The sequence below is a fragment of the Salvia hispanica genome, chromosome 5, assembly GCF_029641045.1.
Source record: "Salvia hispanica isolate PSC_SH4W2 chromosome 5, Shi_PSC_v1, whole genome shotgun sequence".
NCBI classification, from domain to species: domain Eukaryota; kingdom Viridiplantae; phylum Streptophyta; class Magnoliopsida; order Lamiales; family Lamiaceae; genus Salvia; species Salvia hispanica.
In genome coordinates this window covers 16,953,997-17,016,597 of record NC_142696.1, presented here as the reverse complement: position 1 = coordinate 17,016,597, position 62,601 = coordinate 16,953,997, and the positions used below count along the sequence as shown (strand labels likewise).

At 38.5% G+C, this 62,601-nt stretch overlaps 8 protein-coding genes and 1 long non-coding RNA gene across 23 annotated transcripts in view; 4 read left to right on the top strand and 5 right to left on the bottom strand.

Moving 5' to 3' along the window:
- The first annotated feature begins 3,387 nt into the window (after positions 1–3,387).
- Positions 3,388–9,599, top strand: KUP3 (K+ uptake transporter 3). 2 transcript variants are annotated; one of them, XM_048086504.2, is made up of 10 exons: positions 3,388–3,578; positions 4,015–4,178; positions 4,747–4,975; positions 5,052–5,297; positions 5,768–5,818; positions 6,779–7,039; positions 7,170–7,222; positions 7,632–7,746; positions 7,827–8,081; positions 8,340–9,599. In XM_048086504.2, the coding sequence occupies exons 2-10, from the start codon at positions 4,023–4,025 to the stop codon at positions 9,422–9,424; spliced, it is 2,451 nt and encodes an 816-aa protein (XP_047942461.1). In that variant the 5' UTR covers positions 3,388–3,578; positions 4,015–4,022; the 3' UTR covers positions 9,425–9,599. The 2 variants fall into 2 exon arrangements, with proteins under 2 accessions (XP_047942461.1, XP_088915613.1); XM_089059487.1 differs by lacking the exon at positions 3,388–3,578 and adding an exon at positions 3,705–3,852.
- A 132-nt stretch (positions 9,600–9,731) lies between these two features.
- Positions 9,732–15,039, bottom strand: LOC125189217 (copper-transporting ATPase HMA4-like). Of its 3 annotated transcripts, XM_089059486.1 has the most exons (10): positions 14,954–15,039; positions 14,514–14,789; positions 13,241–13,989; positions 13,063–13,130; positions 12,659–12,837; positions 12,425–12,592; positions 11,862–12,116; positions 11,085–11,207; positions 10,376–10,861; positions 9,732–10,308 (listed from the first exon to the last, which is right to left on the bottom strand). In XM_089059486.1, the coding sequence occupies exons 2-10, from the start codon at positions 14,748–14,750 to the stop codon at positions 9,922–9,924; spliced, it is 2,652 nt and encodes an 883-aa protein (XP_088915612.1). In that variant the 5' UTR covers positions 14,751–14,789; positions 14,954–15,039; the 3' UTR covers positions 9,732–9,921. The 3 variants fall into 3 exon arrangements, with proteins under 3 accessions (XP_088915612.1, XP_047942459.1, XP_047942458.1); XM_048086502.2 differs by having other exon boundaries at positions 12,659–13,130; XM_048086501.2 differs by lacking the exon at positions 14,954–15,039 and having other exon boundaries at positions 12,659–13,130; positions 14,514–14,942.
- Positions 15,040–18,731: 3,692 nt separating this feature from the next.
- LOC125186684 (poly(ADP-ribose) glycohydrolase 1-like) lies at positions 18,732–22,464 on the top strand. Its single transcript, XM_048083098.2, has 5 exons — positions 18,732–19,078; positions 19,573–19,755; positions 20,276–20,379; positions 20,946–21,150; positions 21,405–22,464. Exons 1-5 carry the CDS (start codon positions 18,764–18,766, stop codon positions 22,302–22,304), a joined length of 1,707 nt encoding a protein of 568 aa, XP_047939055.1. The 5' UTR covers positions 18,732–18,763; the 3' UTR covers positions 22,305–22,464.
- A 1,804-nt stretch (positions 22,465–24,268) lies between these two features.
- On the top strand, positions 24,269–26,936 carry MRL7-L (Thioredoxin superfamily protein). Of its 11 annotated transcripts, none has more exons than XM_089059440.1 (7): positions 24,287–24,403; positions 24,740–24,776; positions 24,884–25,127; positions 25,223–25,749; positions 26,049–26,130; positions 26,222–26,333; positions 26,411–26,936. In XM_089059440.1, the coding sequence occupies exons 3-7, from the start codon at positions 24,933–24,935 to the stop codon at positions 26,545–26,547; spliced, it is 1,053 nt and encodes a 350-aa protein (XP_088915566.1). In that variant the 5' UTR covers positions 24,287–24,403; positions 24,740–24,776; positions 24,884–24,932; the 3' UTR covers positions 26,548–26,936. The 11 variants fall into 11 exon arrangements, with proteins under 11 accessions (XP_088915573.1, XP_088915566.1, XP_088915569.1 ...); XM_089059443.1 differs by having other exon boundaries at positions 24,299–24,458; positions 24,925–25,127; XM_089059441.1 differs by having other exon boundaries at positions 24,300–24,458; positions 24,890–25,127.
- A 169-nt stretch (positions 26,937–27,105) lies between these two features.
- On the bottom strand, positions 27,106–28,227 carry LOC125188790 (uncharacterized). Its single transcript, XM_048085845.2, has 2 exons — positions 27,679–28,227; positions 27,106–27,508 (listed from the first exon to the last, which is right to left on the bottom strand). Exons 1-2 carry the CDS (start codon positions 27,999–28,001, stop codon positions 27,175–27,177), a joined length of 657 nt encoding a protein of 218 aa, XP_047941802.1. The 5' UTR covers positions 28,002–28,227; the 3' UTR covers positions 27,106–27,174.
- Positions 28,228–28,344: 117 nt separating this feature from the next.
- LOC125188792 (uncharacterized) lies at positions 28,345–28,951 on the bottom strand. Its single transcript, XM_048085847.2, has one exon. The coding sequence runs from the start codon at positions 28,846–28,848 to the stop codon at positions 28,501–28,503; it is 348 nt and encodes a 115-aa protein (XP_047941804.1). The 5' UTR covers positions 28,849–28,951; the 3' UTR covers positions 28,345–28,500.
- Positions 28,952–31,248: 2,297 nt separating this feature from the next.
- LOC125186886 (GPI-anchored adhesin-like protein) lies at positions 31,249–33,989 on the bottom strand. Its single transcript, XM_048083370.2, has 2 exons — positions 32,077–33,989; positions 31,249–31,546 (listed from the first exon to the last, which is right to left on the bottom strand). The coding sequence occupies exon 1, from the start codon at positions 33,922–33,924 to the stop codon at positions 32,089–32,091; it is 1,836 nt and encodes a 611-aa protein (XP_047939327.1). The 5' UTR covers positions 33,925–33,989; the 3' UTR covers positions 31,249–31,546; positions 32,077–32,088.
- Positions 33,990–39,713: 5,724 nt separating this feature from the next.
- Positions 39,714–41,322, top strand: LOC125189778 (bidirectional sugar transporter NEC1-like). The gene is made up of 6 exons (XM_048087013.2): positions 39,714–39,810; positions 39,932–39,968; positions 40,093–40,303; positions 40,387–40,548; positions 40,694–40,813; positions 40,905–41,322. Exons 1-6 carry the CDS (start codon positions 39,762–39,764, stop codon positions 41,193–41,195), a joined length of 870 nt encoding a protein of 289 aa, XP_047942970.1. The 5' UTR covers positions 39,714–39,761; the 3' UTR covers positions 41,196–41,322.
- Positions 41,323–61,242: 19,920 nt separating this feature from the next.
- The window catches only part of LOC148926372 (uncharacterized), a 1,410-nt gene continuing 51 nt past the window's right edge, over positions 61,243–62,601 (bottom strand). Inside the window, exons 1-4 of one of the 2 annotated variants that reach the window (XR_016130528.1) lie at positions 62,569–62,601; positions 62,317–62,421; positions 61,845–61,909; positions 61,243–61,499 (exon numbers count right to left, since the gene is read on the bottom strand). The exon at positions 62,569–62,601 is cut by the window's right edge and continues 51 nt beyond it. This is a non-coding gene — a long non-coding RNA (uncharacterized LOC148926372). Of the gene's footprint in view, positions 61,500–61,844; positions 61,910–62,316; positions 62,467–62,568 lie in introns of both variants that reach the window. The other variant, XR_016130529.1, reaches the window with a different exon arrangement.

Sequence of the window (62,601 nt, the reverse complement as noted above, 5' to 3'; positions counted from 1 at the left end):
TCACTATCCTAGTTTTCTAGCTTTCTTTTTTGGAGCCAACACTTAGTTTATTATCCTTAGCCTTTTAACTTAGTCTCTTTTGATTTTTGGACTTAGGAATGTTCATTGAAGCAACCTGTTCTGTTTTCATCTCTGAAATGTTCTTATTTTCGCCAAGTGTTAATTTCTCTCGCCACTGTTTGCGTTCTAGTTTAATTGTTTTCTTTTAATTCCATTTTATTTGCTCTTTTAGTTCTCGCATTAGTTTAAGTGTTATTTATATTTCGTAGTTCAGTTCCCACCCCAATTTAGAGCGTGGCGGCATCACCAAAACTTCTAAGTGTGGAAATACATAACGGATGTTACCGTTCCTCATGGGTTCGACACCCTAACTTTCCATATGCTAATTAATACACCCTCCGTCCCGCTTTAGCAGTCTCAGACTCCCAGTTACTTTTGAGCACTTGTTTTGTAAAAATGATGATAAATTAGCATTCCCAATTCCTCTCTCTCTTACTTTATCATTTATCCACTTTAACTGTTTATCATCATTTTATACAAAAACGAGTGCTCAAAAGTAACTGGGACTGCTAAAGCGGGACGGAGGGAGTAGTATTAGGAAAGTGAAAACTTATAAATCTTGTTGAATAGGAAGGAACACGTGCCTACGACACGCGTGCAAAATCATTTCCTTTCAATATTGGTTATGCACCACTTTGATTTATCAATAGGTGCGAGTTTTTCAAAACCCAAGAATCCTGATATTTTAGGTGGTGATAATCAATGTCTAGAGGGGCTAGTATTGTTATTACAATCAATCTTATGCTTAGATGAGTTTAGTTTGATAATATCCCCAAGATGTGTTTGAAATAAAAATTTATTATTCAAGAAACCCAGCCGGTTGGAATTTATTCCATGAATGATCTAAAATTTCTGTTTTCGTTCTAGTCAAGTCCTTTCGGTTTTGATAAGATTTGCCAACCCAAAAAGTCATAACCTGAGTTCGGAAACGGATTAGAAGGTTTTGTGATCGAGTTTTAAGGATCTCACATGAAGAAGGCACAAGCAATCGTCAATTCTTTGGACAATCAATTCAGTAACCCTAAACCGTAAAATTCATGATTTATTATTTATATTCTTTAAGCATGAATAATTTGTGGTCTAACATGCAATTATGTGTTGACATGTGTCTGATTTATTTATTTGCGAAAGTCTTCCGCTATGCAAAGGGGACAAAACCCCAGCACTAATGACTACTTTCACCAAGCAATCTACCTAAATTGACTTCACATATCTATCAAGTAGTGAAGAAACCTAGCTAGTGACTTCAACTTCACTGCTACAATGCTATCCAAATAAATTTATGAGAAAGAAATTTTTTGTTGATTAAATTTATAGAAATAACATATCCTTCTACATTGTAGACTGATTGGTAAGCATGGTTACAAAAAATGTTTCAATCGGGAGATTGTAGAAGTAAGGTGTCGATATTCTCAACCTAGATAGATGTGGATAATTTCTTGCGAACGGTTGCTAATGTCGATCCGAAGTCACTTCCTCTCTTGGATGACTGGTGACAGTGGAGTGTTGTATAGCATTTAATGGATCACGATTAAGGAAACCCGAATTCGATGGACTGACTTGATTGCTAAAATTAGAGAATTAGAGCTGAAAAATTACAACTCAGTTAGAAACTGGAATTGGGCTAATCGATCTGGCCCGCTAGGCTGCACAAAATAAGATTTATTTATTTATTTTACATTTATCATGTGTCACGCCCTTTCATTCTAATCATTCTTCCACATTTTTTTCCCTTTTTCTCTCTCTCAAAAGTATAAGTCCATATGTAAAAGATGGACGAAAGTTTATAACTATTCCAAACTAAAAAAAACAAATACTACAAATTTTCTATACAAATAAATACTTAAAAATAATTATATTTCATTGTTTTCTTAAGAATTATATAATCGGGCTACAAACTATTATCATGTTTAATTGTTAATAGTAAATTAGATTCTATATTTTCTTTTGAATAATATATACACAACTACATCCTTACCAAAATCACCGTTGAGAAATTTCTTATATTGATGGTTTTTGTTTAAAAACTAGTACTACTACTAAAAGACTTGGCATTTTTACATGACATGATGAGAATGAGGTTTACCTAAACACGTAAAATAACATTGAGAAATTTATCATACGTATATTACATAAACAAACACTTGCAACCGTACATATCTATTTTACTCTCAATTATTGTAGAGTTAGGAAAGAGAAGTTGCTTAATTTTGTTTCTTTAATAACCGATGAAAATGATGTTTATAAGCATTATAGTTAGAGCCAAAATGTGAGAAATATTGAATTATCGAATGTGCTCAAACTAAACGACTGAAAATTTTCAGTTGGGTCAGTGTCTTTTTAATTTAGTTAAGGTCAACTAGTGATGTTTAAAACAATTACTCCATTTGATTTGAATTATGTACTTAAATCGTTGCCAAACATAAAATATAATCTTATCCCTAAATCTTATGCAACACGTATTCTACTCGTCTAATAGTTTCATATCATATAATAGTAGTAATGTCTTTTGTAAAACGTCAGCTGAAGTACAAAATACTATACTTGTTCAATCAAAGTTCAATCAACAAAAATAAATAATTTTCAAATAAAGAAAACCATAAAGTAATTTTAAACTGATAAGAAAGTCAAGTTGAATTGTGCTCATTCTATCATATACAAAGACACACTCTATTTTAGTAACTCAAGTGTTGTTAATTATTCCAAGAGCGAAAATGCATCGTAACTCAAGTTCTATGAGTTAGTATTAAATTTGATCATTATCTCACCAACAACAACTAAAAGTTATAGTAATTTTAAAACTTCTACATCTTGTCCTATATCAACTTGGTGATGATCCTAGCTCATCTATCTAAATATGAATAACCTCCATTTTATAAAGCCGTGGCTTATCTTTAAGAGTGGTCAATTTCTAATATGGTCTCAGAGCAGATCCAAATCGATAACGGATTTTTATCTTTTTTTTAAAAGCTGAGTGACCAATTTCTAATAAATTAAATTACAAAAATCAAAATTAATAAGAGAAGATGAATCAATCACTTAGATGAAAAATACTAAAACAAAAATTCAATACTAATTGAGATAATTAAAATGGAATCAGCAACCAAAACACCAAATAGCGGCAACCGGCATGTATTATAAAATTTTTGTATAAATACGGCCTATAGAATTCTATTTATTTATTTTTAAATAATTTAATAGGACAAGATGCAAATTTTAATAATTGATCTATTTTAATAGCGTAATGATCCATTTGAGTATAACAGTGTTTATAAATGAAAAATATGATGGTAAATTAAAATGAGAAATTGGATATCTCTTTAGTGAGTATTTTTATGTAGCATTATTGTGTGAGAGCCATCCTTATTGGACTGTGTGTACTATGTGTGATTGCATAACAAAATTTGGGTGTGTTTATATCCCAATCCCATCCCCTTCTCTCTCATTTCTGTAGATCTCACTACCGCATGTGAAATTAAAAAGTTCGCGTTTTCCGCATCTGAGCACCTCTCTTTCTCGTGAGTTTTCAATTTCTGTTTCTCGCTATCATACTGTATTTGTTTGATTACACGGATTGCACGCGTGTGTTTACGTATATACGTATTTGTATATGCTCTACTGATCCACTGGTTGAAGTTTATCCGGACGGAATCGTGTTCGATTCAATTTTTGTAGGGGAAAATTGTTTTCCAGGCTCGTCAATGTGCATTCATTCCGTTTTGGGTTGATATTTGGGGATTTGATCGTTTTTAAGTTGATATTGGGGATTTCAATTATTTTGATTTATACAAGGTACTGAGTTGAACTGAATGTTAATAGAAGCCTTAGGTATAGCTTCTAATTGAGCTTTTTCTGTGGACATTGAGCGTTATTTTTGGTTATGTGATGCATATTTTATTCCTTTGAGGATTAGAAACCTAAGCTTTGCTCTTGGTGCTCTAATGATCATGATAGGCGAGTAAATGAGCCGAATAGATATTGAACCTGAGGAAGACAGCAATGATTTGCCACCACGAATGGCAGCGGGTGAGGCTCAGGAACCGAGTCATCTTCGTGGACAAGACAGGGGAGATCAAACTTCCTGGATGGGTCGGAACAAGAGAGAGATACCATGGAAGGTACATATTACTATTTACATCATAATCACATGTCAATTTAGGTGTTAAAAGGGAACTCAGTTAGTGACGATTGCATCTATAATTCTTAATATCGTTGTTTCAAAAGGAAGAAAAAATAAACCAAATTTTATTGTTCTTTACCTTTTCGTGAAAGTCACTGCCATCAGCTCGTAAACTCTCATCTACTAGTACTCTATTATAAACAAAAGCAGTGATTTTGTACAAGTAAAAGCTAACTTACTTGTCCTCTTGCTATTCAGTGTACTTGTAATTTCTTTGACAAGTTATTGATTAAGATTATTATCTAACGACAATTCCTTTTTTTCATATAACATAACTGATCTCAGCTGAGTCAAGCATTAATGATTCAGTAGTTTCCACTTGATCAGTTCTTAAAGATTTCATAGTCTTACATTTAATAGTTCTTCTAATATACTCCTAGAGTGGATCAGAGCAAGTAAATTTTTTCTGCTTTTAAGGTACAAGTAATAATTAAAATAAAAAGAATAAATCCTCATGAATGTGTTGACCAACCATATTATCAATGCCTCTGTTTTCTTTTTTGCAGTGTATTCCGGTCCCTATAGCACTAGCATATCAGAGCTTTGGAGTGGTATATGGAGATCTGAGCACTTCACCACTATATGTATACAGAAGTATATTTTCTGGGATGTCACATCATCATCAGGATACTGATACAATATTTGGGGCATTTTCATTAATCTTTTGGACCTTAACTCTGATTCCATTGCTCAAATATATCATTATTATTCTCAGCGCTGACGATAACGGTGAAGGTCTGCTAAATTGGCAATATTAGGAATTTTGTCGAATTTTTTTTATCAGTCTTGAGAACCTGTTCAATCACCTCAGGTGGGACATTTGCTCTATACTCCCTGCTTTGTCGACACGGAAAATTCAGTCTTCTTCCTAATCAACAAGCAGCTGATGAGGAGCTTTCAGCATACAAATATGGTTCATCGGGACAGTGTACTCCATCTTTAGCACTGAAGAGATCTATAGAGAAGCGCAAAAATTTGCGAACTGTTTTGTTGCTTGTAGTCTTATTGGGTGCTGGCATGGTAATAGGTGATGGTGTAGTTACTCCTGCAATGTCAGGTATTGTGAGTCAAATATATATTGTTGACATTAGTTCATTTAGCAATGACTACCCAAATGGTGGTGAAACCGTGTCTGTTGAACTGCCTTTTCCTTTTTCATTTGGCATCATATATTTAGTTACTTTGGTTGTGAATAATGAATAAGGGGGGCAACTTTCACTTGAGCAATAACTTTGTCCATTTTGTGAGAGCAATATGAAAATTTTATCTTGGATGGGTACTACTAGTTACTAAAGTATCTATGCAGTTGTAAATGGTCGTTCTCCATTGTAAATGAACATCAAACTCACCAAGGTTCACAGTCAGTGGTTATTCTGATATAATGTTTGGCCATGTATGTCCATCATGCATAACACTACTACCTTTATTTCAAGGTTGAATGACATTCCAACCACAGGTTCTCTAGATATGTCATATTATGCTTTGTATTTGTATTAATAATTATCATTATCTTGTTTCTGTTTGTAGTACTGTCAGCAGTATCAGGGCTTCAAGCTGCTCACACAAAGTTGCCCTCAGGTATGTCTAGATATGTAAATTTGTTGGCCTGGAATCTTTCTGATATATATGTACTCGCTCCGTTCTGTTCAAGATGTCCACTTTCTATATTTGAAAATTAAAAATTCATGTTATTTTAATAGATTGAAGAACAATTTTTGAGGGTGTGCTTCAAGAAAAACTATCTTCAAATATTGGAAAACTTGAAACTTTCGAAATTGTTGTCGAGAAATTACGAAAAAAAAATCGGTATCATAGTATTATTTGTGGGAATTTTTTCATTCTTGGGAAAAAACAAACACGTGGCAAAGTTCGTGATATTATTTGTCAATTTTAAAGTTCGTGGGAAAAATCCAACTTTTTAAAAATTTCATAATATGAGATGCCAATATCCTTTTTATAAAGAGAGAAAGAAACATTATGATTTTGTACAACAATTAAACTACGTCGTTTAAGTGAACTGGCGGTCAGATGTAGACATCTCGGTACATTTAGAATTATATTGGGCGATTTTTTTTTTTTTTGGAAATTTACTAGTACATATTAAAAGTTACTAGAAATTTTACTAAAATTATGATAAAAATCTGAATTGGCAAAAAGTTATGAGTATATTTATAAATTTTTGGTGTATTCATTTCGAATATGATATTAGTCTTAAAATCATCAGGGAAAAAATAATAAAATACACAAGATGTAATATTCAATTGGAATTAATTAGTGAATAGTGCTGTCCTTTCCCCCCTTTATATGCGGTAATTAAATCTGTTGCTTGTTGGCTGCAGGCAGGGAAAAATCCCTCTCTCATTAGAATATTCAATCACTTTTTCCACTCTACTTTATCACAAACAACTATTCCACCTAAAACTCCGTGCCACTCAAGAATGTGGCCATCTTAATTGGGACTGAAGGAGTATATATTATATAATTCTATTTCCTTGGTTATATTCTGGTCGTGATCATGGTAAAATCTGTCATCCATAGGTGGTGTGCGGTTAATCTGTTGCGTCATATTGGTTGGACTATTTGCTTTGCAGCACAGTGGCACGCATAAGGTTGGCATCTTGTTTGCCCCGGTAGTTGTCATCTGGTTAATATCAATTTTCGCCATTGGCATGTATAATATCATATGGTGGAACCCAAAAATTGTGATTGCTCTTTCTCCACATTATATCTTCAAATACTTTGCTCAAACCGGTACAGATGGATGGTTTTCACTTGGAGGGGTTCTCTTGTCTATAACAGGTAATAGATTCTACCTGTTGTTCCTTCTTGAATTTTGGTGTTGTTCCTATATGAAGTGGTCTCGTTTGATGGCTTGTGTTTTTAGTAAGGATGGTAAAATCATTTGTAATTGGTGTCGTTTGTGTAACAGGTACTGAAGCTATGTTTGCAGATCTTGGTCATTTCTCTGCAACCTCAATAAGGGTAAATCACTAAATCCACTTTTTCTTAGTTGAAAATGGACTGATATTTCTTATCCATTTCTAAGAATTCGAAAGACACTTTGAAATGGATATTGTCAAATGACGAGGCCGATATGTCAGTGTAGGCTAGTGCAAATACTACACCTATAGTTTGGCGATGTCTTATTGGCATGGTATTTCTAATCCTCAAATACTTGCTCTTCAGAAAGGATGTAAAGGAATTCATAATTCGTTTGATAATGAAAGAAACTATGGTGGGCATACCCTTCCAGCAATCAATAATGTCAAATGTTTTTTGAGTTGAGGGCGTCTTATGCTGTTCAGTTTAGTTTTATCAGTCACATCTTTGTAACCTTATTATGCTAACTGTTGGTGTATTTCCTTTAATTTGGATATATATGTATCTGCAGATGGCATTTATTTTACTAGTGTACCCTTGCTTGGTAGTCCAATATATGGGCCAAGCTGCTTTTCTATCAAAGAACATGGATTCCATTCAAAATAGCTTCTACGATTCAGTTCCTGGTATGCTTGTGCAAAACAACATTATAATTTATTTGATTTTTTGGCTGCTATTGTTTTTGAAGTATTGTTTTTTTGTGCAGATGGTTTATTCTGGCCCGTACTTATTATCGCCACCCTTGCTGCTATTGTTGCTAGTCAGGCTATTATTTCAGCAACATTCTCTATTATTAAGCAATGCAATGCACTCAGTTGCTTCCCGCGTGTGAAGGTTGTTCACACCTCAAAACAAATTGAGGGGCAGATTTATATACCAGAAATCAACTGGATCCTCATGATTCTTACTCTTGCTGTGGCCATTGGCTTCAAAGACACAGACACTATCGGGAATGCGTATGGTATGATAATCAATGTTAAACTTATGTTTTTTGTCATGTTGTCATTGAATGAATATTGTAACATATGTTTGTCTGCAGCTCTATATAATATACACTTTCATGAACACTGACACAAAATGAATACAAGATATTGCTGAAAGCTTTTCTGGAAATAGATGAAATGTTGCTAATTTCAGCACCAAGTGTTTGCTGTAACTCACTAGATAAGATTATTCTTATCAATGCGGTTGCTTATATACTTCAATTTCTGTGTGCCAGGCCTAGCTGTGATGTCAGTGATGTTTATTACGACTTTTCTGATGGCACTTGTCATGATCTTTGTGTGGCAAAGGAGTATAATGGTTGCTGCTTTGTTTCTCATTTCCTTTTGGATCGTTGAAGGTGCATACCTGGGTGCAGCATTGACAAAAGTTCCTCAGGGCGGGTGGGTTTCTCTTGTACTTGCTCTCTTCTTTATGTTCATCATGTTCGTCTGGCACTACGGAACTCGCAAAAAGTACAACTTTGATTTACACAACAAGGTTCCCTTGAAATGGATCCTCGGCCTCGGTCCCAGCCTTGGTATTGTGCGTGTGCCCGGAATAGGCCTTGTATACTCAGAGCTGGCGACAGGAGTGCCTGCAATCTTCTCACACTTTGTAACAAATCTCCCTGCTTTTCACAATGTTCTGGTATTTGTCTGTGTCAAATCTGTTCCAGTGCCTTATGTGGCACCCGAGGAGCGCTTTCTTATTGGACGCATCTGCCCCAGACCATACAGGATGTACCGTTGCATCGTCAGGTATGGATACAAGGACTTGCAGGGAGATGATGGCAACTTTGAGAACCTCCTGATTCAGAGCATAGCAGAGTTTATCCAAATGGAAGCTGTAGAGCCTCAGTTCGCGACACCTGACTCCGTATCGTTCGACGGGAGGATGGCCGTCATAAGTTCCCAAGCATGTTCTTCCTCCAATCTCCTTGTGTCCAATGAAGATGACTTTGATACTCTAAGTACCATGCAGAGCAGCAAATCTTTAACCCTGCAGAGCTTAAGGTCAGGTTATGACGAGGAGAATCCGCAGATCAGGAGGCGGCGCGTGCGATTTCAGGTGCCTGAGAGCGCGGCTATGGATCCGGCAGTCAGGGAGGAGCTTAAAGACTTGATCGATGCAAAAGAGGCTGGTGTTGCATACATAATGGGGCACTCGTACGTGAAGGCGAGGCGGTCGTCTTCGTTTTTGAAGAAACTAGTCGTGGATTTTGGGTATTCGTTTCTGCGTAAGAACTGCAGGGGTCCTTCAGTGGCGCTGCACATTCCTCACATCAGCTTGATCGAAGTAGGCATGATATATCATGTCTGATGAATCTGCATCTGCTGTTCTATTGCTTGTTTTGATTAAGGCTTGTATCTTTGTGAAGTTTATGTGTATATCTTAGGAATTCTGCATTTAAAATGCCTTGCTACTGCTTTAGCTGGAATTTCAGTGCTATTGCTTTAGGTTGATATTATATATGGGCAAATGGACTTTAAAATCACGAACTTGAGCTTAGAGTATTTCCCACAAACTTTAAAGTTGGTTTTGTAATGAAGCTCGAGCTTAGCTTCTTAGCGTATTGTATAGCAATTTACTCTAACTTGGTTTGAACTGAAATTTAACAGATAATTACTTATCAAATGCTTGAATTTTTATTTAAGCACCATCAAGCTCGTTTTCGACCTTCCCTTCCAAAATGGATACCCAAATTTCCAGCAATACATCTATCAATTTCAAAGCTACATTTACCAATATATAAACTCCAGTTACATTTTGAAGCAGGAACGTTGAGATTTCCTCAATACCCCGAGATATATAGTCTCTCATTTAGCATGTAGAGGTTTATTGTAGTACTGCAGCAAGAGCGACGAACAAACAACGCTCACGGAAGAAGCTGCCATGCATGCACTAGCAAGCCATGGAGGGAGACGTATGCCAATTAGAGGGTACAGAACCCCTGCTGCTACCGGCACACCAAGAATGTTGTACCCCAGCGCCCACATGTAGTTGAGACGGATTCTCGACATTGTCTTCCTCGACAGATCTATAGCAGTTACCACGTCCTCCAAATTGCTCTTCATCAGAACGATGTCAGCCGCTTCTATGGCCACATCAGTCCCCGCCCCAATCGCCATACCAACATCAGCTGCTACCAATGCTGGTGAGTCGTTGATCCCATCTCCCACCATTGCCACACTTGCACCTTGCAGCTGTTATACCAGTTTTAGTAGGTTCAACAACCATTTAATAAGATAAAAGTTTAAAGCTAGTAAGTACCTGCAACTCCTTTATCTTGTCTGCTTTTCCAAGAGGATCTGTTTCTGCAAACACCTTGTCGATGCCTACCTGACTGCCTATTGCAGTCGCTGTAGCCCAGTTATCACCTGTAACCATTACACTCGATATATGCATGGACCGCAGATAGGATATGACGAGAGAAGCTTCAGGCTTAACGGGGTCAGTTACAGCAAAACCTCCAGCAATGATTTCTTCAACAGCAACAAGAACGCAAGTCCGAGCAAGATGCTCATTTTCTGAAACATAAGTATCCACTTCGACACCAATTGGTACGTTAAACATTTGCATAAGCCTCCTGTTTCCTACTAGGATTGCTTTTTCTCCAATTTTCCCACTCACGCCAGCTCCCGGGTGCACCTTGAAATCCTTCACCTCAGTTAATTGATCATTCTCGAATCCATGCTTCTGACGTAACAACCTAGCATGTTCCACCACAGCTTTTGCTATTGGATGCTCACTGTTTATCTGAAATCGGAATCACGTATGTTAATATCAACTGAGTCATTAAAGTGATGTTTTGATGAGATATTTTAAAGTTATTGGTCAATAATCATTCACCATAAATCATTCTCTCTGGAGCTCAACTATTTTCAAAGCATCTTTGGGATAATTTTAGAATTAGGTCCGCTTCTAATATAACAAATAAAAATCGAGGTAAAGAAAAGTACTAGTACAAGTAAGAACTGACCTCAGCAGCAATAGTCATGCCACAAAATTCTTCCTGAGAAATTACAGAGAAGAGTTGGAAACTAACTACGGCTGGTTTTCCAACTGTCAGCGTCCCAGTTTTGTCGAAGACAATAGTCTTGATCTGCAATATAAGAGTACGCTTGAGAATTGAGAAACAATATAGCAGTGTTGCTAAAAGGGGGAACATTATCCTCGATGATGAAAGTGACACAAGTACCATCTATTTATTACTGATAGCACACTGGAGCCTATGATTGAGACTCTCATCCATTGTTCAGTAAAAGGAAATAATTAATATGAAACTGAATTTGAAGAATTTGTTCACACATGCAACACACAATTTTTAACTTGGATTTCAGTTTTTTGGATTCGGTTTTCTTGAATCATGCAGTTCGGTTTTCATATTCACAAAATTTTGTTTTTTGGGTCAGGTCAGTTTGGCCAAGAAACTGAATACTCACCCCTAATTCACACAGTGTGTGTTGCATGTGTAGGGTGTGATGGTGTCCAATTTTATAACTATTTGGAATTCCAATTATCTACATTTGATATGAAATTCAAATAGTGGAATTGGGAGGAATTGGAGTTATAATCAATTTCAAATCCAAATATTTTGCGGCACCAAACATTGGATTTAGAATTGAAGGCACCAATTCCATGATACCGAACGGAGCCTCAATGGAATCATAGTATGAGAATGCATATATGTCTCTATTTAATTCAAGTCTCAAGGTATACAAGCTTCAGCACATAAAAAATATAGAAGAGAACCTGCCTTGTGTGCATTTTGAAGGGCATTGCCCCCTTTAATTAAGACACCAAGAGAAGCACCTTTGCCAGTGGCAACCATCACTGCAGTAGGAGTTGCTAATCCCAGGGCACAAGGGCAGGCTATCACCAACACTGAAATAGCAAACTCTAATGCAAACTCAAATGCATCCATAGAAGTGGGTATCCAGCTTCTAGGGTATAACCCAGTTTCTCCAGGAATAAACCATCCCAGCCATGTTAAAAATGCAGCTAAGACAACCTAATCAAAAGAGACACAATGCCATTTCATAATGAACTCACAATATACAAAAGGAATATTTGTGTACGTAATTTTTTTTTATCACATAAAGCCATTTACATCCCATTCTCATTTGGTTAAATCATGATATGTTTTAAGAAATGTCTAGAGCTAGCCATCTAGGAAATGTTTAAGATTATTCATGAAATTTCCTAAGCCAGATATTGAGCATGCATAAAGACTAAACACGTTCTTTCCTTAATGATGAACTCTATATTTTAGAACATTTGAAAGATAAAAGAATTGTAGGAATAAAGTGTAGCACTTACAATGGGAACAAAAACCTTAGCTATCTGATCAGCCAATTTCTGAACAGGTGCCTTTGCCAGTTGAGCAGCTTCAACCAGCTCTACGATTTGTGAAAGTGTTGTTTCTGAACCAACATGAGTGGCCTTAACACGTATATACCCATTTTCATTAACTGTTCCTCCAATTACCTGTAGATGGAATGGTTAATGTTGTCAGACAGTGTCAAGATATCTTGAGAACATGATTTATATTACCTTATCACCAGGTCCTTTAGAAACTGGGAGAGCCTCGCCTGTGATCATGCTTTCATTCACATGACATTGACCATCAATGACAAGTCCATCAACGGGAATTTTTGCACCAGGAACAATCTTTAGTATGTCATTCTTTTCTATAAGTTTTGTATCAATTTCAGTTTCCGAAATGAGATTTCCTGCAGAATCAAGGGTTAAAAGGCAAGCTGTTTCAGGGGCTAGCTCTATCAACTTTGCTAAAGCATCTGACGTCTTCCCCTTTGCCAAAACCTCAAGGTATTTCCCCAAGAGAATGAAAGATATCAACATGGAACTAGTTTCAAAGAAATCCTGGCCCTCAAATGAGTCTGAAGACAATGCTTTTACCATTACATAAATAGAGTAAAAGTATGCAGCGTTGGTACCCAATGCAACAAGAACATCCATATTTGCAGATTTTCGTTTGAGAGCATTGTATGATCCAGCATAAAACCTGATAAGGTGATAAAAACACATAGTCTATTTCTCAGATAATGTGTGCCAACCAGATAAGTAGAGAATTTGAGAAAATTGTTTGAGCGACAAGAAGGCAGATACGAATACCTTTTGCCAATGACAAACTGCACAGGTGTACAAAGGATCCATCTTAACAGCATGCCTATGTTAAGCATATTAAAAACCTTGTACTCAAGCCAATCTCCAGAAGGAGGAAGCATAGGGAGTACCATAGAGGAGACAAATATAGGGACTGAAAATAGGCAACTCCATAAGAATTGATTCCGGTACATCAAGATTTCTTGCTGCCTTTCCATTTCTCCCTCTCTTGGTGGAGTGTACAAAGTTGCTTGATATGTATTGGATCCATCACCAGCTTCCTGAATGCACTGTATCAGAGATCTTGGACCAACAACATTTGGCTCATAACTAATGATCACAATCTGCTGTCCCGGGTCCACTTCAATATGATTTACACCTTCCAGGGACTCAAGCGACCTCTGAATGATGGTAAAATCGTCTGAAGAAGTGATTCCTCCCAATTTTAAGTATAATTTACTCAAATCATTGCCGGAGCTAATGAGCTCAGCCCCAAATCCAGCATCTTCTTCGATTGCTTGAATGATATGATTAGTGTCTGTAATATTTGGGTCAAAATGGATTTTAGCTTCACCAAGAGCTAAGCCAACAACTGCTTTTTTAATTCCATTAACCATTCGTAGAGCGCGCTCTACTGACTCCGAGCAGCTCGTGCATGCCATTCCCTTAATCTTAACCCTGCACATTGCATTATCTTGCTCAGGAAAATCTGCAACTTCAAAACCAGTGTCTTCCACTGCTTCTTTTATCCTTTTTGCCTGAAATGGAGGGTTAAGAAACTAATGAAATTAGTACCAAAATTGAGAAACTTTGCACGAATCTCATAAAGAAGTCAAACCATACAAAAATTCCAACTAACTAATAGTATGACAAAGTGAACAGATAGAAGATGCTGCTTCAAGACGAAAAACAGTTCAGTTGTAACTTCATTTCCTGGTATTTATAAGGCGACTACAATAGCCGACATAGCAATCTTGTTATAGAGCATGCTTGTAGCAATAATGGTTCACCTCTCTTCTTAGCTCCTTCAAAACAAAGCAACTTGTCCTCATTATTTTTACTGAGCAAAATACAATCACTGCCAACATGTTTTCATTTTCACCAAAAGATGTCTATAACCTATCACTTTCTTCTCCAAAATTGCATGAAAAAATCTGTAACTTACATAAACAACTACAGCAACAGGCGTGAATTTTGCAGCTTAAGAGTCCTATCTCATTCCTACCTACACGTAAAAAAAGAAACCTACATAGCTCCCCAAAAAGGACTAGATTTGACTTACAGAGATAATTTCCGGCACATACTTCACGACAGCCCGACCTTGAAGCACGGACACCATCACGCTCTGCACGCCTTCAATTCCTCCAAGTGCGGACTCAATCGAAGCCACACAAGACGCACATGTTATGCCTACAACTTTGAAGACTAGCGTCCTCGTCTTCTCGTTGATAGCAACGACGACGTCGTCTCGATGTTGTAAAAGCGGCGAATTCAGAGCATCTTTCCTGTTCGTTTCCATATTTTATCTTCGCCGAAGGCAACGACCTTTCGTAATTATCTGCAAAACCCAATTTAAACAACGCAGAGAATATTGCTAGTTAAAATCAACCGAGTAAAAGGCTGGGAATATATTCGCACTCAATTATAAGGATTAAAATCGAGCAAAATTTGAAAATTTGGAGGGGCGGCGACGCCGAGAGAGGCAGCGATGCCGTCAATTACCAGAAGTGGGAACGCCGCGCCAGTTGCAAAACTGGTGGCAAATACTAACAATTTTAAAAAGTTGGAGGCTTCGTTTGGCTTCATTATTTTAATACTCCACATAAATTAGGGAATGTCAAAAAGATTCTTTTTTATTCACAATTAAGTCCCTCAAAAGGTGAATATTTTAAATATTTGAGAAGTAATTAATTTTGCCTTCCGCACCCAATAGTCTGAGCATACTAACATTCTCTTTCTAAGTCTGGCTGATAATTTTTAACACGATACAAGAATTTAGCACAAACACGTACGAAGTCAATAAGTTTGAGTTGAACATTTTTGGCTATGTGTCCTTATCGGGATGATCTGTTAGGAATTCAATAATTTCATGTTAGGTTTAGGTTAGGTCGGGTTGTGTTCAGATAACCTATTAAAAATAATATTATTATTTTAATTATTACTCCCTCCGTCCACGAAAAATAGGACACTTTGTGAATGACACGAGTTTTAATGTAGAATTGGTAAAGTAGGAGAGAAGAGAAAAAAAATAAGAGAGAAGTAGTATTAGTGGAATGTGGGGTCCATATTATTAGTATAAGAGATAGGAAAAAAAGTAGTAAAAGAGAAGTTGAAATATTTCTTTTTTTAAATGTGTCCTATTTTTCGTGGACAACTGAAAATGATAAGTGTGCCTTATTTTTCGTGGACGAAGGGAGTATTACAATTGTCTTAAGTCACTTGCAATGTATTCTATTTTGAGTTGTCCCAAACTACTTGTTCTATTTTCTTTTTTTGGCAAAGTTAAATATGGAGTACTAGTGGAGTATAATTTTTTTATATTTTGTGTATGTGATATTAATAATCATATGACACTATTTATAATTAAAAGACAACCAACTCTGAAAAACTAAAGAGGAATCAAAAGAGGCCATAGGCAAAATTTCATTTTTGGAGAATGAGTGACTAGAGTCATAGAGAAACATTTAATATTAGAAGTAATATGAAAAAACAATGTGGTTCAATTTCTTCTTCAACATAGCTACGACAATGGGGTGCATGCTGCCATATAGAGTTCAAAAGGAGGTTGCATAGACTTATAGCATCAATAGGGGGACCACTTCTAGATGGTGGAAGACAGCAAGAGAGAAAATGTAGAGGGATGGACCTCTAGTGATGAAAGTAAAGATTGAAGCATATAAGCAAAAAGACAGAGTTAGAAAAGGAAAGAAAATCTAGGAGTCCAAGAATACTTGGAGCACAAAAATACATGGGATATAAGAATACTTGCAGCACAAATCCTTCATATAACTTACTGCGAGCTACTCCGCTATGCCGCCGCCGCCGCCCAATCCTTCCCTAGATAAGATATACGACTCTATGTTGGATATGAGTATTACGTTGCGGATGGATCAGCTGACGGAGTTGACATCGAGAGATACCTCGACAATGATCGAATACCTTCGCGCACAAATGAAGAAGAAGTAGTTTTTTTAAATTTTTAGGATTTGTAATTTTCTTTTTCTAGGATTTGTGATTTTCTATTTTTCGATTGAACAATAAATTCTACGTGAAATGTACAAAGTATTAAGATATTACCTGTAGCCAGATGACAAGAGCCATATAAGGTTTGCAAGTTTAAAAGATTCATCACAAAAATGATTGTTCATGTAAGTTGTGTGCAAACCCCAATTTGAGAATGATGGAAAAATCATATTTGATGGCAAATAAAAGTTCAAACAAAAAATCAAAAAGTACACTTGAGATAAATGCAATTCAAGCAACAATCACAAAAGTGTGTGATAAAAAACCGCATAATCCAACATGTATGAGATTAAAAGCATATCATAACTACAAATATGCAATGCACATGAGCAAATTATACCAATAATTAAACTCAAATGACATCACGTTGTATACTGTCGACACGAAATAAACTATGCATATGAGATTTACGTGCCACATTGTCATTTTGGTGTTCAAATATTTTTGTTGCCTTGTTGAACACAAATGCCAAGTTTCGATACTTTGCATTTGGTAGCAAATGTTGGGATAATAAATACTAACTCAGTAATTATTTTCATAGAGTGAAATGCACAAATGGTCAAAGTTGAGGGACTGAAAGGAAATATCTATACATTGTTGTCTCCCATTATTTAGCTTCGCGATTTAATTTTTTGTAACTAATTGAAGATCATTGTTAGTTTTCCAAATTGAATTTATAATTGCGATCCTTGTCAAATAGTAGTGCTGATTTCCGTTCAAATCCCGTCATTTTCGCCGTTAAACTCTAATAATTCGCAGTCTTTGCCCGCTGGCGGTGGCGGAAGCTCTCAAATCGCTTTACTGGAGACCCAGTCTTCATTGCTAAGGCACACAATTCTATTGTATTTAATTCTCTCCATTCCTTCGCCTGTCTCGGATTCTCCACCGTACAACGTCTTCAACGATGTAAGTCGATCAATTTACTGTTTTTTGTTTTGTTAATTTGTATCGCTCATACAATTATAGTAAAGTTTGATTCTCGAAGCTAAGCACGAGATATAGTTTTCCTTCACGAATTTGAAGTGCTTCTTCCCTGAATTTGAGATTTGGCGTGCCGTGTAGAGTAGTATTATTGACTAATTCGTAATAGGCAATTACTTAAAAAAAATGCTATGCAGCTACATTACACAAGGGTATAATAATAATTTCAGCTTCTAAAACATTAAATATAATAAGTTTAATTGTGAGTGCTGTAATGTTTTTACTAAATAGCCCTTATGCATAAAAATTTTGTATTCGGTAGTTTTATGCATTTATTAACCAATCTCTATTGAATTACTACAAGACTTTATTCATTTATTCCAGCTTAATTCTTGTCGGAGAATCAAACAAAACGGTTTCTCCACTATGTATTCTCACATATCCTTCCATGTACCAAAAATTTGTTAAATTCCCACCTTTTATTCCTTTTCTCCTTTCTGCTAAATTTTAGTTCATCAAATTCTAAATTATCTCAATCAAATAAAGTTAATATTTAATTCACTATACAGTCATAAGAGAAATTAAAAAATAATAACCCGATGAAAGGAATTAGTGGAACTCTATTTTAATGTTAATGTCTATAACCGGTTAGAAACTAGGAGTAGTAATTAGATGTATAATTTCTTTTGCGAGTATTTATTTTACAAATAATAATAATTAAATGGAAAATGATATGCTACAGACATGAACACTACCTTCATTCGATGCACTTTTAACATTATTTATTTTATTTTATATATATAGTACGATTCTGATACATTAAAAAATATTATTAACATTTTTTATTTTATAGTAGTAAAATTTATAAAAGTTATGTTTATATTAGGTCACATTAAATATATATTCGATACTTAAAGTTTAACTGAAACAACATTTTTATAGTAACATTTTTTTATATAAATTACTACAATTTGATAACTTCTTGTGAAGGGATCGACCCAGATCTGGAAGAATGCATATAGGTCTATAGGCTAAGCAATTTATTAGTAATATCAAAATATGTGAGCAGTAAATAAATGTCAGTAAAAAGAGAGAGAGTATGGAGTAATGGAGTACATTAAATAAGGATAAATTCGTCCTAGAAAAATTGTTGATCGCAAGGTGAACCCAATCTAATTGAACCGGACTATTTAAAAAAAAAAAACCATTTTATAACTGGCCATAATATGGCCATTTAGCATCACTCATAATTAAAATGTCAAAATTGACTAGGAAAATGCTATTGATAGAAATGTATGTAAAATATTGATAGCATTATATTTTTTTTTTTCAATTTCTCCATTCATATTCAATTCTCAATATTTTACAATGTACTCATCGCTAAGCAGGGTCGAATTTTTATACAACTTAACTAGGCTTAAGTTGCCTGCAGTGCGATCCATGGAGAATCGTGATGATTTCCTGTCAATTTTGCCGTTTTTGCCTTTAATCCGTCGATCAACCGCTGTCTTCTGGCCGCCAACGGTGGTGGAAGCTCTCAAATCCCTATCCAAGGGACCGAGTCATAGTAATGTCAACTCCGGCCATCTCTTTTCCATTGCTGTTTCTGACCTCCGCAGTTCACTCGGGGAGTATACTCTCTCCCCGTCCGCCTCTCTCGGCTTTTCTGTCTTCTTCGACGATGTAAGTCAGAGAATTTTACTGCCTCATATTTTTTTCTTTTAAGATTTTATTGTTTTTAATTGTATTTTGGTTCAGATGAACTAACTGATGTGAGTTTGGAAGGATGGATGTGTGTTGTAGGCGCATTTTGTTTTCATTCTGTGACCTTGCAAATTTTATGCTACTATGATTATGTTATTAGTTGTTAATTTGGAGAAAATGATGATTGAATGTTTATGTGACATACTCAGAGGTAATAATACATCTACATCTTTTTTGATGTATAGCTTCATTCAGGTTTCTTTATTTTTAGGTATCCGGGATTCACTAGAAATTTGTACTTGTATATACTTGCTATATGATGTGGATATTGGGTAATTAAGCTGATACTCTCTTTAACTGAACTAGTGGCAAAACATTTTTGTCCATTCATGCATCTGTTACTATATATTGGCTTAAAAACATCTCCAGAATTGTTACTTTTTTTCTAAAAATAATCTTTTTTGCTTCTATAGTTGATGAGTAAGGATGAGGCTGGGAAGTGGTTTAAGGAAGTGCTTCCGCGACTTGCTGATTTGCTATTAAGGTTGCCAGAGTTGTTGGAGACCCACTATGACAATGCAGCTGGCTTCTGTGGAATGGAAACAGGTCTTAGATTGTTGGGATCACAACAACCAGGCATTGTACTGCTTAGTCAGGTGACTGGCTGTGTGTGTGAGAGAGAGAGAGTGAGAGAGAGTGTACAAATGCTAGTAAACATCTACTTACCTTTTCAGTTTCACACAAGAAATTTTCATTTCTTTTGTAATCCAAATATTTTGCCAATTTCCTGACTAAGTATATATTATTAACCTGTTGACACAAAAATTGTTCCTACTAGTTTGAACTTGAACCGTTCCTGTTGTAGACCTAATTATCTGAGGCTGCACTGAACTTAATGATTTTTGCTGACCCATACTTATACATGCTGTTACGATTATAGATGTAGTTGTTATATGAATGACTGTTATAATCAAGTAATTGAATATAATCTATTGAATCAGATATGCAACATATCCCCCAGAAAGGAAAGGAGTGTTAGTTGCAATATATATAACCATGTTTTCTTTGTTGCACTAGGAATCTATCTTCTAAAGTAGTGAAATGAGCTTAACTTCTTTTTACTTTAGCAGTATGGCTGTATTAATCTGTGATTTCTGAGTTTATGTTTACTTTCAGGAATTGATTGCTGCTCTTCTGGTCTGTGCTCTTTTTTGCTTGTTTCCAACCACTAATAGAGGCGCCGAACGTCTTCCACCCATCAACTTTGATTCTTTATTTGTGTATGGTTTCGCCTGTCCTTTATATATATAGTCTTGTATGGTATTTTTATGGTTTGTATTTACATGATGTCATGATTGCACATGTGGCAAAGAAAGAAGAAAACCTATGGCCTGCCTCACCTCAACTCTATAGAGCCTTTAGTGGAAAAGCACAGCTAAAAGAAGACCAGTAAGCATAAAGACCTTGAGTTATACAACATGGATATCGACGGATCTATAGATATGCAAATAAAAAATAACTTTGAGTGGTGGATATACATGTACTGTATATGGTCTTAATTGCTGAAGCCTTTGAACTTCTCCATCTATCTAGACGCCCTTTCCTCATTGATGGATCTTGTGCTTGGTCCTGTCCTAGTTTTCCCCAGTGTTTGAATATATTTATAGGCTTACCTATTTTATATCAGTGAGTTTTCTGTTATGAGGCTAGTAATGTTGGTTTTTCTTGAGGCAAACTCTCAGCATCTTGTGTTTCTCCATTCTGAAGTTTCCATCATTTTCCTTTCAGTAATGTTGGTTTTTCTTGAGGCTGGAATGTTGATCAGTATTTTTTTTCGTATCTTTAGGTGTCTATATGAGTTCTACGATTTGAACCAGGAGCATAAAATAAAGTGTCTTGTTCACTATTTTGAGAAGATATGCATGGATATGCCTTCTGGTAATGTATCTTTTGAGCGAAAAGTTCTCCCTCTGAAGAACAGCCAATCTCACATTGCTTACCCAGAGCCTGTTTTCTGGAGCAAGTCAACTGTTTCTCTCTGCCAATTCAAGGTAATGATCTGCAACTACCTGGTATAAAACCAAGGTTAAGACAGACAAACTTTTATCCTTATCAGTCATGCTAGTTTATTGATATCAGATAATTCGCACTCAGTAGAGTATATCATGAAACAGAAATGCTGTTGTCTCTCTTTCTTATGACATAAATAGCAAATTTTATTGCTTGCAACGCTCTTTTTATTGGAATAGCTGATATCTCAATTTCTGCTATTTCCAGTGATATTGTTTATTCATATCAACTGTAGGTACTCAGTTCTGGTTTAATTGAAGATCAATCAGTTGAAGCTCTTGAGGTAGATTTTGCAAATAAATATATTGGAGGTGGTGCTCTAAGTCGTGGCTGTGTACAAGAAGAGATCCGCTTCATGATCAATCCAGAATTGATCGTCAGCATACTTTTCTTACCTTCAATGGCAGATAATGAAGCTATTGAGATCGTTGGTGCACAAAGATTCTCAAATTACAGCGGCTATGCTAAATCGTTCCGTTTTTGTGGTCACCACGAAGATAATAGCAGCGTTGATACCATGGGAAGGCGCAAGACGAGGATAATTGCAATTGATGCTCTCTGCAGTCCTGGAAAAAGGCAGTACAAACTTGACTGTCTCCTACGTGAAACAAATAAAGCATTTTGTGGCTTTCTCGATCAACGGAAACACCAGCTGCATCAAAACCTATTTGATGAATCCAAAAATGGCATTTCCACTAGAGAAGATCCATCAGCTTCTTCTCAAGAAGACGAAGAAAGCAGGCAGCATCATCTGGAAACACAGAACATCAAGAGCCAGTCAGATCAGTGCCCGAATCACGAAGAAAGAATTGGCGTCGCAACAGGAAATTGGGGCTGTGGTGCTTTTGGAGGAGACCCCGAAATAAAAGCTGTCATCCAATGGCTGGCAGTGTCTCAAGCTCTTAGACCGTTCATCTGGTACTACACATTCAATTTAGAGCCGTTGCAGAAGCTTGAGCACGTAGTCCAATGGATTCTTGCCCACGAATGGAGTGTCGGCGAGCTATGGAGCATTTTGGTCGAGTACTCGGCTCAGAGAGTGAGTGGAAAAACCAGAGTTGGCTTTTTCAAATGGCTTCTTCCATCATTACACGCTGACGATCCAATGGTTCCGGATGAACTTGGTACCATGTGAAAATAATTATGTACCTTTGTATCTATTAAACTTTTAAAGAGCTGCAGAATGTAGTCTAGCAGATTTTATAATCTTTGAACATATGAATTCAGAGTCTATGCAATAGTAGGTACTCCTATTTGATTCTATATCAAATGATATGTGTGATGTGGTTAACATTTTTTCCCGTGGACAAGGATTGCTAACTTTTTTTGTTCACTCAAATCTCCAATCTAAGGACTCGTTTGATAAAAAAGATGAGATATGAGAAGATAAGTAAAATAAGATAAAAAATACGTGCTTTATGTCAAGATATGCAAAGATATAATTTATTTTGGTTGATGTTTGATTGAAAAGAAATTATCTATTTTTGTAAAGTATATTATATAACATGGCTTAACTTGATAAATTGGTAGGTTACATAAACATGGGTAAAGTTATAATTTTGGTAAGATTGGTTAGGGCCCTTGTCTTATATTGGGCTTTGAGTTAAGCTTATCTATGATATCAAACCATTAGAAATGTCTATATACAATTCTTTATCTTGGTATTACTAACTTATCAAACACGCCGAGTTGAGGAAGAAATGTTGTAGTAATTGAACTACACTTCGTTATCTCGAATCTCCAGTAGTTAAAATTGGGGAAGAAACGATTCTACTAACTGAACTCCTGTAGTGAGTTTGTCAACCTCTATGAATTATGTTGGATTTTGAAAAATCCTTAGTTCCAACGTGAAATAAGATATAACTTGTACGTTACAAAGATAGACTCTCTCCGTCCACGAAAAATAGTCGCATCTTTTCTTTATATCTCGTGACATGAGACTATTTTTGATGGACGAAGGGAGTATATAAATATTACTACCTCCATCCACTAAAAATAGACTAAGTTGTCAATGACACATTTTTAATGCATAATTGGTAAATCAAGAGAAAAACGATAAAAGATGGTGAACGACTGAATGTAGTGTTAGTGGATTATAGGTCCATATTTAATTAATTTAAAATTTAAAATTTAAAATTGGTCTTGGTGGACGATTTTATATAAGAGTATTTTTTTTAGAAGGAGGTAGCAGTGCTACGGAGTAGTATTTTTTCTTAAGAAAGATGTAAAATCTTTCAAATAAATAAACATAAAAAAGACGAGGTGATTCAATAGGATGGTTACCATTGTTAATTGTTACTTATTTCATTTTAAAACTGGGCTAACTAAGAGCGTCCACAGTGGGAGGGCCGCGAGCTCTCGGCCAGGCCGAGGCTCTTGGGCACGCGGCTCGGCCCGCCACTGCAAGGGCCGAGAGCCGCGGCCGGGGCCATGGTTTAAATGTGTTTTTTTTTTTTTTTTCCAGTTTTTGTGTTAATTTTAGGGTTTTGGAGAAGATGAAGTGAAGAAGATGAAGTGGAGAGAGAGAGAGAGGAATGTGACGAAAATTAGATGGTAAGTTTCAAAAAATTTTGCATTAATTTGGGAAACAAATCAATCTCAATCACTAAATCCCTATTAAATTGGTCAACTTTTTAATTAATGATTGTGATTTCAATTCACACCTAATTATGAAAACAATTAAAATTCAAATTTTCAATAAATATATTTACTTGTAATTGTCAAATTTTTTAAAATTAATTTAGATTTTTTATAATTATTATAGTCCAATAATTTTTATTCTAGTTAAATTAAAATATAACAAAAAATATAAGAAAATAATTGTAATTGGTGGCACGGAGGGCCACCATTGTAGTGGCCAAGTTTTGAAGGCAAGAGCCAAGTTTGATGGGCATGCCCAAGCATTGCCCAAGAGAGCCACCACGGTGGACACCCTAAGAGGCCATAAAAATTATCGGTATGCGGCGCATTACTTGCTCAGCTACTTGGGCCAAGCCCAAAACTAGGGCCCTGCAGAAAAGAAAACAAAGAAACCAAACATTTGGAAATTGCAATTTTAGGAGTTACGATGTATCGGAAATTGTAATTTAGAGCAAATAGCGGTTATAAATTGAGGCTGAAATAAAGAAAAAATTCTGTAAAAAGAAACCTCACATTATCCATTTCCTGTGTAAGGGGGTTTTGGGGGTTTTACTGAATTCATCACCACATTTCAGAAGCTCAACTGGGAAGAAGGTATCTGAGCAACGCCCAACATAGATCTCATACTTCACTGAATTATTCTCAACTTGTACGTACTCGCAATTGTTTTCTGTATTTTGTTGCTAATATTTGCCATTTCAATTTCAAGTGGGATTAAGTTTAGTATTCTTTGATGCCACTTATTTTACTCGCCTTTGTGATAATTCTGCAATTTATCTCCGTCTTGTTTTCTTTTGTTGTTTATATCTTGCATTTTACCCATTTTTTAGGTAAACATTAATTTTTCACATCGTAAAGGACTATTGAAGCTAGGTATTTGACTACATATATGTTGAAGGACCACTTATTAGCTTATGTATTCTTTTGCAGAGGGTTGTCTGGTGTAATTACTGTATTGTATTGTCTGGTGAGTGGTGAAATTATATTATTGCTAGAAATGAACCAATTTTACGTTTGAAAGATTACTTGTTTGATGATATATTAAATTTTTTTTTATCATCTTTCTCGATTCAGTTGCAGATTTGTTGTCTGGTCTGATTAGTTGTGTTAGTCAGATTCTTCAATGGCTCTACATGCAATGGAGCCAATTCACCACTGCGCATGGCCGCTGCAAGTTCTGTGTTTGCCTGCTCATGAGAGATGTTTGATAAGGTTTCCTTCTTATTCTGTGACTTCTCTGACACGGAAAAGCATTCGTTGCTGCATGGGATCCTCCAATACAAGGCATGTAAAGAAATTCAATGGGCCACTGCGGATGGTACTTTTTTTCTAAGATGATAATATATAAAGTTCAATTATTTTCTTAATCCTGTCTGTGCATTTATGTGGCTTATATAGTTCTGAAATGCGAAGCAGGATATTAGCAACCGAGGCAGTCGAGTAAATGTTTCCAAAGTGGAGGAACTGCTACGGATGGGTGAGGGGGATGGAGACGACGACGAAGAAGGATCAGGGGGGAAGGATGAAGATAAGGATTCATTTGTAATGGATGAAGATGAGAGAAAGGAGTGGCGGCAGAAGATAAGAGAAGTCATGAGTAGGATTCCTGATGATGCCGATGAGGAGACTGATATGCTAGAGAAAAGGAAAAGGATGCAGAAGCTTCTAGCAGAATACCCTCTTGTCGTTGAGGAGGAGGATCCAGATTGGCCCGAGGATGCTGATGGCTGGGGTTTCAGCTTGGGTCAATTCTTCAACAAGATCAGCATAAAAAATGTCAAAAAGGAAGACGATGAGAATTATGACAGTGAAAATGAAATAGTGTGGAAGGATGATGATTATATTCGTCCGATCAAAGATATAACAACTGCAGAGTGGGAAGAGGCTATCTATAAGGACATCAGCCCTTTAGTCGTTCTTGTTCACAACCGTTACAAAAGGTACTTTTTGAGTTCCAATTGTTTATATGAACCAAACTCTTCACCAACAGTTATATATAGGTAACTAATAGCATTTGTGGTGCATTTGATATGAGAATCCTGAGAACCCTTGTACTTTTTTCATTTTTAAGTGCTTCAAATTAGTCATTCATAGATTGGACTTACATGTGCTTATGGATTTTGAGGTTAAATTAACTAAAATTTGAATATTGTAATTGTCTACTCTTTATCTTTAAAGCACATTTTTCCATTTAAATATTTTTGTGAGCCTCATAGAAAGTGTTTAAATATATATTCAGACCAAAGGAGAATGAAAAGATCCGGGAGGAAATAGATAAAGCTGTGCAGATCATATGGAACTGCAGGCTGCCATCACCAAGAGTAAGCAGGCTTAATTATTTTGGGCGCGTGTGTGTTTGTGCATGTATATTTTCATATTGAAGTTGATGCCGTGCTCATCTGTGGTTGACAGTGTGTTGCAATAGATGCTAACACAGAGTTTGATTTGGTCTCTGCGCTGAAAGTATCTGTATTCCCAGAGATCATTTTCACTAAAGCTGGGAAAATTTTATACCGTGAGAAAGGTGCAGTTACATACTATACTGTACTTGAGATACTCTACCTTGCTAAAAGCTAAACTTTTTTCATTATTCATTTCCAGCAATCCGAACAGCTGATGAGCTGTCTAAGATAATGGCTTTCTTTTACTTCGGAGCAGCCAAGCCCCCATGTTTAAGCGGGATTAAGAGCATGGAAGAAGCGATTCCCACCGTTGAAATCAGAAGTCAACATCTGTAGAACCTAGAATGTGTCATATAGAATATTCTTGCACTTTTGGGTGTAGCCGGCTCCATCTGGCCAGTCAATAGAAATCATACTGCCTTGAAATCTGCAAACTGGGGTTTGTGAAGATTATCGTAATGACAATTGGGAGCCCGAATGAGCTGTGATGCAGATTTGTTTATGTCTGCTAGTTCCTGTATGTAAAATATCATTAGTAGAACACTTTAACACCTGCATATGTCATAGCTCATAGATTATCTCGGGCATGAGTTTAATGCAGCATATGCCTAAATTGTAAATACAGGCTTGGTACTACTAAGGGTGCATCACCCCATTGTAACTAGGTCTATAGGGGTAGCTTACTTGAACATATTGCTTAGTTATTTCTTTGTTAGTATTCACAATCTTTGTTTCCCACCTAGAATTAGCGAATTGAAATGTGCTAATGTTTTACGAAACATGAAAAGGTGATGCTGTTAGAGTTGATCTTCATTCCTCTCTCAAATTTATTTTGTTGAAGTATTGAACAAACAACAAAGTAGTAAAATTTCATCATGACATATTTAGCAACCAGATCATTACAGATATCCACTGACTGCTCTAATTCTGTGCTTGAATGGCGATTGCCATTGCATGAATCTATCATTCATTGTACTTTCCGCAGCAGCAGAAAGCCTTATGATAATGGAAGCGGAAGGCAAACAGCTGAAACGGGTTAGAGCCATCAAATTCACAATCAGCAACTCCTAAGGTACGTTTCTTTGACTTCTCCTCAAAAACCGTAAGGCATTTTCCTGTACTATGAGAAACCCAGAATCTGAATGCACGGTGGTTCAGTTTCTTGGGTGGATTGATTGATTTCCAGTCTGCCTCTGATATATTACTCAGCTTCTTTAATGCTCGTAGTTTCACTCTACCGTGCCTGTCTACTGAAAGATAGCTCTCATCAGAGCATTTATCCATGTAGTTCCTGAATCTGATCTTCCATAAATTTAAAGTAAATTAGCTTAGGCTGTATAATCAATAGAATGCTATGCTGTGTACATGAATGCTGTTTATGAACCTTTTATATGAAAATTCGAACAAACTTAGCATTCGTTTATGTAGTGCATATGCAAACCCCATGGTTATGAAACTAGGCATTACCTATGATAGCCAGAAGCTGAACCAGAGGTAGATTCCCAGCCAAAATAGGAGTTGTTGTTAGTCGACACCCCACCTATAACATTAGGCACCGAGTAAACACCTCTATCTTCGTACTTGACATAGTCAGACTGCAATGCGCCAGCGATTAAGGAGTCATCAAAAGCAGTCATGTGAGGATATGCATCACTAGGAGGACACTTATCCGTGTCACATGCTTTACATTGGCTGCAAAGAAGATCACTCTTCATACGCACAGCATCAGCAACAATGGCTGCTTGAATGACAGCTAGGACTATAGCTAGAGAAACACAGTAGTTTCCCATAACCTCGTTTCTCTGAACCAGATTTCCATTTTGTTTCGTGTTCTGAGGTTATATATATACTTCATATCTGATTCTTGTTTGCATCAACCTATGGCCTGCCTTTGTCAAATGAGACAAACATTGCTGTTTGTAAATCGGCATGATAAGCATCCCGTGTCGAGATCAACTGCTCAGATTTGTAGTTGGCAGCCTGTTTTTATTCATTACATTGGAGGTAACTACATTTAAGAATAATCAAACATTGTTTTGTTGCATTCAAATATTTGTTTTATGCTTTGACCTTTTCTTCTTAAATTCTCCAGCCTTCTTGTATTGAGATCAAGCAATAAGTAAACAACATAAATTCTTGAAACTTGCTTTTGCAAGAACCCTTTTCACTCATTTCCAAGTAAAAGCTTCCTAATATTTACATGCACACAACAGCACACCAAAGACACCAAAAAAAACAAAAAAATCAAAAAGAAAGATGAAAAAACAAGAATAACTTTAAAAATAAAATTCATGCACCAGTTATGCATGACAGCATCCTGTGGCTTCTAAACCTCACAATTTGCTTCTTAGGGGGAGGATGAGCACTGCCATCTGATGCAAAACCACGGCCACCTTCGATCACCACAGAGCTGCAACGCCGGTGGTGGGCCCCACGGTGGCCCGACTGTGTATCTTGGGGACCGGGCGTGGCAGACCCTCTTCTGCCGATGTATTCTCGATCAAGGAGGTTGTCTGTCATGTAGAAGTCAGCGATGTTGTATGGCTGCTCTGCAGCACCGGAAGAGAGGCATTCGTATTTCCGGCGAGTCTGGCTCTTTTTCAGTGACTTGTATACAAATGGAATCAATCCTTCCATTTTCTGCTGCTGACTTTTTTTTTTGGCAGGTTTTCAATGCTTCCTGTTTGGTAGCTAGTTAGATTACTTGAAGAATTTTGTTGGTTTAAATTATGTGTTTGGTGGGAGTTTGATTATGATTGTCTTTTTTTCAATTTTCTCCAAACTTTATATATTATAAGAGTTGGAAGCACACCACACGTAATCGTTTGCTTGACTTGAATAAAAACACAACATATGTAGAAAAAACTTTAAGATTAGTTTTTTAATACAATTTGATAATTTGAAGAAACATACTACTATTACTTAGCATTTTCTTATTCAACACTTTCGTTCTTTACTTTTGTTATTTTGATATGTCAATTAAAATCCGTTTCTTCTATCTTTGGAAACATTTTCACCACATTATACTATGCGAGTTTATTATCTATTATCTATTAATATTATTTTTACTACTTTTTCTCTTTCTCTTTTTATATTTTATGATTTTTATATTAAAATTTATATAATTTTTAAAATCTTAATTTTTAGATAACGGAGGAACATATAGGAAGCAAAAACTTTTGATTAGTTGGGCTCTCCTTTGTCTGTACCCTCTTGTTCTACACCACTGCATATTGTTATTATTAACTCCTCATATGAAACTTATTTATAAAAAATAATAACTTCCTCATTATTCTTCTATTTGCATTAAAATAACTATAATTATATTAACCCCCCGGATTTAGTCAAACTAGTTTCTAGTGTTTATCATGCCAAAAAGGATTAGTTTGCCCAATTTATTTATTTATATTCCTGTTGTACATAAGTCTTCCCCGTCTTTGTCAATAAGTAAGTTTCTTCTTTCTCACCTTTTGATTAGTTTATGCAATGACATAGTATAATCTTAGCTATATGCTTAACTCTATCGATGCATTGCTAATATAAATTAGTCATATATACTTTCTATGTATAATAATGTGGAGTGTATGTATGGTATTTAAAATATACTCCCCCGTCCTTGAAATTTTGTCACATTTTTCTATTTCTATCTGTCCCACAAAATTTGTCACATTTAACTTTTTGCCATTTTTTGGCAGTAAACCTCACAATCCACTAACCTATCTCACTCACATTTTATTATAAAATTAAACTTTAAAAGTAGGACCTACATTCTACCAACTTTTTCAATTCACTTTACATAATATTTCTTAAAATCTGTGCCCGATTAAACTGTGATAATTAAGAGACGGAGTATATATATGTAATAACAAAAACTGGAAAAAGATTAAACCCGGGCTATGATATTCCTATTATATATAGGTTGCTTTTAATTCATGAAACTCCTCCCTTCATTTCATTTTCTCGTATATATAAGTAATAAATGAAGTGTAGATTTCTCGATTCCATTATCTTATGTTAATGTGCACGACTCTTGCTACCGCGATGAATCCATCCGACCTCAATAATTTATTGCTCGAGTTGAAAATTATCCATTATACTATTGTTTAAAGTTTAAAACAGAATGATTCTCGAATTCAATAAACAAGTACTATAATGTTCTGAAAAATCCGAAGCAAGTTGGAGGGGCAGCCGTCTCTTTGACCTAGTAAGATCATAATTTACACCCATTGAAGTTCTTATAAATAAAGTGACAATTAATATTATCACATAAAAAGTGACTATTGTTCCGAAAAAAGCGCAGTTAATATATATAATGTTCTTAAAAATAACAATTCTCACTTCTATTTGAGTAATAATGTGACAATTGTTTACCTCAGTTTGCTTTTAGAAAAGTGATTATTATTATTAGTACTATAACATAAAATGCTCAAAGAGAAAACACATGATTGACCATTTCGGATAGAACATTTTCTTATAAAAAATCAATTTGATCTTCTCCATTAATGGGATTTGTTCTGTGTGCTGAGTCACGATGGAAGAATAATCTTTTGTGATTGTCATTGTAAGTAGTTTACTAATTCAGACCATGGCTACCTGAGATGGAAACCCATAAGATTAGATAAAATTATAGTAGTAATACTTTGATAGCTATGTTTAACCTGTTGCTTGAATCATCTTGATATTATCTAAACACGTGAAATAATTTTTGATTTTCTTTTATTTGAGTGATAAAAAACACTTGTACATTTATTCAAAACTTGGAGATGTAGTACTACTTGAAGGCGAAAAAATCATACTTTTCTTTTACTAAATCTTTGAACTTTTTTTTTTTTCAGTTTAATAGTATGTTCTTGTCCTTTTATTATTAATTTAACTTTTTCAATGGTGGGGACTTTTTCAATATTTGTAAATGTATGATGGTTGCTCAAGCCGAATATGATTCGATTATCGATATACTATTAGTTGTCGTTTTAATTAGGGCTATTGTTCCTAATAAAGGGTTAAATTCAACAAGAACAACAGTAAAGTAGATTCAAGTTAAACAACAGATGCATTTGCATCTCAATGAAGAAATGAATTGCTTCAATATATCCTCTTCCTCAACGAGCTGGTTCAAATATTGTACATTGCTGCTAAAACTTGGATTTACAGTCCAAGAGACGAAAATAAGGTAAACAACGGTAAGAAAGAAGGCGATGATATGGTAAAGGTGCGTTTCTATGAACTGACATAGAGTTAGAGGGATCTATTAGCCACTTGCTGCTTAACGAGGACTGCACTTCACTTGCTTTCTTTTTTGCTCAGAGACGATGTCAAATCGCTTTTGGCCCATGTCCTGTTATAGAAACAACACACAACTTAATCAGGCAACAAATGAGTTCTCTTGTTAATACATAACCATTTACCCTTATAACTCACAAAAACTAAAATGCCAAAGATATTCAAAGATTAGACATGAAGGTTTTCTTCTGCACCAAATGCACCAACGAGTAGAACAGCATATCAATGTAGTTGATAATAGCGTAGACAAGTAATAACGTAGACATATGTAATAACGTAGACAAGTAATAACGTAGACATATGTATGTCATCTACATTTAGTTGGCATACAAATGTCTTTGTGTTGGCATACAAATGTTTTCGTGTTGTAGATTGTTGACATAGTTGTCAGTTATCAATTTAAGATAGTTATCAACTCATCATATCCCAGCACGTATATATCTATTTCATCGTATGAGTATCTCCTCACATTTCATTATAAACTTTGCAAAAACAGTTTCAGGCACAGAGGACATTAGCTGTAGTAAAAGTGAAATCAAGCTCTCTTGCAATGCTAAATCTGAGAAAAAGTATGAATCAACTTACTTGCAGTTGTGACTACTTGACCCGAGTGTCCTGGATATTTTCCCAATCCGAGTCACAAGAGACAGCCAAGCCACCCCCATTGGTGCATATTGACTCAGCACACGCGTCTATTCCATCCCTGGTTGCCTTATCCTTGCGTGCTGCACAAATGCAAGGTTCGTACTCAAGACGAATGGGTGATGCATCATTATCCATCCACAGATCTTTTTCTTTATATGAATGAGACATTCTGTATGGTTTGAGCTGCTGATAAGAACCCCCAATCTCTTCATCTGACACGCATGGGAAGCAATCAAACTCATCGCGCTCGTCAATGCTGCACTCTATCCCATCTCTCCAGGATATCCTGATCTCGTTCATTCTTAAGTTCGCTAATGTGGAACTCGAATCCGAAGAACAAACATTTTTCTCGAGCTGAATGGGGACAGCAGAACGAGAAGATGAATCAAATGCTGCGTATGGGAAACTCTCACATCTAGATGAGAAGCTCACTGCATCTAGAGATTCTGTTATCGAATCAAGCTCAAACTGGACAATACTCATCTGATTCGCCTCCACATTTGACCCTCGAATATACTCATACGAGCTACACTCAGAGTTCGGTGTCTGAATGAGATTTCCACTACTCAAACAACCTAAAGAGACTACTGAACTATTCCCCTCCCCTAAGCTGACATTGTTACCGTTAGAAATCGAATTGGGGGTAGCAACAAACAAAGCATCACTGATTTTATCGTCACGATCAGAATTTTGTTGACGAGAAAGCTTAAAAATTCCAGCTTTCGTTCGATTTGCTACATCATCTATACTACCACTACCTCTAAACTCACTGTCTTCACATCCTAACTCACATACATTTCCACATAATGTCGAAGGCGAGAGAGAGTAATTACCACAACACTCTTCAAGCTTATTCTTCGATTCACTTCCCTGATCCTCGCCCCCCTCGTTGCACGGAGACAACAGCCAGCGCACCGAAGCCTCACTAGGCAAAGGAATCAAAGGATCCTGCAAATCACCGACCACATCCTCATCATTCACCTCATTAAAGAGATTAACCTTCTCACAAGCTCCTCGCAAACTCCCTCTTCGCCGGCACTTCCTCTTATCAGTGACCCCAGATAGAAGGTGGCCTGTACCGTAGCAAACCGGAGTTGCAGCTGATTTCAAAACCATCATATTGGATTGGATTTCAGGAGACACTGAGATCTCCACGGGAGGCGTTTTCACGGAAGTAGCGCTGCCATTCCCACCATTTGCTGTTCTCGAATCCGACTCCTCTGCGGCATTTCGTCGAATACCTGAGCTCCCCACTGGATTTAAACTCATGAATGGCGGTTCACTCAATCCAATTTCTCGAGATCTCCTCAACTTCTTTTCCTCCAATTCTTCACAACCCTTCTTCACTGCATTCCCCCGACCACAAGAAATCTTCGACATTTGAGCAGTTTTAGAAATGGGATTTGTCTTAGATTTGCCATTTCCCCTCCCGACAAAGAGCTGCTGCTTCCGCTTGGGTTTATCGGAAACGGGTTTCCTGGGAAACTCATTCTCCTTCGATCTGAACGATTTCAGATGGAAATTGCTTCCTACTTTGGGCAAAGATCTGGGCTTTCTCACCAAAGAAGAAGAGGAAGGCAATGAAGCATCAGAAGATGAGTTTGAGGAAAGTAAAATTCTCAAAGACCCATTTCGAGGAGCAGCAGCAGAAGATTGGTTTGAGGTAATTTCAGTGTTGGATTTGGGAAAATGAATGGAGTTGAGATTTTGAAGGGGGCTTCTCTTCTTGAAACGTTGCTTGTCGCTCTTCTTCTGCTTCAAGCTCAACCCTGTTTTCTGAGCCTCCATTATCAGACATAGTAGAGTTTTTGATGGCTGCAAATTTTGATTCAAATTTCAAACAGTTACACTTTCTTTTATGGTCTTTTGCTTAGTGACCGTTGAGCTCACAACAGTACAAGAATATAGGTTGTTAAGAGCATCCGCAATGGTGCTTAGGCCAGCCATAGGCTAGCAATAGGCCAGCCATTCTCTTCCCTGCCACGTTAGTAATACTAAAAAATCCACCTGCCACATCAGATTTAGGCCAGCCATAGGCCAGCCGCAATAAAAATAATTCAAAATATACTACATTTTACGGAATTAAAATTACGATTAAAATACGGAATTAAATTTACGACACATATACGGGAAAAATAATCCATTCCATTAAAAAAAAGTACAAAGATTTTAAAAAAAAGTACATGATTTTTTTTTTAAAAAAAAAGGGCTTCAACACACGAGCCCCGCCACTCTCTACTCCTCATCGCCATCGCCATCGCCGTCGTCCTCGCCGTCGCCGTCGCCGCCGCCGCCGCCGCTGCCGCCACCCGTGGTATCTGAGCCCACGTCGGAACCCCCTAACCGTGCCCTCGCGATCTCCAAATAAACACGCATGCTCTCGAGCATCTCGTGAAGAAACATCTTCTCCGTGGGGTCAGTGGCGTTCTTCCACTCTTGGAAGACCTTGTACATCTGAGCCCGCGTTTGGTTACGCGAATGGAGAGTGTGCTCGAGTGGGGCGGGTGGGAGGGCGGAGGACTGGACCTCGCGGGGCGATAGGGGGGATCCGCCCCTCGCAGCCCGCTGCGCCCGCTTCTGTCCAACCGGGCGGGGGCGACCAGTAAATGAAGGAGGGGATGGAAACTCCTCAGCATCCGGGGGGAGGTCGTGGGATCCGCCGCTGCTGCCGCTGTAGTCGCCGCTATAGTTCAGTCGCTGCTTCTTCGGCCACCCAGCGTCGCACCCCGCCCGGAACTTCTCGGAGTCCTTCAACAACAAGAAGCACTCCCAGAAGGTGAACTCCTTATACTTCCCCTCCAAGGGGAACTGACTCGCGGCTATCCTCCGGGCGTCGTCCTCATTCTGCCCACTTCTGAGCTGACGGAGGGCGTTGGCGTACAAATTTGGAAAACGGCCCACCGCGGCCCTGGTGCGCTTCCACCCCTTCCGAACCTCCTCGTTGCTGAAGTCCTTCCCGTGCGGGCAGTGCCTCCTATAGGCAGCTCTGATCTTCGACCACATGTTGACGGCCCGCTGGTTGTTCGCAACCAGCGGATCGTCGCACACCTCCAATCACCCCTTGGCCACCCCGGCGTACTCATCCTCCGTCCACTTCCTCCGGCCAGGGGCAGGGGCTGCGATGACTCGCCGACCGCCTTGCCCTTCCCCTTCCCCCTCGTCTTTTTCTTCGGCGCGGCCCGCGTCGCTGGAACGGGAGTATCATCTTCCCCGAGATCGATCCCCATATCATGCAATGACAGAAGGTCATCGCCAGAGAACTGCTTCTCCACTGGGGTCGACGTGTGAGACGAAGCCATCAAAAAATCAAGCGAGGGCCGATATACCGTGTCCCCTCCCGGTGACCCCTGCACCCCCCCGCATCCCGGGATGCATACCGTGCTGCATCCCCCCTGCATCCCGCCCTGCCACATCATCCCCATCATCTGCTGCAGCATCATCTGCTGCTGCATCTAGGGCATACCCCCCCACCCGGGCGCTGACTGCCCGCCGCTCTCCTGCCCGCCGCCCGGCATCCCCCACGGCATACCCCCTTGGTTCCCCCCCATCGCCCCCCCCCCCCCCCCCCGGCGCACCAGCCATCATCCCCATCATCTGATTCCAAGGGATGTTAAACCCCGGGCCCATCTGCCCCCATCCAGATCCCACAGGTACCGTGGGAGTCTGAGATCCACTCGTCGCTGGATTGGACTCGTTGTTGTGATCCATCGCTCGATGATGCTCTTATACAGAAAGTTAGAGAGAGAGAAAACTCGTTAAAACAAGTGGTGCAAATGAAAATGAAACGAAAATCGCGTTTATATAGGTTTTTTTTTAAAAAATAAAAATAAAAAATCAAAAATCGGCGCTGGCCGATCGGGCCGCCACAATGGCGGCTAGCCGATCGGCCAGCGCTTCGGCCAGCGACAAGCGATCGGCCAGCCCACGCCGAACCGCTAGCCGATTTCTCTCTCGCCGACCATTGCGGATGAATAATATTGGAGTTCGTATGATGCCTTTTAAAGCATCCACAATGGTAAATAGGCCAGCCTATTTTCTCCTTCTGCCACATTATCCAATTCTAAAATTTCTCCTGCCAGACAAGCAACTGGACAAGCAATAGGCTAGCCACATCATCAACACTATTAAAAAAACAACTACATTTACGGAATTAAACACAAAATACGGAATTAAATTTACGACACATATACGGGAAAATTCGTTAATTTTATTTAAATAAAAAAAATTACATTAACTAAAAAAAAAATTATATAATAATAAAAAATTCTAGGCTTCCACATATGAGCCCCCGCTCCACTCTACTCCTCGTCGCCGTCGCCGCCATCCTCGCCGCCACCGGCTGCACCCCCGGCATCTGAGCCCGCGACTGATCCCACCAACTGTGCCGCGAAGGTATCCAAATCGACCCGCATACTCTCGAGCATTGAGTGAAGAAACCTCTTCTCCACGGGGTCAGTTGCCTCCCTCCATTCGGCCAAGATCTTGTGCATCTGTTTGTGCGATTGTTGACGCGCGTAGAAGGCGAGCTCGTCTGCCGACTGGACCTCCTGGACCCCTGGGCGACTCCCCTCGCTGTCCGTTGCGCCCTCCTCTGACCAATCGGGCGAGTGCTGCGAGCGAAGGATGGAGGGGACGGCTCCTCTGGAACATCCTCGGGGAGGTCGTGGGAACCGCCGCTGTAATCACCGGCATAGTTCAGCCTCTGCTTCTTCAGCCAGGCAACATCGACACCCGCCCGGAAATTCTCGGAATCCATCAGCACCAGATAGCAGTTCCAGTAGGTGAATTCCTTATATAGCCCCGGCACGGGGAAGACTTTCTCCGCTATCCTCCTGCAATCCTCGTTAGTATGGCCACTGGTCTTCATGCGGATGGCGTTGGTGTACAACCCCGCAAATCGGGAGACCGCAGCCCTGATTCGCTCCCACCCCTTCCGGCACTCCTCCCCGGTGTATGCCTTCCCATGCAGGCAGTTCCTCTTGTAGGATGCTGCAATTTTAGCCCACATGTTGACGATCCTCTGATTGTTCAAAACGAGGGGATCATCACAAACAGACACCCAAGCCTTGGACAGCGCGACGTTGTCATCATCCGTCCACTTCCTCCGTACACTGTCGTCATCAGCCGGATGCGACGACTCGCCTATCACCTTTTTGCCCTTCTTCTTCTTCTTCTTCTTCTTCTTCGGTGCGCCCAGACCCTGCCCCCGCCCCTGACCTACTCTATCTGTCTGAATGGGAGTGTCTTCGTATCGAACGCCCGGTACCAACAACTCCTCTATGGAGAAAGTGTCATCTCCAGTGAACTGAGTCTCCATTGGGGTCAATGTGTGGGAAGATGCAGTCAAAAAATCAAGAGTGGGGTGATAGACATTGCCCCCCCCCCTCCCCCGGCGTCACGGGCTGCACCCCCGCCTGCCACCTCGACATGATCTGTGATATCATCTGCATCCCGGCTCCCCAATCGGGCATCATCTGCATACCGGGTTGCATGTCCGGTACCCCCTGCCCGCCGCCCTGCGGCATCATCTGCTGCCAAGGGTACATGCTGTAGTACCCGCCGCCCATCTGCCCCCATCCCGCTCCCGCAGGTACTGTGGGAGTTTGATTCCCACTCGTCGCTGGAGTAGACTCGTTGTTGTGATCCATTTCGCATTATTGCTCTTGTACAGAAATTAAGAGAGAGAGAAAACTCATTAAAACAAGTGGTGCAGATGAAAATGACGTGAAAATCGCGTATATAGTGTTTCGAAAATTTAATTAACAAAAAAAAATATTTCCGCTGGCCGATCGCTCGCCGATCGCCAGCCTACAATGGCGGCGAGCGGATCGGCCAGCGCCTGATAATCGGCGAGCGCTCGCCGAATTTCTCGCCGGTTGCAATGGTTCGGCGAGCGGACCGGCTAGTGCTGGGAATCAGCTAGCCGGTCGCTCGCCGATTATAGTGGATGCTCTTATGTGTCATCAAGGTAGAGATCCCCAAAGTTTACAGTTCGGGCAGTTAACCACGAAATCGTAATCCGAGGGTTACGATTCCGAATCGTAACTGTGAGATTTAAATGGAACTGAAACTATTACTTCTAGAATCGTGGTTCGGTTCAGGTTCTAAATCGGAACTAAAATCGTGTCCGAACCACAGATTCTGAGGAGAAAATTCAATAACTATTAAAGTTTGTGATATTATATCCAGTTTAAAGTTCTTAAGAAAAATTCGTGATATTAATGGTCTAATACCTTATTTTAAAATTCTGAATCGTAGTACTATTACTACTAGTTATAGTTATTTAATATTAATTATTTTTTCAATTAATAATTTATAAAGTGAATTTTAATGTAAAATTATGAATCGTCGTATATTATTAATATTATTTAATTTGAAAAAGTTACCTTAGTCATTAAGTATAATTAATAGTCATTGGAATTAAGCAAATTAATACTATTAAAGTTCAGAATTCTAATAATTTTTCTTTATAACATTAAACTCATAATAAAGAATTTATCATAAATCATACTACTATATATTGTAAAAATATGATAAATAATCTAATTCAAAATCATATTTCTAAAATTACGTTTAGATCTTTTATACGATCTTAGTATAATACTATTATACATGTTCCATATAATCTATTCTTACTCGAATCAAGATTTATTAAAAACCGATATTCACAATATTCACAACAAGCCCATTGAATAGTAGGCACAGGCCGGCTTCTGACTTTTGTATTATCATGTATGAATATGATGAGTTTGGATATGATATTGACTTTGCTGTAATTTCTTATAATATACTCCTAAAAATAATTAAGTTCGATTCGGAATCAATTTATAACGCACGTATGCAGTGTTGCGAAATTTTCCTCTAATTAACAAAAGAAAAAAAATACATTTGATTAATTAATTTAAAACAAACTAATTTTCACAAATAGCAAATTTCCTAGGCAAAATAAATGTCCAACAGAGATGATAAAAATTTATACTACTAATTAATAGTTAAGGGAAAGGGAAATTTATTATATTTTGTTAAAAGAGCTTAATCTACAAACACTTTTGCACCAAAATTATAATCATCACAAAAAAGGACATTAGTCTAGTTCAACATAATTACTTTTGGACTAATTTCCACAAACTGGAAATTTAGGGACTTTTAGCCATACTAATTAATCTTCGAGAGCAAAAACCTTCTAAAATAACTCATTATTAAAATGGTGAAGAAAAATGTATAAGATTATTTAAAAAGAACTGGAAGCATGGGAGAGTTGATAAAGAGGATAACAGTGACTTCCAGGTGAGATGGATTATTGGTAAGTTTATAAATCACAAAAAAGTATGCCAAATTTTGGTTATTAGGTATGAATTAATGACACAAAAGTTTAGGTTAATGTCAATAAAAATCATATGTTTGGGGGGAAATGAAATAATCGTATATAATTCCCCCCTTTTTGGTATATCAACAACGTAAAATGATTGTGATTAATTATAGGCCACGACTTATGCATGAATTGCCTCTACGCAAACACAATAGTCTCAACTATAAATAAGTTTGCATAATTTTGAGAAATTAATAATACATCGCATTTGTGTTTATAAATTAGTGCTCAGTACTTCAATAAAGAAGATAATAAAATGGCTTTTTTCAATGCTGACAGATTAGCCATCATATTTGGCCTCTTGGGTAAGAATTAATTTATTTAAGTTTTTCATGAACGTTTTGTGATAACGATTCAATTAAATCACATTTAATTGAATAATTATTATACTCCATAATTTATGAAATTTATTCTCTTGTTTTGCAGGCAATATAATATCTTTTCTCGTATTCTTGGCGCCACTGTAAGAAAGAGTTTATTTTATTGCATTACTATTTGTTTTTATTTTGTAATTAGTGTAGTGATAGTCATCTTCGTCTTATCTTTCTTCCTTACCAAACGAGCCCTGATGTAATGTTAATGCGCAGGCCAACGTTTTACAGAATTTGTAGGAAGAAATCGTCGGAAGGGTTTCAATCAATACCGTATTCGATCTCATTTTTCAGCGCATCGTTGTTGCTTTACTACGCTTACCTTAAAACAAATGCTTATATGATCGTTAGCATTAATGGTATTGGTTGTGTGATTGAAGCACTTTACATCTTCCTCTATATACTATATGCTCCAAAGAAGGTCAAGGTAAGATACTACTACTATTACAACTAGCTCTCTCTCTCCCTCTTTCGGTTTCTTGGTTGAAAATGATGATAATTTTTATTCAGCTATTCACAATGAGATGGATTCTCCTGTTCAATGGTGGAGGTTTGGCAGTGATCATGTTAGTTTCTCTACTTGTTGTACATGGCTCAAAGAGGGTTACTTTAGTAGGATGGGTTTGCGCCATTATCAACATTGCTGTATTTGCCGCTCCTTTAAGCGTTATGGTAAATTAATATTCTTTTACAAATTATTTTTCTTTTCAAAGATACTCGCATCAACTGCTCGTTGCTGCGAGCATCTCAACTTTGAAACTCTATTTTAATTATGAATAAGCATGAGTTCTTGTTAATTTTTTGTATGTCTTTATAGAGACAAGTTATTAGAACAAGAAGTGTAGAGTTCATGCCATTTGCACTATCATTTTTCCTCTCCCTTTGTGCTACAACTTGGTTTTTCCATGGATTCTTCATCAGGGACTACTACATTGCAGTGAGTGTAACAAATTAATTACTTTCGATATTTCTTTTACAAAAAATTAAATGTTGGTTTTAATTTTTGACTCGTGCTAATATTGTTGCAGTTGCCAAATATTTTGGGACTTCTATTAGGAGTTACTCAAATGATCTTGTACTTCATCTACAAAGACAAAAAGCAATCATGTGTACAAGCAAATTTTGAGGTGGAGAAGACTGCCTCAAATTCCGGAAATGATATTGAAATGAATATGAATTTTGATGCAAATGTAAAGAAAGGTGTCGACACAAATTTTGCGCTTGAGGAAAATGTTTCGGACTTAAAAAATGATGACGAAATGAAAATGGATTTTGACAAGGGCACCAAGATTATTTCAACAAGGGAACTGCTATTTTAAAGTAGTTGTCTTGGTATTTCATGTGGAGAGTATTTTAATGAATAATGAATCAATGTAATCAATTCTTTCATTCTATTTATCTTACTTTTACGACTATTTATTCGAGAATGACACGAATAATATTATATTCCCTCCGTCCCATTTAAGATGTTTTTTTTTTTAGTTTGTCCCAACTAAGATTGCACAATTCATTTTGTGGAAACTTCCTCTTTCTAATTGATACACCAATCACTTTTCTCACTCCTACTAAAATATTCATCTTTCTTTCTCTATTTTAATTCTTACACCTATATTTTCTCTATCCAATTAAACACATTAACTAATAATTTCTAAAATTCCATGGCGACCAAGAAATGTTTCATATAATCCTCCCCCAAGTGACATACTAAGATTGCATATTTCTAGCACCATAAATTTTAGAGTACGTGAAAAATTAACAAACATTATATATACAAAATTGAATATTTTACATTTGCAATAAATGTATCATGATTGATTATTTTAATTTAGAGTAAGATAATTTGACAAAATTTGTATATACAAAATATCCCTAATTTTTAAATCGATTTTATTTAAACCGGTTTTCTTATTAGTTCATTTTTTTCTTACTAAATTGCCCTTTTTTATATTTGTAAATACTTTGATTATTTCCATTCATACTTCTATGAATTTATAGAAACCCCGAAACTGAAGTAAATTTAAATTGAAGTGTCTTTGTTTTAATATTTGGAAGATATCGCCAATTTTAAATTTTTGTTTCACAAATATATATAACATTAAACAATAACATCGATAAAGTTAAAATCATATTTTAATCTTTTTGACTTATTTCTTATTACACTCTAGTAACTCATCTATTTAGGACCCGTTTGATGTTTGATAAGTAGGTAATTCATAGATATAGATATTTATATGGGTATTTCTAAGTGTTTGGTATCATAGTTAATCTATCATGTAATCATGTGTTATCCTCTATAATTCATCCAAGCCCGCAATTTTTTCCTCAAAATACTAGAATATGTATCTCACAAATTTGGTCGGATAGCATTTCTGCCTCATTTGTTGTCTACCAAAAAAAAATGAAAAAACCTTCTTACGAGCTTATCTTGACACGAAGCTCGCATTTCTTATCTTACTTTGCAAATATTCTTATATCACATCTTTCTTATCGAACGACCCTTAGAATTTACTCCCTCCATCATATAATAAGAGTCACACTTTGCCATTTTGGTACGTCTACAATAAGAGTCACACTTCATTTTTTACCATAAATGGTAAGTGGGTCTCACATTCCACTAACTCATTTCACTCATATTTTATATAATTTCAATATAAAAAAATGAGTCTCATATTCTACTAACTTTTTCACCTTATTATTTTATATATTTTTTAAAATTTATGCTCACAGTAAGAATGACTTACTAGAGGAAGTAGTTAAGGTTGTTACACATTCTAGGAATGTGTAACTAACACCTGGTGTTTCTTCAGCTTTCTCCATACACTACATCTACTTCTATTCACTAACAGCATTTTTTCAAATATGTTATTAAATGATTTTTTTTATTTTACTTTTTATGGGTGGTAAAAAACAATTTTTAATCGTCCGAGGGAATATTTATTTAAGGGTGTTATGCTTATGCATTCTGGGAATGCATGTCAGCTTCCTCCATACGCTACAACTTATAAATTTAAATCATAATAGTCATTCCTCTCAATTATTACTCTATTCGTCCCGGCTAAGATGACACATTTTTTAGTCGGCACGAAATTTTAGGAGTTATTGGTTAAAGTGTTTAATTAGAGAGAGAAAAGGTGATTGTAAGTATTAAAATAGAGAGAGAAAGAAAGATGAATATTTTAATAGATGTGAAAAAAAGTGATTGAGTGTATTAATTGGAGAGAGAAAGTTTCCAAAAAAGGAAATGTTTTTGGGACAAACTAAAAAGGAAAACATGTCATCTTAAGCGGGACGGAGGGAGTATAATATACTAGCATTGTACTAATTTCAGATTGTGAATAGTAAAATGGTACGTATAATTAGTTTCAAAGAAGTATTGCTCTCTTCTCACCTTTTCTCACACCATATTTCTCTCTTCCACCGTCACCTTCCATTTTATCATTTTGACAACCAAATTGCCGCCTTGCACTCGCCGGCGACTTCGCCGTGCCACTGGTAGCCCACGCCGTGAACCATAATTTCCAAATCTTATGAACCTACATCCAATTTTAAAAAAGATAAATGCTTGTTGACTTACAAGGCGTGATACAACATGACTTTGATCGACAAACCAGGCGTTGGGATGCTTATAACGCTGATCGGAAGAATGACCTCGAGTGGATGCAAAGGATGAGCACATGATGACATCAATGTACAACTCTCGGCCACGGCCTCCTCCACGTTATATGTAGTTTTCTTTCTCTTGATAACTAATTATATAGTACTAAGTCTTTTCGATGACTCAATCCAACAAATCTTGTGGCAACAAATCTTGTGGTAGTGAATTTTTCATCTCAGTAGGAAAGCCAAGTAAAATTCCCCGTTATATAGTACGTTAATAGATTAAAATTTATTCTGATATGGATTTGGCTTGTTGATGGAGTGTACAATCAGAAATGATTGGGCAGCATCCATGCCCACTAGGCCACAACACTTCATCAACAACCAAATACATATCAAAATAAATTCTAATTCATTAACGCACTACATAACAGAATTTTACTTGGCTTTCCCACTAAGATAAAAAATTCACTACCACAACAATGTTCATCTTTAGAGTATAATCTTGGAACAAGTTCTTGCAAAAGCCTATCTCGTGCTGAAACAAAATCAAAAGTTAAGTATAGACAACGACATGACTTAAATTTCGTGAAAGTTTTGACAAAAAAAATACTATATGCCAATTACCACAGGTGATGCACTATTTTTTAGCACTACTAATACCTGCAAATATTCAGAGTAGCAACAGTATAGCTAAAGGTTAGTACCGGATATCAAACACGGGGAAAACAAACACAAAATGTCTATCTTCTACTAAAACTCAATTACTATCTGGAGAACCGAAAGATTTTGAAAACTTTTGAAAACTGAAAGCAATAGAAAGAAAATAACAACTATTTGCAGATAAATCACAGAGATAAAATATAGAGATAAGGGAATTCCAGGGATGTGCGTTCACAGTTACGATTACACAAATTCCAAACTACAATATCCTAGCACAGCTTTTGATAGGACGAATCACCTACCTTATGCTCATGCGATGCAAACGTTGATTACTAACATTAGGGTTGTCAATCCTAACTCGTAACTTCGAAAAGCTCCTAAGACCCTTAAAAAGTCCTCACTCTCAATTAACAGTGCCGTTTTAAAGGAAGCTAATTGTAGTGTCTACTAAGTGGACCTAACTCGCTAGAACTCTCTCACAGTTATGAAGCCAGTTATGTTGAAATCAACACAGAATGTGTCACTCAGACATGAAGTGTCAAAAATAACTTAGGGAATAAACAAAGTAAAAATAAAATGGATATTAAATAGAAAAAGGAATTGTATAACCAAAGTCGTTACTAACACATCCCAAGAATCCTATGAGTTTAGTTACACATAATGAAATAGTCTAAACACATAGATTGAAGGGAAAACAATTGGAACATAAAACTAAAGCAAATAAAACTCGTAGGTTAAATCCTTGTCGTTCTTGATGTTCTTGAATCCTTCTTCAACTCCTTGCACAATGAAGTACTCTAGCTTTTAATTTATGAGAATTATGTTGCAAAAAGAAGCTCTCTTTTGATGAAGCTTGATGTTTTATTTATAGGGGAAAGTCACTCCTCCTGAGTTGTAGGGGCGGGAGGGGTGTAAGTTGTCCCGATCACAATTCCAACAAATATTGTATTAACAAGGCAGACCAAACTTGACATTATCTGAATTCACTAGGAATATAACTTTCTTTGTTTAAAAGTAACATGATTTCAAACCCTACTACATGAAGTTTAAAACCTCTTCATCCACACATTTTATTTTAGTTGCTAAAATAATTTTCAAATTTTATACAACTCCCCAAAATTAGTTTTCAACAAATTAATCAAAAATATCTCAAGTAAAGTTATAAGCTTATATTATCCCCAAAAATCATATCTTTCTGTCGCTATCATACTTGTAATATCATACCATGACTCCAATTGCATAAATATGAAACTAAAATTACACAAATTTATGACAAAATAAAATCCCCAATTCAAAGAGCCATAATTTTTGATTTGTCACAAACTTGAATTATAAGCTATTTTCATAATCAAAGCAGGCTAGAAATTTACTACATATTCATATTCCATCAATAAAACCAGTCAACTATTCAAAAGTAGAAGTGAGAAAATTGATAGCTTTTCAATTTTCTTCATGCTCAATGAAGAGCTGTGACTTTGGTTGTTTAGAGTTTGAAGGTCAGCGAAAGAGTGTTCAAAAATTAATAAAGAAAACCCTCAGTCCAGGAAATCCGCTAGACACTGGGTCTAGGAACTCAGAGAACCTTGAGCTACCTGTCGTTGGGCACATAATCACTACCTTAACTCCCCCTTCAAAAACCCTCAACCCGCTTTAGCTAAGAAAATACTAGTACAGGGAAGTAGAGATCGAATCCATAGAGATGAATGCGTAAATAAACATGTTCAAAGACTTGGGAACTATTTTTGGTTGATGCCACACAATTTTTGGGGTTGAGCTTTAATTTCTAGACTTGGTAAATAAAATGTTCTACTCTGACAGCTAGATCTAGGCAGAGACATAAAAGCATGCATATTAACCGAAATAGAGTGAGACAACTACTAGATCGAGCGAATAGCTTCCTAAATTAACCTAGACTTGGGAAAGAAACTAGACGCGGGGACCATTTTCTGAAAAGGTAGAGTACGATTGAAAAGCTGCAAAATAACTAACTAAAGGACTAACTAACAGCGATATCATCTTCTCCAATATTTATCACGAAACAACCAGCTAAAAACAGAGCAAAACGAAGATCGACACAAATTAAACGAAATTTAAACCGACAGGAATGAAGAACAAACAAAACTAAGGCATACCTATGACTACTAGACGAGGCAAGACGAGAATACAAAACTTAAACAACTAAATGAAACGAAAACAAGCAGATCCAACCACGGGACGCTTAATCCTTAATCCACTCTGGATTCAAGCCATCCACAACAATCAAACATCATTTCCATCTCTGATCCTCACAAGTTTACGTAGATTCAACCGATCAACAGGAAATTTCTTACAAAACAACTCCAAACTCAGATCAACCAACAATAATAAGCAAATCAAACCAAAAACAACACGATAAGATGAACGAAACAAAAGCAGCGATATCCATTGCAAAATACGAAGTATCCAACGATAGTAACAACACAAGGCCGAGCCTCGAACAGCGAGGACTCGACGAGTACGAGAAATAAAATGAAAAATAAAAGACGATTGTTTCTTCGCCTTCGTGGAGACGGTGTTGCACCACAAACTTCCGATGAAATGAGAACCCCCCTAAAGATTTCCCCCAAGTGTGTGAGTGTGTAGAGAAAAATTGGAAAACTAAGCTAGGAGCTGAAAGTGATGATCCTTCAGGTTGATTGCATGCTCTTTTTTATAGTGGACATAGCTTCTAGACTGTTCTTGTAATGCCCATTTTGCCCTTCGATTCGATGCTCTTTTGTCTAGCGCTCTTCCTTGTTCAGATTATTTTTTCCTGCCGGCTTCCTCCACCAGGCGATATTTGTCTTCTTCTGGGGGTTGGCGATTTTCTCTACACACCTGGCTCAAAAAGGTTTGTTAGACCCGGGAAATCACAGAATTTATCCCTTAACCAATGCATGAAATTAGCCTTATCAACCTGCTCACACTTAAACCATACTTGTTCTCAAGTATAAAGACAAGAAAAAGAGAAATAAGGCGAATTTCAATGCATGGTTATTCCCTGACCGACATAAAAAAAACTAAAACTACTAGACCTAGACGTCTTATCGACACACAAAGGAACAAACACTTAAGGAAAATAAAACACATAGGCATGAATTAGTTCAGATTTTTGGGTAGTTGTCCCCACAAGTTTAAGGTCAATCCAATAGTCTACACTCTCCAAATCCTCCTCTTCCCTTCTTCCACCTAGTCGGTTTGTCAGCTCGTTCAGATAGCCATTTGCTTGCTAATTGTTAGATTCGCTCGATCACTCAATCCTCACCTGGGATGTTAGGACCGATCGCATAGTTAGTTCCTGCTGCTGATGCTTCGGGTTATGAGAATTTCTCCTTCTATCCCCTGGACTTCGTCCAGCTTATACCTCCTCTTTTCATGGACTTCGTCCAGGTTATTCCTCTAGATTTTTTTATTTTATTTTATATTGTCCTCCTCTGGCCTTTTTACAGCTTATACCTCCAGGTTTGAAATTCCTTTTTTTTTTTTTTATATATATCTCTTTTCTAAATTCTTCTCCCTAAGCATCAGGTAGCAGCCCCTTTTATCGTGTTAGCACTCAATGTTAAGGCTTTTAACTCACACCAATAGTGGGGCTTCACAATTAAGTCAGCTAAGGCACCTTCTATCGTTCTTGCCTCCTCCAAACCGATTTTAGCTTATTAAGGAAAGAGGCCTCAAAGTCGTAGTGCATCCTATTTTCAATTATTCTCCCTAAGGGAATCTTGCCTTATTATCCTTGCTAATTCATGCTTAAACACATACCTAAAAAAACTAAAACTGCACTAACTCTCCCACCCCCTCCACTTCACTCTAGCTTGTTCCCAAGCTATCCTATTGAAGGGGGGAAATGAGGGAGTTGGTGCACACAATCAAAATAAAACACATAAAACTTCTCACACTTAGACCGAACAACGGGCTAAGTGGGAGAAAAACAAAGACATAAAACAGGAAAAAGCATACTGAATATATACAAAAACTTCTCACACTTAGACCAAGAATTGAGCTAAGTGGGAGATAAACACCTAATCACAAGAAAAAAACATGCTGAAGAAGCATATAAACTTCTCACACTTAGACCAAAGATTGGGCTAAGTGGGAGAACACACAAGAAAACAATTAAACATGCTCAACACAAAGAACATGGATACACATATAAAATCAAAATAAAATGAAATTACTGAAATATAAAATTTACTTGGTCAACGGAGGGATTCAATTCTGGGTCCGGCTCCCTTGGGAGCCAGACTTGGATGGTACGCTGGGGCGGTTCACTTTCACTTTCTTCTTTGCCGGCGACGCCGGCGCTTCCTCTTCAGTATTAACGGGGGGTCTCGACAGGGTTTTCTCACAGAAACAGACGCCAGGGCTGGAGACACAAGCGGGGTTACCGAAGGCTTGGAGGGGGGTGGAGGCTGCTGCTGGGAAGAACTTCCTGGACCGGGCTGCTGCTTCTCCTTGATGTGGGGAAACATCTCTCCCAACCATACTGCCATTCTCTGCATAAGCTTGACCGCCTCGGTCATCCTCTCATTCTGGGCAGATGATCGTCCGGCCAGGGTATCAAAACTCCCCTTGATCTCCTGTAGCACCTTCTTGACTTCCCCGATATCTCCTCTCACCTCAGCCACCTCCTCCCGTAGTTCGGTCACATCCACATTCATCACATCTTCCACCAGCTCCGGTTCACGCTTCACCTTATCCACGTTGGCCCCTATGTTGTAGAAGCACAACTCCTTCCCTTCCATGTGTAAGAGCCATTTGTTGAAAAAGTACTCCATGCTGAATAGCTCCGGGGGCTCACACATTGTAACACTCGGCTCTGCCTTCCCAATCTTCATGACGAAGTTGCGCTCTATGTAGGCGCCTAGAAGGTGGCAGGTGTACATGTGGCGAGAAGGGTTGGCAGTCATCTGATGGCATGCCTGGGCTAACCAATACCCACGGTGAACCTTGATGCGTTTAGACATGCACCATGTAAAGTAGAGCTCGGTGGTGGTGATGCTGGAGCTGGCCGTGCCCATCAGATTGTACCCGATGAATTCCTGGGCGAAACGGAGAAGATGGTCGGTGATGTGGATCCCTTTTGATATGCTTGTTTTGAAAATCCCACTCCTAGCTTGTGTCAAATATTCCCAGGCAGCTTGTGATGAGAATCCAGGGGTGTCTCTCAGTGGGCCGTATACTATATTATCCCAAATACCATCGTTATCCTTTGCATTTGTAAATAGCCCCATCCTCAAAGACCACTCCCTTACACTCATGGTATGCTCGATGGTGAAAAGATGGAAAGAGATGGAGTTCACATTTGGATCGGTAGTTGCCTTGAATCTGAAAGTGGAGAAAAATTCACGGGCCGCTTCCACTGGTACCTCCTGTTCGCTATGGTTCATGAGCCACTCAAAGCCTATTCCCTTCATGTGACCAAGGAATTCTTCCCTGCACTCTATCTCCCTCAGCGAGTCCCTGTCGTATCTCTTCCCTGATTTGGCCAGTTTCCCAACTGCACTACGATCCTTGTACGTTTGTGTCCTCTTTGAGTCGTTGAACTTAGACATAGCCCCCAAGAGCTTCTTCGTGATCCAAATCTCCTCTCGCTCATAGTTAGAGACCTCCTCTTCTTCAGACTCCTCCTCTGTCTCACTGTCGGCTTTACCAGGTCTAGAGGCCTTGGGTAGCGGGCGGGGAGATTCTCTGACCGAGATGAGTCTCTGAGATTTCCTGGGCTGAGGGACGACAGTTGTCTTTCCCTTCCTTTTGCGCTCCCTGGCCACTCGACGCTCTTCCACGGCGTCCACCTCATCGTCAGAGTCAGGAGTCTCTCCTCCCTGCATACTTGTGGCTCCTGGGGCCAGGAACCCTGATCCCTTCGTCTGGTCATCCTCATCCACTTCGTCCAGCAAGCTTCGCCGTGCCATCCACCTTGAAGCCCGCAGATCAGCGGGTGAGTCCTCTGGTACCTCCTCTAGATCCACTACCTCCAACGGCCCGTCCTCTTCGGGCCTCTGTTCTGTAACATCAACGGGGACCTCGTCCCCTCCAGAATTCCTAGGGATTTCTCCCTCAGCACACATAATTGGGGTTTCCCCCGTAGATTTATTCGGAGTCTCCTCCTCAGGTTTGTTAGGGATTTCTCCCTCAGGCACAAATGGGGTTTCCCCCTCAACGAGCAAAGTCGGGGTTGCCCCCTCAAGATCAAACGGGGTCCCCCCCTCCATATACAAATTCGGGGTTTCCCCGTCCACATTCTTAGAAACAGGGGTTTCCCCCTCCACTGATTGTAAAGTAGTTGCATTACCTTCCCTTGCAACTCCATCCAAAGAGTGATCCACCGCCATACTGTCTATTTCGTCTGCAAATCCGCTGATGCTTTCATCCTCGAGTCCGCTGCCGCCTTTTCCCTGTTCTGCATTGTCTGGGTTTGGCCCAGTTTCCGCATGCGTTTGATCTAGGGTTTCGGAATCCCCTAGGTTTGAACTTGGTGGTTGCGCCTTTGATTCCTCAGGGATTGCCTGTGGTTGCTGACGAAACATCGAGAATCGGGAGAAAAGTCTCTCGGCCTCCTCCGAACTTCTCCTCCAGTTCCTTCAAGAATGCTTCCTCATCGGGACTTTTGACGGTAGAGGAATCTGGTACAAAAGTCGGGTTCCATTCTGAGCGTATATCGAGCGCCGAGAAAGTCGGCTGAGCCGGCGGTTGTTTGGCGGCTGGGTCTCCCTTCCTCACGGTGGTTTCCTGTGTTTTCTTCATGGTTACCTGCAAACTAACAATTTCTGGGGTAGATTTGGTTAGGGTTTGAAACAATTTTGGGGAAAATTATTTAGAGAGAGAATTATGAGAGTAGAGAGAGAAGTGAACGATTGATTCTGATTGAAAATCAAATATCTTCGGCCTTTTCAGAGTGGCAGGCGAACGGTTGCAATATGATGTAAGCAACCGTACGTTCCTCGAAAAGCGGAATTCGAAATTCAAAAGGAAACCGCCTTCCCTCCAATCTGCAAGGCTCTTCCTCCCCCTAGCAATTCAAAAACAAAAGAAGTGAAACACCAAATTCCTGGGTCGGAGATCATGAGTGACAAAGCAATTTCCCCAGGGAGTTTGGTGCTTCGAAAAATATTTTTGGAAGATTAATATTTTAATTTGTTGGATTTTCTTATTTTTAGAAAGCAATTGAACTATTTATACATAGCAAATGAGTATCCTCAAGATTTCCTAGGTCAGTGTAAAAATAAATTTTTGTTTCCCACTTTACCTGACCTAGGAATTCATTGAGGATATCCACTTGCCTGACCATCTTAAGAAATAATAGCAGATGCATGTAGTGGCGTGTCTTCCACCACATGTATATCAGTATTATCTCTGTATACCTTCACTCTGTGCCCATTTTCTAGGAAAGGAACTGAGTTTGGGGCGCTTCCTTGAATCTCTACAGCTCCATTTGCTCGAAGGCCAATGATCGTGTATGGCCCTATCCACTTGGATTTCAGCTTACCAGGCATTAGCTTCAGCCGGGATTGAAAAAGGAGTACTTTCTTCCCTACTCGAAGTTCCTTGACTCGGAGATTCTTATCATGCCAGAGCTTGGTTCTTTCTTTATACCACATGGCCGAGTTGAATGCCTCCAGTCTTAGTTCCTCTAATTCCTGTAGCTGCAGTTTCCATTCCTCTTCACAGGCTTGTGCCTTCATATTCATCTCTTTCACAGCCCAGTAAGCATTATGCTCCACTTCAACGGGTAAATGACACATTTTCCCGAACACCAATCTGTACAGTGACATCCCGATTGGTGTTTTGTAAGCAGTCCTATACGCCCAAAGAGCATTGTCGAGGTGCTTACTCCAATCTTTCCTTGTGGTGTTCACCGTCTTTTCCAATATACTCTTGATCTCTCTGTTCGAGATCTCTGCTTGACCATTCGAGTGGGGATGATAGGGTGTAGATAACCGATGATGTACACCATATTTCCTCATCAAAGCTTCTATTGTGCGGTTACAAAAGTGCGTACCTTGATCCGAAATGATGGCTCTGGGCACCCCATACCTATTGAAAATATTGGTCCGCAGGAATTTAGCTACCTCCCTTGACTCGCAGGTGGGCGTAGCCTTTGCTTCTATCCATTTGGATACATAATCCACCGCAACCAAAATGTATGTATTCCCATATGAAGATGGGAAAGGGCCCATAAAGTCCATGCCCTAAACATCAAAAATCTCACAAACTATTATCGGGTTCTGCGGCATCTCATCTCTTCTAGAAATTCCCCCGGTCAGTTGACATCTTTCACAGACTTGATAAAACTCAAAAGAGTCCTTGTTCAGAGTTGGCCAATAAAATCCATTGTTCAAAACCTTCCTGGCAGTTTTCCTAGGCCCAAGATGACCCCCACAGGCTAAGGCATGGCAGTGGTTCAAGACATCTTTCTGTTCCCACTCCGAGATGCATCGTCGGATAACCTGCTCTGAGCACATCTTCCAGAGGTAGGGATCATCCCAGAAGTAGTATTTGGCTTCACTCTTCAGCTTCATTTTCTTGGCCCGGGAAATTTCGTGGGACCCTGGTAGTTCTCTAGTGACTAAGTAATTAGCCAGGTCAGCGAACCATGGCTCTGCATTCATCGGGCGCTTCCCCCTGTTTGATGTTCCTAGACCTGTTACTGTGAACACTGCTTCCCAGTCAAATGATCTGCAACTTTGTTCTCCGTCCCTTTCTTATCTTTTACCTCCCAATCAAATTCTTGCAGCAACATCACCCATCTAATCAACCTTGGCTTAGACTCCCTCTTGGCCAGGAGATACTTAATCATAGCATGATCAGTGTAGACTATTACTTTCGACCCTAGCAGATACGGTCGAAATTTCTCGAATGAGTACACCACTGCCAGCATCTCTTTTTCTGTGGTATCATAGTTCTTCTGAGCCTGGTTGAGGGTCTTCGAGGCATAAAAAATGACATAGCTTTTCCCGTCAATCCTCTGACCTAGGACCGCTCCCACTGCAAAATCACTCGCATCGCACATTACTTCGAAGGGGTAATTCCAGTCTGGTGCGTGGATTATCGGGGCAGAGACAAGTCTATCCTTCAGCATTTGGAACACCTTCTTGCATCCTTCATCGAAATCAAACTCCACATCATTGTGCAAGAGATGCGTTAGCGGTAGGGCAATTTTTGCAAAATCCTTGATAAACCTCCTATAAAAGCCTGCGTGACCCAGGAATCCTCTAACCTCTTTCTGATTCGTGGGGTAGGGCAGTTTCGAGATTACATCCACCTTGGCTTTATCCACTTGAATCCCTCTCTCGGAGACTACATGGCCGAGGACTATTCCTTCAGGTACCATGAAGTGGCATTTCGCGAAGTTTAGGACTAAATTCTTCTCCTGACACCTCCTCAATACCAGATCCAAATTGGCCAAGCATGCATCGAAGGAATTCTCATACACAGTGAAATCATCCATAAAAATTTCAATGTATACCTCCAATAGGTCCGAGAAGATGCTCATCATACAACGCTGGAATGTTCCCGGTGCATTGCATAATCCAAACGACATTCTTCTATATGCATAAGTGCCAAACGGGCAGGTAAAGGTTGTCTTCTCCTTATCTTCCGGATCCACATATATCTGGAAGTATCCACTGTATCCGTCTAGGAAGCAAAAGTATTGCTTTCCAGCCAACCTCTCCAACATCTGGTCAATGAAGGGTAAAGGAAAATGATCATTTTTAGTGGCTTCATTAAGCTTCCGGTAATCGATGCACATTCTCCATCCGGTCACCAATCTAGTAGGCACCAACTCATTCTTGTCGTTTTCAACAACCTGTATTCCCGACTTCTTTGGCACCATGTGAACTGGGCTGACCCATTCGCTGTCTGGAATGGAGTAAATAATCCCCAAGGATAGCAACTTCAACACTTCCTTCAGAACTTCTTCCCTCATGTTTGGGTTTAGCTTGCACTGTGGGTCTCTACGCGCCTTCGCCCCTTCTTCCAGTCGGATGTGGTGCATGCAAAGATCAGGGCTGATTCCCACCAAGTCGGAGAGCGTCCACCCTGTGGCCTTCTTGTTCCTCCGGATCACTTCCAGTAGATCATTCTCATGTTCCGCTGTCAAATGGCTGTTGATTATTACTGGGAACGTTTCATCTTTCCCAAGATAGGCACACTTCTCGGGTAGTTTCTTCAACTCCTTTGGTGTGATGGCTTCCTGGGGCAGGGGGTTTTTCTCCAGACTTCTTGTTGCTATTTCATCCAAAGTGGTTCCCTCGTCTGGACCTTTTACCTGAACAGACCACGTAGACTCGAATGACAGTGGTTGGTGGCAAAATGCCATGCTCGCTTCATTGATCTGTTCATCTGTCAGGTTCCGAGTTAATAGGGTTTCACACCATTCTGCCACCTCCTTATCAACAGATTGGCTCAGCTCCGAATTGTTAAACCGTTCCTACATTAATTCAGTCTCAAGATATTCCTGGACCAGGGGGTTAATGACATTGACAGAATGCAAATTCTCAACATCCAATGGTTTTTTCATGGCTTCATCGATGTTAAATGTGTATTTTTCCCCATGATAATCCAGACATATTGTTCCATCAAACACATCTATGATAGTCTCAGCGGTGCGCAAGAATGGCCTTCCTAAAAGCACTTCGCTAGACTCAGCAGATTCATTATCACTCATTTTTACCACATGAAAATCAGCTGGGTACAGGAAATCATGCACTTTTACTATCACGTTCTCCAGCACACCTTCGGGTGAAATGCATGTTCTATCGGCTAACTGAATTACCACTTTCGTATACACCAGACTCACTCCTATCAACTTCTTATATATCGAAAGTGGTAACACATTTATCGAGGCTCCTAGATCACACATAGCATGCTCAATTTTTATGTCACCGAGAGAAATGGGCAAAGTGAACATACCTGGGTCTGTGCATTTTGATGGCATCCTCCTCTTCTGTATCACAGCCGACACATTTTCTCCAACTACTATTTTCCCGTCGGGCTTGGTTTTCCCTGCTATGAACTCCTTGATGAATTTACTGAATGTAGGCAGCTTCAAAGCTTGCAGGAAGGGCAGGTTGATTTCCAGTTTGCCGAAAATCTTCATGAAGTCTTCGGTGTCGTCCTTCTTCTTTTTGGCTTCCCCTGGATGAGGAAATGGCTTCATGCGCTTCAACGTCCCTGTTGGACCTGGGAATGATGATTCACCGACTTCTTTCCTTCCTTTCTCAATCTCCACTTCAGGCTCTGGGTCTAAGAAAAATGGTCCGCCATCCGAGGTAGTGGTTTCTCCAGATCCCCTTTTTGAAGACCGTCTTCTACTCTGATATTCCTTACCTCAATATCCTCCAGGTCAGGGGTCTTGCTTTCCTTGCTCGTCAATAGGGGTGTATTCTCATCTTTTCTCATCACCGGACCTTCACAGCCCCGTCCTGACCTCAAAGTTATCTGACTAATATTTGCCCGGTCAGGTGGTTTCACTGAAGCTGGTATCCTTCCTTCGTGTCCCCTCATCTCATTCAACGAAGTGGCCAATTGTGACATTTGCTTGGCCAACATATCCATAGCAGACTTATGCTCTTGTTGAGCATCTTGGATTTTGTGTACCACATCATTGTTTGCCTCCATATTGTTCTGCATGTGTTGTTGAGAGCTGACTAGGTCATGTACCATCTCATCAGATTCCTCGGAGGCTTGTAGTTCGATTGATTTGAACTTGACCCCTGATTGTGGCTCGGTCCGCTCCCCTGATTTGGGCGATAATTACCCTGACCTCCTTGATTGTTGCCGAACTGGCTCCCTGACCCTTGATTTCCCTGGTGTGTATGTTGGAAATTATGATTGTTTCCGGTGGCGTTCCTCTGATGTGGTGGCACATAAGAACTCCCTTGATTGCTCTGGTTCCTGTTGTTCCAATTGAACTGGTCCCCTTGATTGTGATAACTCCAGTTATTCGGTCCTTCCTGGTTTTTCACTGACCAATTTGAATTATGCTGGGGTCCGTCCTGACCACGGCTAGGCCAAATCTTCTGGGCCTCTACTGGACCTGGGTACTGTAGCTGGAACTGTAGGTTTCCGTCTGCCCACCTAAAACAAGGGTTTGTCTCTCCATGGTGCCTCTTTGATCTTCCACTGATTCCAGCTTGTATTCTGATTACTTTGATTCCAATTCCCCACTGCATTTACCTGCGCTTGGAACTCCATCGGGCGGTGTACCATAATAGAGCTGGAGTTGATTTTCCTCTGGACCCGACGGTTTCTCTTTCTCCTGCGAGGTCGGGGAATTCTTTTTCTCAATTGCACTCAGAAGTGCCTTCTCCAACCGATCTGTCCTGTCCCCAACTCCTTCTCCTTCTTGTTCCTTGATTGCGTTGGCTGAACCTCTCCTCATGATACGTGGGTTGTCGTATGCCTTCTTTGCGTCGATCAGCCTTCCCTAAATCTCTCGTGCTTCACTTGCCTTGTTCTTTGTAAAATTCCCCCCGCTCGAGGAATTCATTAGGTCCTTCAACTCAGGATTAGCTCCTTCACAGAACAGGTAAAAGGTCTCAGCCTCCATCATCTTGTGATTGGGACAGGCATCGATCGAGCAGCCCCTTAAATCGAGACCAGTACTGACTCAAAGACTCATCGTAATCCTGCTTGCATTCCTGAATCTCCTTCTTTAGGGCATTTGTTTTGTTGGACGGGAAGAAATAATCCAGGAATTCCAGCTTGAAATCTTTCCATGTGTTTATCGAGTCTGGTGGAAGCCTCAGCAGCCAAGTATTAGCCTCCCCCTTAAGGGCAAACGGGACTGCACGCAAACGGTAGTCCTCCTCAGTAGTCTCGTTGGGTCGCTTTTGGATACTGCACAACTTACTAAACTCGTTCAGGAATTCGTAAGGACATTCATTCCTTCGTCCAGAGAATGTAGGTAAAACACCCAGCACATTTGTCTTGATAACAATAGACCTCTGGCGCTGGTTCGAGACTATGGCATGGGCGGGTTCACCGTCCAGATGCGCGGTGAGTGAACCTATCTCCGGATCGGGATCCTCCAAGTGTTCCATATCTACGTCTTCCTCTTCCTTGGTTTCGGAGTGCTCTGTTTCTGTAGACGACTTCGGGTCCTCTCCTCCTGACGAGTTCCATTCCTTCTCACTTTCTGATTCGAATGTGAATGGATCTACTGTCGTAAACCCTGATCTGGTGGTGATGGTGGATGTCGATTCTTTAACCTGCCACCTGACTTGAGCGTCCTTTGACCCAGACGAGTTACTCCAGTTCCCAAATCGTAAGCCCTTGCTCATAAACTGCCAAGAAAAACAAATAACAGAAATTAAAACTATATACACCAAATCCTCAAACACGTAAACAAACTACGCCATCCATCCCCGGCAACGGCGCCATTTGAAGAGCTGTGAGTTTTTGTTGTTTAGAGTTTGAAGGTCAGCGAAAGAGTGTTAAAAAATTAATAAAGAAAACCCTCGGTCCAGGAAATCCGCTAGACACTGGGTCTCGGAACTCAGAGAACCTTGAGCTACCTGTCGTTGGGCACACAATCACTACCTTAACTGCCCCTTCAAAAATCCTCAACCCGCTTTAGCTAAGAAAATACTAGTACAGGGAAGTAGGGATCGAATCCACAGAGATGAATGCGTAAATAAACATGTTCAAAGACTTGGGAACTATTTTTGGCTACTGCCACGCAATTTTTGGGGTTGAGCTTTAATTCCTAGACTTGGTAAATAAAATATTCTACTCTAACAGCTAGATCTAGGCAGAGACATAAAAGCATGCATATTAACCGAAATAGAGCGAGACAACTACTAGATCGAGCGAACAGCTTCCTAAATTAACCTAGACTTGGGAAAGAAACTAGACGTGGGGACCATTTTCTGAAAAAGGTAGAGTACGATTGAAAAGCTGCAAAATAACTAACTAAAGGACTAACTAACAGCGGCATCATCTTCTCCAATATTTATCACGAAACAACTAGCTAAAAACATAGCAAAACGAAGATCGACACAAATTAAATGAAATTTAAACCAACAGAAATGAAGAACAAGCAAAACTAAGGCAGATCTATGACTACTAGACGAGGCAAGACGAGAATACAGAACTTAAACAACTAAGCAGATCCAACCACGGGACGTTTAATCCACTCCGGATCCAAGCCATCCACAACAATCAAACATCATTTCCATCTCTGATCCTCACAAGTTTACGTAGATTCAACCGATCAACAACAAATTTCTTACAAAACAACTCCAAACTCAGATCAACTAACAATAATCAGCAAATCAAACCAAAAACAACACGATAAGATGAACGAAACAAAAGCAGCGATATCCATTGCAAAATACGAAGTATCCAACGACAGTAACAACACAAGGCCGAGCCTCGAACAGCGAGGACTCGAGAGTACGAGAAATAAACAAAAAAATAAAAGACGATTGTTTCTTCGCCTTCGTGGAGACGGTGTTGCACCACAAAATTCCGTTGAAATGAGAACCCCCCTAAAGATTTCCCCAAAGTGTGTGAGTGTGTAAAGAAAAATTGAAAAACTAAGCTAGGAGCTGAAAGTGATGATCCTTCATGTTGATTGCATGCTCCTTTTTATAGTGGACAGAGCTTCTAGACTGTTCTTGTAATGCCCATTTTGCCCTTCGATTCGATGCTATTTTGTCTAGCGCTCTTCCTTGTTCAGCTTATTTTTCCTGCCGGCTTCCTCCACCAGGCGATATTTGTCTTCTTCCTGGGGTTGGCGATTTTCTCTACACACCTGGCTCAAAAAGGTTTGTTAGACCCGGGAAATCACAGAATTTATCCCTTAACCAATGCATGAAATTAGCCTTATCACTCAAACACAGAGTCCGAATTACCCACATATAAAGCTCAATAATAGAATTAGAAGCAAAAATAACATGTTGGGAAGAAGATTCAAACCTTAAATTCCAAGAATATTTGAAATAGCTATATACGGAGCTTCAAGTTTATTTTTTTTGAAATTGGAGACAAGTTCATAAGATTTGGAAATTATGGTTAACGGCGTGGGCTACCAGTGGCATGGCGAAGTCACCGGCAAGTGCAAGGCGGCGATTTGGTGGTCAAAATGATAAAATGGAAGGTGACCGTGGAAGAGAGAAATATGGCGTGAGAAGAGGTGAGAGGTAAATACATAAATTATACAAAATGTTTCACCTTTGTTTCATATTAGTACAAAAAGTTTGAAGTATACATAAATCATACAAACAGTTTCATTCGTGTTTCAATTTAGTACATTCCGTCATTTGTGTTTAAATGACGTTAACTCTTTGTGTATGTGAAGTACAAAATGTTTCATCATTGTTCATATTGGTACAAAAAAATTTATGATTGTTTCGTATCGGTACAAAAAATTTCATCATTGTTTTATGGTTTGTGCGTCACATAAGTAAAAAGTTAACGCCGTTTAAACACATATACTGAAATGTTGTGGTTGGTGCAAGAACTCTTTGCTGGAAAATTTTACTCACTCACTGAACTCACTACACTCTTTATCGATTGCTGATTGAAATTTGCCTCTCTTCATTCACTCAAAGTTTCTTCTCGGGCTTGAGACAAGAAGTCCCGAGAAGAAACTTTGAAAATTTATTATTTTTTCTAAGTTCAAAAGTATTCATTTATGTAAGCTAAGAATTAGCTTTGCGGTGTTACTAGATCCTAATTTGAGACATGGACCTCATATCCTTTATGTACTATATTTCGTTTATCAAAGCAACAAACATGAAATCGTTTCTTTAAATTCGTTTGTCGTTCTCTTTTCCTTTGTAGTTCGCTTCTTAGTATTTAGTTAGGCATATCAGTCAAGGTTGACAACTAATTCAATCATCAACAAACGTCTAAAAGGTCCCATGCATTTTTAAACCGGACGTAAATTCTATAATCCAAGAAAAATTAAGAGGCGGGTAATACATTAGGGGAGCAATAGGGTGCGTCATTCTTTTAAAGTGATATCATACTTCCAACCTTTTATTATCACGTGGCACGTAAAATGCAAAGAGTAAACTACAAAACTAATACTCAGAAAACGGGGTTTGCACCATTTTAGTATCCAACATTTATAAAATCATATTTTCAATAAAAAAGTTCCACAAAACCCAAATTCAGTCCCGATTTTTACTATTCTACTCTTGAAGGGTGTATTTGTCCATTTAACTTGATTTGAGGAGTGAGTTAGAGCACCAAATTTGTGAGTTTTGCATGTTTTGTACTCCCCCTGTCCAATTAAAATGGAACGTTTTTCTTTTTTTTGTTTGTCACATTAAAAATGAAACGTTTCCTAAATAAGAAACAATACTCTCTACTTTTTCATCTCTCTTACTTTACTTTCTCTTCATTAACTCATAAAAAACACTACATAAAATCTCGTGCCGAAACTCAAATGTTTCATATTTATTTGGACAAAGGGAGTAAAAATCTTTGTGATATTATTAAGTCTTTGTATAGTATCTCAAAACAAATTATTTAAATCTTTGTAGTGTTATCTAAAAATGCATTATTTAAATCTTTAAAATATTATTTAAATTATTGCATTACTATCGGGAAATTAATATGTATTTTTAGTACTCACTCCGTCTGCCATTAAATGTTTCATTTTTTCCATTTTCGTCCGTCCGCCAATAAATGTCTCATTTCATTTTTATTATATTTGGTAAGTGGACCATACATTTCACTAACTCATTTCACTTAAATTTTATTATAAAACAAATACTATGTAAAAGTAGGTCTCGCGTCCTACTAACTTTTTCTACCCACTTTATTTTATAAAGTCAAACAATTTTTTAAAAATCGCGTTGGTTAGATATGAGACATTTAATCATGAACGGAGGGAGTATTTGTAACGCCCCAATTCAGCAGAATAGAGATGTCACTAAAACCTACCTACATTCTTGTATGACAAATATTAATTGAAAAGTTCAGCTGATTTCAAAATAAAATTTCGAAATAGACAACACCTCCACTTCAAGTTTGAATTCAACTCCAACATAGCTTTTTCAAGTCCTTACCTCTATATAAACCTAATAAAAATGCCAACAACGAAGATATCTTGCCAACTAGACGACATATTCAAAAGATTTACATTCAACCTTTCTATACATACCAAAATATTAGTTTATACAATCTAACAACTCACTAGCCAACTATGTCCCTAAGTTTCAAACTGGTTGTTTTCTTCCTTTTACAAAATAGTAGCTAAGATATTTAATTGGTAGCATCCAAACCCAAGTTTAAGGATGATTTAAGCAAAAATCCACATAACATCGTGGTCACCATTAAATCCACACCAACAGCTAGTCTTCACCCAGCTTGATCTCCAGCACCTGAAACCATTTGAAAAATATTTGGGTTGAGTGCCAGAAAACACTCAGTGGGTATTACATTCGTTCAAACATACTTTCATGCTTAAAAATAAACAATGATAAACACACTTTATAACAAAGTTTACCATTCTTCATTGGATAAGAGACTCAATGTGATCACATGAATACTTTACGGTTACTTATCTAGACATTTAGTCACAAAGTAAACCATCTATGCTTGAAATTCGGAATTTCCTCTTGCCTGAAGTCTCAAATATCCAATCATTTTGTAAACAATGTTATAAACACAGTTAACATGTTCACATGGCAATTTATAACATGGTTTTGAGTTATAGAAAAACCCACCTTGACGACCTCAGAGTACAATGCAATATGTGTGAAAAGTTCCTATCCTGACAGCTCGTCTCGACCTACAAAGTTTGTAATTCTAACTTAGAATTCTAATGTAGGTCCATAAATGACATAAGTTAGGAATTTCCTAGTAAATGGGATCATTTGTAACTGAAATGCAGCTCGTCTCAAACTGCGGAAGAGAGATTGACAAACTAAGTCAAGCTACTGACTTGATTTGAAAGTTTAGAATGCTCTTAAAAAAAAATCAAAATAAAATGAAAGGAATTTACTTCTTTAGTAGAGAACACAGTGAACTCCTAAAAGGGAGTCAATTTCTAAAATTTATTTTATACATGACATAATTGTCCCCTTCCTTTTTTGCAACTTTCGACACCAAAACGGCAAATTAAACGATATCAAAATGAAGACCCGAGACAAGATTCTCAAAGCCTATCAGAATAGGTTCAACGTGGTGTAAAAATACCCCAAAATTCCATGATTGAACCATCAGGAAAGGGTCGAACAGGTTGCTGCGTCGCACAACGGCGAACCGAAACAGCAGCAGCAGCAACCTTCCCTCTTTCTTTCCCTGAATTTCAGGCCTCAAATCAGAACCATGGAACACTTACATGATCTATACAGAAAGAGGAAAGAATTGTGGCACAAAATTTATGGGATTTAAATAATTTGTTTGGTAAAGACGAGGAGTCCTTCGTGAAGAAATTTTTATACATACCTCTTAATCTTCCTATTCTTCCCCTTTCCCTTT

Excerpts from the sequence above, each read along its gene's own strand:
- KUP3 (XM_048086504.2), top strand. The coding sequence starts at position 4,023 with ATGAGCCGAATAGATATTGAACCTGAGGAAGACAGCAATGATTTGCCA. Across the intron at positions 7,040-7,169 it reads GGTTCTCTTGTCTATAACAG|GTACTGAAGCTATGTTTGCA; the intron begins GTAATAGATTCT and ends TTTGTGTAACAG. Across the intron at positions 8,082-8,339 it reads CACTATCGGGAATGCGTATG|GCCTAGCTGTGATGTCAGTG; the intron begins GTATGATAATCA and ends TCTGTGTGCCAG.
- LOC125189217 (XM_048086502.2), bottom strand. The coding sequence starts at position 14,750 with ATGGAAACGAACAGGAAAGATGCTCTGAATTCGCCGCTTTTACAACAT. Across the intron at positions 13,990-14,513 it reads ATGTGCCGGAAATTATCTCT|GCAAAAAGGATAAAAGAAGC; the intron begins GTAAGTCAAATC and ends CCTCCATTTCAG. Across the intron at positions 12,593-12,658 it reads CTAAAGGACCTGGTGATAAG|GTAATTGGAGGAACAGTTAA; the intron begins GTAATATAAATC and ends TTCCATCTACAG.
- LOC125186684 (XM_048083098.2), top strand. The coding sequence starts at position 18,764 with ATGTACTCATCGCTAAGCAGGGTCGAATTTTTATACAACTTAACTAGG. Across the intron at positions 19,756-20,275 it reads GCATTGTACTGCTTAGTCAG|GAATTGATTGCTGCTCTTCT; the intron begins GTGACTGGCTGT and ends GTTTACTTTCAG. Across the intron at positions 20,380-20,945 it reads AACTTTGATTCTTTATTTGT|GTGTCTATATGAGTTCTACG; the intron begins GTATGGTTTCGC and ends TCGTATCTTTAG.
- MRL7-L (XM_089059447.1), top strand. The coding sequence starts at position 24,933 with ATGGCTCTACATGCAATGGAGCCAATTCACCACTGCGCATGGCCGCTG. Across the intron at positions 26,131-26,221 it reads GCAGGCTGCCATCACCAAGA|TGTGTTGCAATAGATGCTAA; the intron begins GTAAGCAGGCTT and ends TGTGGTTGACAG. Across the intron at positions 26,334-26,410 it reads AATTTTATACCGTGAGAAAG|CAATCCGAACAGCTGATGAG; the intron begins GTGCAGTTACAT and ends ATTCATTTCCAG.
- LOC125188790 (XM_048085845.2), bottom strand. The coding sequence starts at position 28,001 with ATGGGAAACTACTGTGTTTCTCTAGCTATAGTCCTAGCTGTCATTCAA. Across the intron at positions 27,509-27,678 it reads TCAGCTTCTGGCTATCATAG|ATTCAGGAACTACATGGATA; the intron begins GTAATGCCTAGT and ends ATGGAAGATCAG.
- LOC125188792 (XM_048085847.2), bottom strand. The coding sequence starts at position 28,848 with ATGGAAGGATTGATTCCATTTGTATACAAGTCACTGAAAAAGAGCCAG.
- LOC125186886 (XM_048083370.2), bottom strand. The coding sequence starts at position 33,924 with ATGGAGGCTCAGAAAACAGGGTTGAGCTTGAAGCAGAAGAAGAGCGAC.
- LOC125189778 (XM_048087013.2), top strand. The coding sequence starts at position 39,762 with ATGGCTTTTTTCAATGCTGACAGATTAGCCATCATATTTGGCCTCTTG. Across the intron at positions 39,811-39,931 it reads CATCATATTTGGCCTCTTGG|GCAATATAATATCTTTTCTC; the intron begins GTAAGAATTAAT and ends CTTGTTTTGCAG. Across the intron at positions 39,969-40,092 it reads CTCGTATTCTTGGCGCCACT|GCCAACGTTTTACAGAATTT; the intron begins GTAAGAAAGAGT and ends GTTAATGCGCAG.